Source organism: Arabidopsis lyrata (assembly GCF_000004255.2).
Source record: "Arabidopsis lyrata subsp. lyrata unplaced genomic scaffold ARALYscaffold_8, whole genome shotgun sequence".
NCBI lineage: Eukaryota > Viridiplantae > Streptophyta > Magnoliopsida > Brassicales > Brassicaceae > Arabidopsis > Arabidopsis lyrata.
This window is the reverse complement of record NW_003302548.1, coordinates 12,087,484-12,156,994: the sequence shown is the minus strand read 5'-3', so window position 1 is coordinate 12,156,994 and position 69,511 is coordinate 12,087,484. Positions and strand designations below refer to the sequence as shown.

At 33.2% G+C, this 69,511-nt stretch overlaps 8 protein-coding genes, 4 long non-coding RNA genes and 1 pseudogene across 19 annotated transcripts; 6 read left to right on the top strand and 7 right to left on the bottom strand.

Annotated features, from left to right (window-relative positions):
* Positions 1 to 3,664: 3,664 nt before the first annotated feature.
* Positions 3,665 to 5,665, top strand: LOC9301744 (protein LOW PSII ACCUMULATION 3, chloroplastic). The gene is made up of 9 exons (XM_002865624.2): positions 3,665 to 3,806; positions 4,018 to 4,170; positions 4,244 to 4,291; positions 4,372 to 4,411; positions 4,516 to 4,616; positions 4,722 to 4,914; positions 5,002 to 5,100; positions 5,221 to 5,338; positions 5,419 to 5,665. Exons 1-9 carry the CDS (start codon positions 3,732 to 3,734, stop codon positions 5,537 to 5,539), a joined length of 948 nt encoding a protein of 315 aa, XP_002865670.1. The 5' UTR covers positions 3,665 to 3,731; the 3' UTR covers positions 5,540 to 5,665.
* Positions 5,666 to 11,201: 5,536 nt separating this feature from the next.
* LOC9301743 (60S ribosomal protein L13a-4) lies at positions 11,202 to 12,737 on the top strand. The gene is made up of 4 exons (XM_021015693.1): positions 11,202 to 11,522; positions 11,673 to 11,789; positions 11,885 to 11,972; positions 12,443 to 12,737. Exons 1-4 carry the CDS (start codon positions 11,251 to 11,253, stop codon positions 12,584 to 12,586), a joined length of 621 nt encoding a protein of 206 aa, XP_020871352.1. The 5' UTR covers positions 11,202 to 11,250; the 3' UTR covers positions 12,587 to 12,737.
* A 5,093-nt stretch (positions 12,738 to 17,830) lies between these two features.
* On the top strand, positions 17,831 to 19,790 carry LOC9301741 (putative F-box/FBD/LRR-repeat protein At3g56780). The gene is made up of 3 exons (XM_002865621.2): positions 17,831 to 19,032; positions 19,135 to 19,257; positions 19,368 to 19,790. Exons 1-3 carry the CDS (start codon positions 18,013 to 18,015, stop codon positions 19,629 to 19,631), a joined length of 1,407 nt encoding a protein of 468 aa, XP_002865667.2. The 5' UTR covers positions 17,831 to 18,012; the 3' UTR covers positions 19,632 to 19,790.
* A 206-nt stretch (positions 19,791 to 19,996) lies between these two features.
* Positions 19,997 to 21,755, top strand: LOC9299997 (cytochrome b561 and DOMON domain-containing protein At5g48750). Its single transcript, XM_021015744.1, has 2 exons — positions 19,997 to 20,083; positions 20,514 to 21,755. Exons 1-2 carry the CDS (start codon positions 19,997 to 19,999, stop codon positions 21,702 to 21,704), a joined length of 1,278 nt encoding a protein of 425 aa, XP_020871403.1. The 3' UTR covers positions 21,705 to 21,755.
* A 3,257-nt stretch (positions 21,756 to 25,012) lies between these two features.
* Positions 25,013 to 26,360, bottom strand: LOC110227477. Its single transcript, XR_002331175.1, has 2 exons — positions 26,225 to 26,360; positions 25,013 to 25,421 (listed from the first exon to the last, which is right to left on the bottom strand). It is a non-coding gene; the product is annotated as an uncharacterized LOC110227477 (long non-coding RNA).
* A 980-nt stretch (positions 26,361 to 27,340) lies between these two features.
* LOC110230461 (probable LRR receptor-like serine/threonine-protein kinase At5g48740) lies at positions 27,341 to 31,604 on the top strand. 2 transcript variants are annotated; one of them, XM_021033571.1, is made up of 16 exons: positions 27,341 to 27,561; positions 27,645 to 28,185; positions 28,272 to 28,723; positions 28,802 to 28,919; positions 29,002 to 29,070; positions 29,157 to 29,225; positions 29,303 to 29,371; positions 29,455 to 29,526; positions 29,609 to 29,677; positions 29,747 to 29,976; positions 30,056 to 30,261; positions 30,379 to 30,505; positions 30,599 to 30,667; positions 30,756 to 30,945; positions 31,039 to 31,171; positions 31,258 to 31,604. In XM_021033571.1, exons 1-16 carry the CDS (start codon positions 27,495 to 27,497, stop codon positions 31,474 to 31,476), a joined length of 2,700 nt encoding a protein of 899 aa, XP_020889230.1. In that variant the 5' UTR covers positions 27,341 to 27,494; the 3' UTR covers positions 31,477 to 31,604. The 2 variants fall into 2 exon arrangements, with proteins under 2 accessions (XP_020889230.1, XP_020889226.1); XM_021033567.1 differs by having other exon boundaries at positions 29,609 to 29,976; positions 31,258 to 31,585.
* LOC110230466 lies at positions 30,675 to 31,370 on the bottom strand. 2 transcript variants are annotated; one of them, XR_002333560.1, is made up of 3 exons: positions 31,274 to 31,370; positions 30,935 to 31,124; positions 30,675 to 30,766 (listed from the first exon to the last, which is right to left on the bottom strand). It is a non-coding gene; the product is annotated as an uncharacterized LOC110230466 (long non-coding RNA). The 2 variants fall into 2 exon arrangements; XR_002333561.1 differs by having other exon boundaries at positions 30,935 to 31,110; positions 31,274 to 31,366.
* LOC9299996 (pentatricopeptide repeat-containing protein At5g48730, chloroplastic) lies at positions 31,380 to 33,817 on the bottom strand. Of its 2 annotated transcripts, XM_021033582.1 has the most exons (4): positions 33,355 to 33,817; positions 32,640 to 33,046; positions 31,641 to 32,381; positions 31,380 to 31,472 (listed from the first exon to the last, which is right to left on the bottom strand). In XM_021033582.1, exons 1-3 carry the CDS (start codon positions 33,766 to 33,768, stop codon positions 31,667 to 31,669), a joined length of 1,536 nt encoding a protein of 511 aa, XP_020889241.1. In that variant the 5' UTR covers positions 33,769 to 33,817; the 3' UTR covers positions 31,380 to 31,472; positions 31,641 to 31,666. The 2 variants fall into 2 exon arrangements, with proteins under 2 accessions (XP_020889241.1, XP_020889236.1); XM_021033577.1 differs by lacking the exon at positions 31,380 to 31,472 and having other exon boundaries at positions 31,492 to 32,381.
* A 3,118-nt stretch (positions 33,818 to 36,935) lies between these two features.
* LOC9299995 lies at positions 36,936 to 38,290 on the bottom strand. Its single transcript, XR_002329131.1, has 4 exons — positions 38,040 to 38,290; positions 37,816 to 37,909; positions 37,289 to 37,411; positions 36,936 to 37,148 (listed from the first exon to the last, which is right to left on the bottom strand). It is a non-coding gene; the product is annotated as an uncharacterized LOC9299995 (long non-coding RNA).
* Positions 38,291 to 50,811: 12,521 nt separating this feature from the next.
* LOC9299993 lies at positions 50,812 to 51,571 on the bottom strand (annotated as a pseudogene).
* Positions 51,572 to 54,056: 2,485 nt separating this feature from the next.
* LOC9301740 (protein XRI1) lies at positions 54,057 to 57,258 on the bottom strand. 5 transcript variants are annotated; one of them, XM_021016057.1, is made up of 10 exons: positions 56,874 to 57,258; positions 56,703 to 56,760; positions 56,095 to 56,153; positions 55,895 to 56,017; positions 55,676 to 55,812; positions 55,273 to 55,336; positions 55,093 to 55,195; positions 54,969 to 55,006; positions 54,805 to 54,888; positions 54,057 to 54,699 (listed from the first exon to the last, which is right to left on the bottom strand). In XM_021016057.1, exons 2-10 carry the CDS (start codon positions 56,723 to 56,725, stop codon positions 54,425 to 54,427), a joined length of 906 nt encoding a protein of 301 aa, XP_020871716.1. In that variant the 5' UTR covers positions 56,726 to 56,760; positions 56,874 to 57,258; the 3' UTR covers positions 54,057 to 54,424. The 5 variants fall into 5 exon arrangements, with proteins under 5 accessions (XP_020871716.1, XP_020871717.1, XP_020871715.1 ...); XM_021016058.1 differs by having other exon boundaries at positions 54,057 to 54,696; positions 56,874 to 57,252; XM_021016056.1 differs by lacking the exon at positions 56,874 to 57,258 and having other exon boundaries at positions 55,093 to 55,192; positions 56,703 to 56,855.
* A 3,551-nt stretch (positions 57,259 to 60,809) lies between these two features.
* On the top strand, positions 60,810 to 62,346 carry LOC110225772. The gene is made up of 3 exons (XM_021015743.1): positions 60,810 to 60,872; positions 60,925 to 61,536; positions 62,269 to 62,346. Exons 1-3 carry the CDS (start codon positions 60,810 to 60,812, stop codon positions 62,344 to 62,346), a joined length of 753 nt encoding a protein of 250 aa, XP_020871402.1.
* Positions 62,347 to 62,962: 616 nt separating this feature from the next.
* Positions 62,963 to 63,518, bottom strand: LOC110225857. Its single transcript, XR_002330011.1, has 2 exons — positions 63,317 to 63,518; positions 62,963 to 63,230 (listed from the first exon to the last, which is right to left on the bottom strand). It is a non-coding gene; the product is annotated as an uncharacterized LOC110225857 (long non-coding RNA).
* Between the last annotated feature and the right edge of the window lie 5,993 nt (positions 63,519 to 69,511).

Below are 69,511 nucleotides of genomic sequence, written 5' to 3'. Positions count from 1 at the left end.
TCAAAGCCAACACATCTCTCTTTGTAGCCGAATTACTCTCCAGTTTGGTATATACTCAAATTTTCCAATGACTTCCTTCTCGAACCTGGAGCGTTTTTGCTTTGCCGGATATTTTTAGGATATGGCTCTTATGTATCTCTTGTGAGTCACTTGATATGTTGTTTAGGTAAAACTTTTGGTTTGAAAGAGAATGATCTACGACAAGCATAATCGGTTATTTGTTATATATGTGGCCATGTTCATATTGCTTTCTCCACAAGCAATTTTCCAGTTTTGTAGCATTCGATATTTAAATTTAAAAGCTTCAATACGTTGTATACATGTGTATGTATGTACATATATGAATTATTCTCAGTTGCACATAGTGGTTTCTAAGGGATAGATACTTGCTCTCTGTAACCCTCTCATTTTTAGTACCTATCTTCAGTGTTTACTTTGCTAAGAGCTTCTTGATAGGCATACATCTTTGCAATCTCAGATCAATATACTACAAATACATATACGATACAGTTAAGAAAATGATATTTCTCTTACAACTTTTTGTATGGGTTTTATAAACAAGAGATCAACTGAAGGGTTACACAGCGACCAATGGCGAAGGTAGAGACAAAGATACTACAATAGGGACGATAAATATGACACAATATATACAAAGGAGATGCCTGTTTCTATACCATTGAAATTTTACGTACATAACTACTTCAAAGAGCAAGATGACTTACTTGATAGGTAAGAGATATGGTAAGAGATTATATTTTTCAATTATTTGTTTCCAACTACGAAAAACTCCAGTGACATACAATCTAAAAGCATGAATATGTCATAAAATCAAGAATACAACAAAAACCAGGAAGATGGGCCCAAATTAAAGTCCGAAACTGGACATGGGGAACCCACGGACAGTGGCGGTCGGAGCGTTACAAATATGAAAGAAACGAGGAAGCGTGAATATGTCATAAAACCAAGAGTACTACAAAACCAAGAAGATGTGCTCAAAGAACGAAACTGAACGTGGGAACCCACAGACAGTGGCGGTCGTGGCATTACAAATATGAAAGAAACGAGTAAGCATGAATATGTCATAAAATCAAGAGTACGACAAAACAAAGAAGATGGGCCTAAAGACCGAAACTGGACGTGGGGAGCCCACGGACAGTGGCGGTCGGGGCGTAGCTAATATGAAAGAAACGAGTAAGCATGAATATGTCATAAAATCAAGAGTACGACAAAACAAAGAAGATGGGCCTAAAGACCGAGACTGGACGTGGGAACCCATGGACAGTGGCGGTCGGGGTGTTGCTAATATATTGTTGGTTTAAATATATAGATTTTTTATATTTAATTCTATTATATATATCAAGATATAAACACTAATAATTGTTTGTGATTCAAAAACACTATTAATTGTTGATTACTAATAATATATATCAAAAGTTATAGCGTTTTACCATAATTCTATATTAATGTCGCTATAAAAATTAGACTTGACAAAATTAATTCAATAAATATCCCTAACTTGATAACCCTAAATATTAATTATTAATTCTGGTCTTAATCAACATACAACCCCGCGCTGGGCGCGGGGACCTCCCCTAGTGTATTGTAAATAACCAAACTTAACCGAATCTTACTAAAAATAATATATTTTGGCTTCAACAGCTAACTTCACCATTACTTTTAGTTCTATAGATTTTTACACTTTGATATCAATATCTCACAATTTTTATATATTTTGTACAAAAAACGTTGGTGGTAACGAAAAATCATCATTAGAGTCTAGAGATATATTTGGATGAGCACCATTAACCAACGTTTATGATAAGATCAGATAATACTCCGGTAAGAAAGAGAAAGAGAGACTCCAACGCCAACAACAACTCATGGTCCAACAGTTGAGCAATTGTTATGTGTTTTGTTAAGACTCTAGCAAAACACATACTCAAAATCGATTGTGCATCACTAGACAAAGTAGAGGATCTTGAAGGCACAATCCCACGTTTAAGATAGAATGCAACGTATCAAGTGTGTCAATCTTCATCAAAGACCAAATTAGCTTGTTCGTGCACATCTGCAACACTAGGCAACCTACAAACCATATATCATGGGGTTCCATAAGTTATCCCTCAAACACAGACTCCCACACACTGCACCACTCCAGCTTTGCCTCTGAGTTTATCAATCACTTCAAATTCTTATGAGGTCTTCTCAGAATCTTTACATCCCGAAACTCTTCCGCACATAGCATACCACATTTGCAACTAGTGTAAGAAACTCCATGAGCTCCAAGGATGTGTGCTCTTCGTCTTTAGAAATAAGAAGCTTCACTACTTGCATGCCCAGCGGTTCTCTTACAATATGGATGCAAAGTATTTTCTTCTTGCTAATGCCATTTTCTTTCATCTATTTCAAAAGCTATGAATAGCTCTGAGTGGTGAGCAAACCAAACAAATTAAGAACTTCCCTCACTGCTTTCTCGAGGTCGACCATTGACACCAGCCTCTCGTTCCTCGCTGTCTGATTATACTTGTTCACTTTCTTAAGCTTGATGACTGAACGGCTGTTGCAGTCCATCGCCTTTGGAACAACACCTGTGATTGTAATAGATGCGTTCATATCCACTGACATATTTGGTTTAAGCTAATTCTTTAGTTTCTTAATTATGTCTCTGGATTGTGGAGTATATATATTCAGTTTGTCCACCATCTTCACGCGAGAAATATACTAAAATCTCTCTACCTGCAACAAGCAATTGCTCAGGGGAGGGCGGTAGTGTGCACTCATCAAGAAGTGTCTCAGAGCCACTGGGTGATACTTGACCTACACAGATCCAACAATTCTGCAATTAGCCACGAGAAAACACACAAAAAAAAAACTAAATTTATGTGATATTGGAACAAACAAAAACATACTTCTCTAACCGTAAGAATATCATCATCATGACACGCCCATTAAGCAACCAATAATTCACACAACTATCTTCACAAGGTGCACAAGTCTGGGCATGCATTCTTATTTTCATAGTGCGAGAAGAATTTCAGAACCCCGCCCCCACAATGAATTTCAAATCTCAGAGATAGATAATGGGTGCTCATTGCATTGCACGCAATGTGCCATCCTAGTTTTCCTGCTTTCTTGGACCCCAAGGGCTCTCCCAACTTAGTTCACCAGGTTTCGCAGCCTTCCATAGCGAAAAGTCAGCAGGATTGCGCTTCCTTAAATCAACATCAACACTCTTTATAGCTTGAGTATCAGCCAACAAGTGCCCAGACAATTGACCATCGTTTGATGATTTATCCACCGAGAAGAAAACATTACCTATAAAAAAGAAATTAAGAAATTAAGAAAAAAAATCAAAAAAATGAAAGAAGCTTTGGTGTTAAAAACTATATATCAGCAATGTATTTCAATTTGCTTGTAATAAATTGAAAATTAGGATTCCTATATTTCAAAAAAAAAAAAATTCACCGCAATATATTTCAATTGGGAAATTTATTTATGTGTATATTATTTTAATAATTATAATTTATAAATTTCTGTAGGGTATAATAAATTGAAAAATACTATTATTTGGTAAACATTATTTTAGGACATTCTTCAATTCGCATTATCGAAACTTATTATTTTCCATAAATATATTAGAAATATATAGGATATTAAGCTTTTCCACTCCACAAAATTTTGAACCAGAATTTAAAAAAAAAAAAAAACAATTTCTCTGGTCCCAGTCCCATATGTCACCGTCCTTCTCCATCGCCACCACCGTCTCTCCGGCTTCTCTAGCCGGAACTCTGGTCTCTAACTCAAAGGTAGCTTTCCGCTGCGACTATTCCATTGATTAGTGAAGAACCAGTGAGATTATGTCTTCGATTAGTGTTGTATCTGTTTTTTTGTCTGTAATAATAATTCTGAAATTAAAAGACTCAAGTCACACACGTATCAGCTTTAACGTTTCTAGTTGAAATAGAGATTTTAAAAATTGATCAATTCACTGTTATGTGTTCGATTTGGTTTTTGTAGAATGTTTTGTGTAGTTTACATTTGAAGAACAATGATTGTACCAAGACGAATAGGAATCTCAAGTTTAGAGCTTGTTCTGTTTCTGGAGGGTATAACAACACATCTGTGGACAATGTACCTTTTCCTCGTGACTACTTCGAGCTCATTAACCAAGTAAGCTTTTATTGTGCTTTGTGGATTTTTGTAAAGCTAAAGTATTAAGGGATGATGTTTTTGAAAATTACAGGCCAAAGAAGCAGTTGAATTGGCAATGAAGGATGAGAAACAGTTAATGGTGAGTTTTGCAATGTGTTGTTTTAAAATGGATGTACGAAAACACGTTATTTTTCGTGATCCAAAGGAACCCTTTTACAGGAAATTGAGTTCCCAACATCTGGTCTAGCATCTGTGCCAGGTTATAATCTTTTTTCGTCTTATACAATTTTTCGCTAAAGGCTTTTCTCTCTTGCTTTTTCATCTTAGCAACATTGTTTTTTAGTTCTATTTTACTTGGGTTAGGTGATAGTGAAGGAGCTACAGAAATGACAGAAAGTATAAATATGATACGCGAGTTTTGTGACCGACTATTAGCTCCTGAAAAGGCTCGAACCACAAGAATTGTATGTGTTCTACTTTTGATTAGTGTTATGTTATCCAAGTAATGATTAGATTCAACGTCTTTCAATATCTTTCTTAAACAAGATTGTGTAACATGTTTTTTTCAGTTCTTCCCGGAAGCAAACGAAGTCAAATTTGCTCAAAAGACAGTCTTTGGAGGAACTTACTTCAAGTTGGACTATCTAACAAAACCCTCTCTTTTTGAGGATTTTGGTTTCTTTGAGAGAGTAAAAATGTCGGATCGAGTGAAGCCAGAAGATGAATTGTTTCTTGTCGCATACCCATATTTTAATGTCAACGGTAATTCCCTGAAAACCTCTTATCACCCATACACCTAAACAATATCCACATTCTGACTCATTCCTTTGCTGTTCTTTCGCCATGCAGAGATGCTCGTAGTGGAAGAGCTATACAAGGAAGCTGTTGTGAACACTGATCGAAAACTAATCATCTTCAATGGAGAACTTGACCGCATACGATCGGGCTGTATCCTTTTTCTTCTCATCAATGAAACAAAGTTGATTCTTTTACCAACTTGAGAGCCAAATGAGAAAGCTAAATCAAGAGAGAGGCTCTTGGTTTCCTTAAAAAAATACAAAACAATAGACTATCCAAAGTTCTTTTACCCGAAACTTGCTGCACTGACCAAGACACTTCTTCCAAAGATGGATACAGTGTACTACATCCACAATTTCAAGGGACAAAAAGGAGGTGTCCTTTTCAGGTTTCTGCTAAACCCTGCAAATTAATCTTCTCTTGTTTCTTTATCTTTAGCTGAACGGTGTTGTGCTTCGAATCGATTAGATGTTATCCAGGTCCATGGCAAGTCCTGCGGAGAACAAGGAACAGTTACATCTGTGTTCATCAGCAAGAATCCATGCCTTCTCTCAAGGAAGTTGCCCTCGACATTCTTGCATCCGCTTGAGATTCTTGTAATGAAACTTCTTCATATATTTATCTACTTGTGAGTACATGTTAATATTGATGAACGTTTTTGTGAAATGCAAGTTATAGCCATTCATAGTTTATAAGAAATTTTTTTACCTCTGAAGCTAAAATCAGAAAAGCATTTGTGGTAACATAATTTGGATCTTACTGTTGCTGCTTATAGCATGTTCGGTTGTTCAGAAGTCAAGGGTTCTTCATGAACTTAGTTTTACATAATTGTTAGATATGAGCATAAGATTTGATTGTAGAAACACTATGATTATTTTTGAAATTAACAAAATATTTGAAAACGTTTACAAATCAGGAACACTTCAAAGAGAAAGGCAACGGAGAGAAACAGTCAAACAGAACTAGAAAACAAAAATCAAAATTGTCACAAATTTTTAATTTTTTAGTTACAAATTAATGTAAACCTTCGAATTTTTTCATGGTTTTTAAAGGGTTTACGTGTTAAACTTGGAGCAAATTAAATGACCGGTTTATGGATTTACCGGTGAGACTGACCAATTTTTTAATGTCAAAAACAAATTTCATTGGTTTATGGGTCTAAAGGGGTGTTATTGGTTTATGCATTAAGGTTGAGTCACAAAGATTTAAAATTCACGAAGATTATTTTTTTATTTAAATAAGCTTTTTAAAAAAAAATTAAAGTTTGTTGTTATTAGTTTTAACATATTTGTAAAAAATATTCTGAAATCTTTAAAAAATTAGGGTGATTGGATTCAGGATTTTATAAAATCAGGAAGCCTTGTGTTATTAAAAGAAAAATATTTGGATTCATCCCTACGGTGAACCTCTTATATTCATCCCCTTTATTTCATCTAATCAAAATCTATCATCTAATAATAATAATAAAAAATTATTTAATTATAAAATTTAATTTGCTACTAAAACGAAATTATGTATCGGTTTAAGTTTATTATAAAGGGTTAGAGTTTAGATTTTATGATTAAACGAGTTTAACTATCGGTTTGGGTTTATAAACGGGTTTAGATTTTACAATTAAACAAGATTAAATATCGGTTTGGGTTTAGAAAGTACGATTAGGGTTTAGATTTTTTACGATTAAACGAGTTTAAATGACGGTTTGGGTTTACAAAGGAGAATTAGGGTTTAGATTTTGTAATTAAACGAGATTATATATCAGTTGAATTTATAAAATAGTGGTTATGACTTAATCTTATTGTTTTATTTTGAAAATATTATTTTTTTAAATTTTTTTAACTAGATTACATGGCAAATTCTAATTGGATAATTAAGAGGGGGTGAATGAAAGTAGTTCACCCCTATGGGTGAACCCAAGAAAATATATTGTTAAATAAATAAAGGGTATTGCTTTCGATTAATGAAATAAAAGGTAATTACTCTCGGTTAATAGTAAAAATACCAATTTTGGCTTCACAAGCCAACTTCATCATTACTTTTGGTTCCATATATTTTTGAGAAATTGTTAAAAATGCCCCTTTTTCAATACCCCTTTTTCAAAAATGCCCCATTTGAGAGTCCATTTTTAAGTTTGCCCTCTTTTAATTTTTAATAACCATTTTACCCATATTTGAAACAAAATTAGGTCCACAAAATACAAAATATTTTTTGGCGGGAAAAGTGATCCCACAATTTTTCCGCCAAAACACTTGTAAAAAACCTTTAAAATACTTTGTAAAATTTTCCCGCCAAAAAAATTTTTTTGCGGGAAAAGTGATTCCGCAATTTTTTTGGCGAAATTTTTTTGGCGGGAAAATTTTTGGCGGGAAAAATTTACAAGGTATTTTAAAGGTTTTACGAAGTATTTACAAGTGTTTTGTAAGGTTTTACAATATATTTTAAAAGGTTTTACAAGGTACTTATAAAGTTTTATAAGGAATTTATAACTTGTAAAACCTTATAAAAAACTTGTAAAATCTTAAAACTTGTAAAACCTTATAAAATAGCTTGTAAAATCTTATAATATCTTATAAATACCTTATAAATACGTTGTAAAACCTTTTAAAATACATTGTAAAACCTTATAAATACCCTGTAAAAAACCTTTAAAATACCTTGTAAATTTTTCCCGCCAAAAATTTAACGCCAAAAAAATTACGGAATCACTTTTCCCGCAAAAAAAATTTTTTGGGAAAATTTTACAAGGTATTTTAAAGGTTTTACAAGTTTTTACAAGTGTTTTGGCGGGAAAAATTGAGGGATCACTTTTCCCGCCAAAAAATATTTTGTATTTTGTGGACCTAATTTTGTTATATTTCCTTATATATTTGTGATATCTTTTATTAAAAGAAGGGTAATTTAGTCATTTTGTATATAAAAAGGGGTATTTTTAAAAATAGACAGTCAAAGGGGGCATTTTTGAAAAGGGGTATTGAAAAAGAGGCATTTTTGTGAGTCTCCCTATATTTTTACACTTTGATATCAATCTATATATATATTTTTGGAGTACATTTAGCAAATAAATCCTGGAGTTTCACCTTATTTACGAGTCCATGTCATTGGCATTTATTATTTACTTTTACAAAATTTAAATAAAAGATATTAACCAAACAATATCTTGCCTAATTTGTTTCTAAAAATCTCTACACAATCTTTTCATATATCTTCAAAATAAATTTATAGCAAATATTTATATTAACATTTTGCATAGCAATAAAAATACTAATTTATAATAATCAAAATATTCACATAGAAAAATCATATATACATACAAGAAAAAGAACTATATCTATCATCATTTAAGGTTGCTTTATTTAAATAAAATAAAACACAAAAACTTGAAATCATATATTCTATATGATAAATTTAAAATATATATTAGTAGTATAAATTTAAAATCATTCAAAGAACGGTATACCACGGGTAAGATCCTAAAATTATTGGATTTTGTAACAATAATAATTAATTTTCTTGGATTTTATAACACTAATAATTTAGCTAACGGGATAATATAAACGGGTTTATATGGCATGACGGGTTTGGGTCGATATTAATAAATAACGGTATATCACGGATGAAATCTTAAATTTAACAATCAAAATACAATTATACAATCTTAAACACAAAATAAAAGAAACTATATTAGCAAAACAAATGCAACTTAAAATTTAATTTTTTTAGTTATAAAAAAACTGACACAGGGTATACTGCGGAGTAAAATATTCAAAATTTTAAAATTTACCATACATCGTTACTTAAAAAATATGTATGTTTTTGTATCTATACTTCAAAAATTAAAACCTAAAAAATAGTAATCATATAGTAATAAATAATACATAGATAGATATCTACATTTAAAAATACAAATTAATATGATATATCTTCAGTTAATCTTTTAAAAAATAACATTATATTTTTTTTAAATATAGCCCCGCGGTGTACCGCGGGTTAAATTCTAGTTATCTAACATTTTTCATGCATTTTGTACAAAAAACGTTGGTGGTAATGAAAAATCATCTTTAGAGATATATTTGGATGAGCACCATTAACCAATGTTTATGATAAGAGAAGATAATACTCCAGTAAGAAAGAAAAAGTGCGACTCCTATGCCATCAGAAATTCATGGTCCAATTGTTGAGCAATTGTTCTGCGTTTTGCCGAGACTCTAGCAAAACACGCTAAAAAACGATTGTGCATTACTAGACAAAGTAGAGGAGATCGAAGGCACAATCCCACGTTTAAGATAATAATGCAACATATCAAGGGTGTCAATCTTCATAGTAGACCAAATTTGCAACATTAGGTAACCTACAGCCCACATATCATGGGCTTCTAGATGTTCCTCAATCATCGACTCAAGCGACATGTACTCGGCAGTCGCTAAAAAAAGGTGATTACTACTCCACCACCTATTGTCGTCAACTCTCTTGGACTTCCCAAAATCAATGATTTTCGCCTCTCCCAACTCATCTCCCCTCACGAGGAAAAAAAGCAATGGTAGTGTAGATTTCCATGAACAAACCCGATTATATGGATTGATTCAAGCCCTACTACAATCATTCTTGTAACACGTCTACCCATCTCTATGGGTAATCCCTTCCGGGACTAATCCCTTCCGGGACATTTTTTTCTTATCTTCAAAATTACCACCACTCGCATACTTCATGTAAAACCCACATGTTGTACCACTCTCATACAACGATTTTCCCACACACTGCACCAATCCAACTTTGCCTATGAGTTTATCAATCACCTAAAATTCTTTTGAGGCCTTCTCAGAATCTGAAATCCCAAAGCTATTCCTTACATATCGTACCACATTCCCAACCGGTGTAGTAAACTCCATGAGCTCCAAGGATGTGTCATATTCGTCGTTAGAAATAAGAAGCTTCACTACTTGCCTAGTGGTTAGTTTACATATTTGTATAAGACCATCCGCAGTGGTGTAAGTGTGAGGGGGGTGTAAGATTTTTTTATAATTTAAAGTGAGAGAGAAAAGAAAGAGAGAAAGAAAGAGAGAGAGAGAGTGTCTTACACCAGAGTGTAAACTTACACCCGAATGTGAAAAGAGAGACAATTTTTGTCTTTTTTTAATACCTACACCCGACGACTAACACCCGAACGCTTGCCCCACTGCTCATGGCCTAAGGAATCTAAATTTTTTTAAAGTTTATTAGAGTAATTGGATTCATGATTTTATAAAGTCAATAAAAGTCTTGTGTTATCTAAATAATATGAAATAACTCATTTTATTATTTTATTAAAATATTGGTTCAACTAAATGAAGGGTAATTGCTTTTGATTAATTATATAAATGTAATTACTTTTGGTTAATTGTACAAATAACCAAACTTAACCGAATCTTACTAAAAGTAAGTTCCCCAGCCAACTTTAGCACTCGGAGGGTTGGTTCCATAGATTTTACACTTTGATATCAATATTTCATAATTTTTATGCATTTTGTACAAAAACGTTGGTGGTGATGAAAAATCATCTTTAGCGATATATTTAGATGAGCCACCATTAGATATGCTTACATTTACGAGTCTTAATGTTTTGCAAAATCAGAAATATCGTATATGACTTGTGATGTTCTTAGTATTTTTAATACAACTACTGGGTATATATGAAACATCTTTTAGAATAAGTTTGTTGGGTGCGTAACAAGTATATATAGATGCTATCTCATCATACATACAAATGTACAAGGAATGATTTGTGCATAAAAATCAGTTGTTGGCACTTGTTGCATCTAAAACCAAACCTCATTTCATTTAATATGTATGGTACCATACTCGCTTAATTTTGAAACCATTTGTAGAAAAATATTAATTAACTAACCACTCCAAGCTTTAAAATTTACTAAAAAAGTTTATCCAGTTTCAATTTTTTCCTTTCATTTTTTTTTTTAATTTCTTAACCATATATATAAGAGTTATATCTCATATCATTTTTGAATTCATGAGATTAACATTAACCTATATTTTGTGGAAATAGAAGGTTAATCTGCAAAAAAAAATAATGATTTGTTGAGTGTTTTATCAAAAACTTTATTATTTATATGTGATTGTTAGTCTCCATGGACCCGTGCTATCACGAATGGGCCTTTACTCACTGAACAAAACAGCACCTAATAAATTAGGCCCATTATCAAAATAAACAACTTAAGAAAGTGACGTAAATACCCCCAAAACCCTAATTCAAAAAACACTCTCCCCAAATATAATTTCCCGATCAGCCGCTCAAGCTCACCACAGTCGAAAATGGTGTCAGGATCAGGGATATGCTCGAAGCGCGTGGTAGTAGACGCGCGACACCACATGCTTGGTCGTCTTGCGTCGATCACCGCTAAAGAGCTTCTCAATGGCCAGAAAGTTGTCATTGTCCGGTGCGAAGAGATTTGCCTCTCCGGTGGACTCGTTCGTCAGAAAATGAAGTACATGAGATTCCTTCGCAAACGTATGAACACTAAACCTTCTCATGGACCTATTCACTTCCGTGCTCCTTCCAAAATCTTCTGGCGTACCGTTCGCGGGTTCGTAAATCAATCTCTCCAATTAGATTAGATTTCGAGCAATTGATGGTTCATGCTCTTAGTTTAGATCTCTGCGGTTGATTTCAATTCAATGATGATATATATAGCTGAGTGATTCATAGTTGTTGTGTGTTTTTGATTTTCTTGAAGTATGATTCCACACAAAACGAAGCGTGGAGCTGCTGCATTAGCTCGTTTGAAGGTATTTGAAGGTGTTCCTACTCCATATGATAAGATCAAGAGGATGGTTATTCCTGATGCTCTCAAGTTTGTTCCTTTTACCTTACCCTTTTGTTCTTCAATTTTGGTTTTGTAACTTTTCTACTTTTAATATTGATGATTATCCTTGTGTTGTAATTCAGGGTGTTGAGGCTTCAAGCTGGTCATAAATACTGTCTTTTGGGTCGTCTTTCTTCTGAAGTTGGGTGGAACCATTACGATACCATCAAGGTATGTGTTGTTGTCTTTTTGTCTACACTGCTCCTTAACCACTTTGATTGCTTGTACTAGTTTATGTGAGCTTTAGCTACTAGAATGTGTTGAGTTTTCTAGATCTGTTCGCAAAGAAATGGTTGATAGAAGGATAGATCTTCAGCCTTTTTTGTCTTCATTGCTCTTGAAAGACTTTGATCACCTGTAGTAGACTACTAGTTGATGTGAGATTAAATAATGATAGAAAGAAAGATAATGTGTCTAGTTTTGTTCACAAATAAGTATTAGATAGTAGAAAAGATCTTTAGCTTTGTCCCCATTGCTCCTGAACCACTTGTACTAGTTGATGTCAGCTTGTAATGAAAGAAAGAAAGATAATTTTCTACTAGAATGTGTATAGTTTTTGGTTCACAAAGAAATATTGAAAGAAGGATCTTTAGCTATGAGGTTGTGTGGTTACTTACTGTTGTTTTATGTGCAATAAACAGGAGCTGGAGACAAAGAGGAAAGAGAGAGCTCAAGTGGTTTACGAGAGAAAGAAGCAACTTAACAAACTTAGAGTTAAGGCTGAGAAGGTTGCTGAAGAGAAGCTCGGAGCACAGCTCGATATTCTTGCACCAGTCAAATACTGAGTTAATGTCATCTGTAGTAGCTTGTGTTTGCATGTTTTGAGCGACCCAATTACTGTTTTTACTTTTACTTAGGTCTTGTATCGGAATTTGTACTCCTAACATTTTATTGCTTGAGTTTTATTTATTAATATCGCGTGGCAGTTAAAAAGCATATATTATCTTTCAAAAACAAAACATTGTAATCATTATCCTGTAGTTAGGTTTTCCCTAATCCGTTTAGGATTAGAGAATTAGAGTATTTGGTCCATATATACACAACCCAAGCCAAATTAATAAGAGCTTAGCTTCATAGTCTCTCGTCTCTCTTCAAAAACGTTTTCGTTTCTCTCCGACTATCTTCGTCGTTCATCTTTGGTTCCACAACTGGTACGCAGAGGAACATGACGACTCATGAGTCGCAGATCGGACTCGCCTTGATCTCCGAGCAACGTTCAAGTCACTATAAGAAGACATTCAAGTCCTTGGGCTCACTACCTTCTACTGATGCAATCCTGATCATCGATCACGACGACGGGGAGGAGGTTTCGTCATACCTTGAGCCGAAGAATGACAACGAACCAAGTAACGTGGTGAAGGGGTTACTTAAGTCGAAGGATGACGACGATGCTCAATACAGAGTAGATTGGCGGTTTTCGTCTACTGATATACACGAGAAAAAGACGGAGAAGAAGACGAAGAAGAAGAATGAAGTTGAGAGATCAATATCAACTCCTCCAGAGTCTGCCATGGGAAGCGTTTGATTTGACATGCGATATTAGGTCAGTGGCTATAAATCCATGGCTTGGTGGCTGCATCGACGATATGACTGTTTGTCTGTTTTCTTCTTGTTTTCGTTAATTGCTTGTTTACTTATGTAAATCAACATTCCTACTTGCGATGAATTAGTGTTCCGACTTGCAAATTAATTCTAAAGCGCCATATTATACGACAGTAGGCCTGAGATTTATATCCGTTATCCGTGGATATCCGTATCCGTATCTAGTTTTTGATCCGAAAAAACGGATCTCCGGCCAAACCGATACGGATACGGATAGTAAAATGACAGATATCCCGGATACGGACACGGATACAAATAATTTTTTTTTTTTTTTTGATAAACTGAATAATCCTAAAATTATGATCGGATAACGGATATCCGGCAAAAAAAAATATATAACATAAAACCCTTATGAGTTAAAGCCCAAAAAAACTTGTAAGCCCAACTTTTTAATTGTTTTTATTTTATTTTGGAAAATTTGCACCTATAACATACAAAAAATCTACTCCCTCCGTTTTCGAATAGTTGTCGTTTTAACTATATGCACACAAATTAAGAAACTATTAATGTTGTTAGTTTTTTCAATATAAAAATATCATTAATTATCTATCTAAACATAATTTAACCAATAGTAAATCAAGTTGCATAATAAAAATAAATATAAAAAATAACAAGTTGCATAATAAAAATAAATATAAAAAATAAAAAAGTAATAAATTTTGCATCGAAAACTGAAAACGACAATTAATTAAAAACAAATTTTTTTTTCTAAAACGACAGCTATTCGAAAACGGAGGGAGTATAATTAAGTAAATAACCAACAAAAAAAGTCAATAATATTGTGTGTAGTTATTGTATTTTGGACCTTTTTGCCCTTGTGTCTCTCCTCTTTCTTTTATGTAACCTACTAGATTGTTACCCGCGGTACACCGCAGGTTAATTATTTGATTTTTTTGTTTTTTTTATAAACTGATGAATTTGTTGTATATAATATTTTTTGTTGTACATTGCGAGTCACATGCGTTGTAACTAAAAATGAAAATTTTAAGTTGTATTTGTTTTGTTTAGTGTTTAAAATTGTATAATTGTATTTTGATTTGTTAATCCCAGGATTTCACCCGTGATATATTATCCCGTATTAATATCAATCCAAATCCGACCCGTCCCACCATATAATCATGTCCCGTAAAATTAAACATCATTTTGTTATTTCTTTTAATAACACTTTTATTTAAAAGACATATAATTCGAGTCAATTTCAAAGTTTGCTTTCAAATAGTTTCTATAATATATATATATATATATTTTCAAATTAGTGTGTGTTTTTAGTCCAACCCGTAAAAATATTTTAAAAATGTATATTAAAATACTAAATAATTGTATTTCGATTTGTTAATTTTAAGATTTCACCGTGGTATATTGTCCCGTTTTAGATAATTGTAGAAATTAAGAAAATATCTGAATGACTCAATTCCGGGTCAGAGTAAAAAAAAAAAATACGACCTGATTAAACGCGCAAATTTGTTTTCCAAAAATGTTAATATAGATTGTACACATACCTTTTTCTTCATCGATTGAGTAATATGTCCGTTTTAAAAAATTTGAATCATAGCATATGCAGAAAAAATCGAATTTTTTTATTAAGTATATATATTTTATAATAGTTCAAAATAATATAAATATAAGATCATATAAAAGTGAAATGAGAATAATATATTTATGTTTTAATTAGGTAGAGAGGTTTTAGGAAATTAGTTCAAATTTGTTATATTAGCATTAAATAATCATATTTGATTTCTATATCTATAAAAATTGTAGAGAATATGCCATAAATAAAGAGTTTAGGTATAGTAATTAGTTGAGAAAATATATATTTTTTAGATTTTATTGATTAATTTTCGTTTTTTAATTTTGTCAAAAATAAGGAAAGATCCGATTGAAGATTTCCGGGTCAAAATTAAACAAAATTTGACCCGATTTGGGTACCCCAAAAACTGCTGCAAAAATGTATAGTAGATATATATATTTCCTTTTCTTTGTAACTGTAAAAAGTTAGCTTTGGCTACTGTTTCTTTGAGGAGAATCAAATTTTGAATCTCTTTCCAGAATTTCAACTTTGCTGAGTAAAGTTCCAACGAAAGTCACCACCACTATATCACCACCACCGCTACCACAACTATGCCATCACCACCATACTGTCACCATCACCATCACCAAGTTATTACCATCAACACCAAGTTATTAAAAAATTTCGTTCTATACTATTTCATTTATGTTTTAAAAGATAAACACTATTCATTATTTAAAAAAATTCATATCCGATAAAAAAATTCAAGTTGCGTTGGATGCAGAAAATAAAATACAATTTTTCAAGTAGATTTGAATTTTTGAAACATTTTTTTATAAAAAATATGTTGCAAAAAAGTATAAAGGGGTAAATATTATTTAATTTAAAAATATAAAGAAAAACAAAATAAAGAAAACTCTTTATTTCTCTCATTTGCCACGTACCCTCAATAAATATACTTTAGTCATTTCACAATCCCATGTTAGTTACTTAATTTTTCAAATTAATTAATTTTGTTTATCAGGTTATAGAGCAAATTCACCCTTTTATTTTCAATGTTAATAAATAAATCTTATGACAAATTAAAAATAAATTTCTACAGGCCTATACCACATCATAATAAAATTGCTATTAGTTGTTTACATTATTAAAATTCATGAAAAGCTAACAAATTAAACGTAATTAAATATAAAAAATAAGTAACTATACTCAATTTTTATAAATATATATATATACCTCAATTTGACGTCATTCATATTAAACTATATTGTCTCCTCGCAAATACCTCGCACATCCATTGCAAAATTGCGAGGAATATTTTCTCTCCCAAACTGACTGTTTTTTTTTGTAGTGTTTTTTATTCATAATGCCCTTCTTGTTGCAGAAGCTTTAGGCCAAAGGAACCTGCGGATCTCCCAAGACTGTCTTTTCTGTGGAGAAACAAAGGAGTCAGTGGCTCACATCTTCTTCTGCTGCCGTGTGGCAAGAGAAATTTGGGAGCTGTCACCTATTAATATTGATGCAGGTCAGTTTATTGATAATCATTCTCTGTTGGATTATATCCAAGCCCTCCTCTCCAATTCAAGCCATCAAGGATCAGCCAACCATATTTTCCCTTTTATTGGTTGGCGTATATGGAAAGCTAGGAATGATTTGCTTTTCAATAATAAAAGATGGGCAATCCCGCACATAATTCACCAAGCTCTTACAGATCTCCGTATATGGGCAGAGTCGCAAAAAGCTCTTCTCTCTCCTAAGATGCAGCCTTCCCAAAAAAAGAAGCCAGCTCCGACAACATTTCAGGAAGTACTTACTCATATTCCTTCTCTCTTTTGTTATACTGATGCTTCATGGGAAAATCAAGAGAGTAAAGCTGGCATTGGGTGGATTCTGTATGATTCAAATGGCCGGTATCTGCTCAAAGGGAGTAGCTCAATTGAGCCTACCCACTCAGCATTAGAAGCAGAAGCCATTGCGTTAAGGGAAGCTTTACTTCACTTAAAGCGGCTCAGTTATCATAATGTGATATTCTGTGGGGATTCTCAATCTTTGTATGGATATTTGGAGGGCGATGCACACAAACAATCTCACGCCGGAGGATCAAAAGAGATCCAAACTTACATACAAGACATTAAAAAGTTGGCGCATGGTTCTTATAAGTTCAAGTTCATCAGAAGAACGGCCAATCTTTTAGCTGATTCATTAGCTCGTACAGCAAGAATTAATGAATCTCTTTGTGTTATCTCCTGGGTTCCTTAGTCATATGAAATGGTTGTACTAATAATTGTAAACTCTATCTTTCTAATGAAATATATGGTTGACAAAAAAAAAAAAAAAAAAAAAAAACTCTTATAAATATTCCGACAGTGCCAATATATACCACGGTGATAACTAAGCTAATGACGTATTGGCGTATCCTGATGGCTTTTAGCTACTAGACTCAAATATGGTTTCGTTGAACGTAGTTTAAATACAAACAAATATTTTAAGGATGTGAATAAAAGTAAATTGAAAATTTCGTTAGGTGTTGTATGAGACTTTGGCCAAATATGTCCTTTCTTGAGATTCATTTCGGAGCTAAAAAAAAAACCTATAATTAAATATTATAACATTAATCTGTAATCTCAAACAATTAATTTTCAAAAAAATATATTATTATATATTATAATGTTAATTCTCAAACACTAATTATTCTTTAAATTAATCTCCCAATATGAATAACTATTTGTGTTTGAATAATTGTTTAGTAATTTATTTATGATTTTCATTATTAATCATATTCAACTTATCATAATAATATAGGTTTTCTGGTATTTTATGTCTTTTTTATTTTATATATTTATACATTAAATCTAATTTGATAATTTGGGAGAGTAAGTTATGAGATCTCAATCTCATCCCAAAGAACTTTATGCTTAGGTGTGAATCCACAGAAAATCTTCAAGATCTAGAGAAATCTCGTAAGAATTTTTATATGATGTATCTTTTATCAATTATTAGTTATTTGACAAACAAACTAAACTTGATAAGCAAGACGAAAGAGAAATCCATCCTGTAATTAGGGTTTTAACATAGTCTATTTGCTTGACCTAAACAGAGACAATGTCGAAGAAGATTTGTTCAACTATCAGCGAGTTACCTGAAGATTTGCTCTTGAAGATATTGTCATTCCTTTCAACGAAACATGCTGTGGTGACGAGTCTTTTGTCCAAACAATGGAAATTTCTCTGGACAAAGATGCCGAGACTCGTGTACGATGTTTGTGATCACAAGGATCATACTAGCTTTGAACAATTTATTGACAAGTCACTGTTTTTACATCCACATCATGTTCTAGAAAGCCTTTATTTCAGATTAAATTCAATGGTGAAGATTGGACCATGGATTAGTAGAGTCTTTCATTATCATCATTGCTACCTTCGTGAGCTCCAGATAGATGCTGGTGCTGCATATACCCCAATACCTCATGAATTGTTTACTTGCAAGACACTTGTTGTCTTGAAACTCCAAGGTGAATCGATAAAAGTGGAAGGCCTTACAACAGTCTGTCTCCCATCCTTAAAAACTCTGCACACTGACCATTCGATTATATTCTCGTCTGTACCCCTTAAATTGCTTCTATCCAATTGCAATTTTCTTACTGACCTTAAGATCATATGGATATCAGGAGTGTGTTTATTCGAGTTCGATGTTTCTTGGTGCAAAAAGCTTGTGGCCTTGAAACTCGAAGGTTTGATGGATGTGATCAGTTTATCTTCTTCTTCCGCGGTCTGTCTCCCGTTCCTCAATACTCTGCATGTTACTCACATTTGGAAGTTGAACAATGATTTCTTCTGTCGACTTTTATCCAACTGTCCTCTTCTTTCCGACCTAACATTGGAAGAAAAAACCAGCAATGTTATGCTCGATTTGAACATCGTCTTGCCTAGCTTACAAAGATTGTCGATTATCACAAAATTCAATAGTTCCACACACTTGTGTAGTTTACTTGAAAATTGCATTGGAAAGCTTGCGATTATCGCACCTTCTTTCAAGTACTTCACCATTCAAGAGGACATGTCGTTGTCTATTTTAATCCCCTTTTATGTGAGGGTTAGACTCGGAGATCCATCAAAACTAGAAGTAAGTTTTTTCATTCCATGTCGTTTTTTTTTTTTCTGTATTATATCTTTGTTGGAACCATCACATAAACGAAAAATTGCTTTATCTTTTTATTTTTGTTAGTATACAAGTGTCTTCGATCGAATTGTACATCTGGAGCAGAGCATATGTGATGAAATATCTCAGAGAACGCTTGTAGATTTGCTCCAACGTTTCACTAAATTGGTGGTTCTCAAGCTTGAGAATGTATTCAATATCTACCTTTTTTCCTTTACATTTTGACTTTCTAGTGTATAGTTTTCAAGCACAATGATCTTTAATTACATTGTTATTACCCTTTTTACTCGTGTCGGCAGGTATACAGACTAACTCTTTATGTATATCGCTGGGACATGCCGAGTTTTGTTCCTGAATGTTTGTTGTCCAGCCTTGAAGCTTTAGAGTGGAGACGATACACAGGGAAAGACAGAGATAAGGGTCTTATGAGTTATCTCCTGAGTCATGCGCTATGTTTGAAAACGGTGAAAATCTTCTCTGACGTGGAAAATAAGCAACAGATTGTGGAGGATTTAGCTTCTATGCCAAGAGGTTCCAAGTCATGTCGACTTGTGTTCAAGTAACTGAGATTGCTAATATTTGGATGATCTAAAGTTTTAACTCTTGATTCATTTAGCTAACTGAGACAGGACATGTTAGCTTTGTTTTTTTTTTTTTGTCAAAAGATTTAGTGTAGTCTCTCTGTTTCACTATTTAACAGATGGTCATTGCATTCCACAAAACTATGATACAATGCTTTACTAGAGACCATTTATAAACACGAACTAGACCAAGTTACAAATAACGACTTGAAATTTTCAGCCGCGATATAGGGATAACATCCGCCTCTTAAACAACCGGAAAACAGACCTGAGTCCCATGAATACTATTTTTTAGAACATAACCTACGTTAATTATAAGTTAATTACAGTTGTTGCTGCCATGTCGGATGTGTCGATGTCCACCACCGATTATATATAAAAGACTCGTCGTAGCCGGAGAAGGAGAGCTCGCGAATGGTCTCCGCGATCAGAACGTGACAAATTGATGATAAATTTACGTATTAATTGATAGGATAGTGATTTGAGTGCATGACTATATAACTTCAAATTATTTCATTTTTTGTGTCATTATTCCACGAAAAATTCTCTTATAATATCTTAAGCGTGGCATAACTAGAAAAAAAATTGAACCACAAAAATAAAACGCGTTTTCCAAACTTGCGAAGAAATTTGTTGGCAAAACGAGTAAAATAAAATTAAAAAACAATGAAATTTGTTGAGAAAGAAGATAAATACGATTCCCAACTGCTCTTGGAATTGTTTATTAGTATATGGCTATAAATACACAACTCACACAATTCGCAAATTCATAAATCTCTTTCTTCCAAAGCAAAGCAAAGACTACTCCGGAAAATTTAACCTACGTTTGTCTCCGAGTAAAAACGCAATCATCATCATGTTTAGTGGTCTTCACGAACCTTTGTAGTGGTTTTGTGTTTTCTGTTCGTAATCGCTCCATACTTCACTAGAGCAACAACCGATGGAGTTCGTGCTAGATGTGACTCTAAACAATTTAGGAACGGCAAACACTTCCGATCTTGCATTGACCTTCCGGTGTTAGACTCCTATCTACACTTCAGTTATGTTCGAGAAAGCGGAGTACTTGATGTTGCGTATCGTCACACCAACATCGAGAGTTCTAGTTGGATTGCTTGGGGCATAAACCCGACGAGTAAAGGCATGTTAGGTGCTCAAACTCTCTTGGCTTACCGTAACTCTTCGTCTGGTTTTATGCGTGCCTATACTTCCTCAATTAAGGACTATTCAACTATGCTTCAAGAAGGACCTCTCAGCTTTCACGTAACACAACTTTCCGCTGAATTTCTCAATGGAGAGATGACTATATTCGCCACTATAGTCTTGCCTACTAACACAACAGTCGTAAATCATTTATGGCAAGACGGTCCGCTGAAAGAAGGTGATAGACTTGGGATGCATGCTATGAATAGAGATCATCTCAAATCCATGGCTACTTTGGACTTGTTGTCCGGACAATTCACGACCATTAAAGCAGCTAACGATAACATGTTACTAGTCAAAAACATTCATGGACTAGTGAACGCGGTGTGTTGGGGGATTTTCATGCCCATCGGTGTTATGGCTGCAAGGTACATGAGGACCTACAAAGGACTGGATCCCACTTGGTTTTACATACACATATTTTTCCAAACCACCGGTTACTTCGGCGGTTTATTGGGAGGACTAGGAACTGCAATATACATGGCTAAACACACGGGAATGAGATCTACACTGCATACTGTGATAGGGATCTTTTTGTTTGCTCTAGGTTTTCTTCAGATACTTGCCCTCAAAGCAAGACCGGACAAGAACCACAAGTATAGAAAATATTGGAATTGGTACCATCACACAGTGGGATATGTTGTGATTGTACTAAGCGTCTACAACATCTACAAAGGCTTAGCCATCTTGCAACCCGGAAGCTCATGGAAGATTGCTTACAGTACCATCATTGGTGTCATCGGATTGTTTGCGATCGTGATGGAGATCTTACAATTTAACAAGAGGTGGAGTGGCTTATGCTGCAAGAAATCTAAAGACCTAGAAGCTGATCAGACGGCTTCCATTGATGTCTAGTTTCTTGAGGTTGACGTAGTAGTTATATTGCTAAGACTAGTTCGTGTGTGACGTCCCTTTGTGTTCACATTGCAAAGATTAGTTTGTCATTCTTGCAAAGATTAGTTGTCATTCTTTATTTTTACTTGTAGAATGTTTACTTGTGAATGAAAGTTATTTTATTGAATGGAATTTTAAATTGCTTAGATAAATTTGTCATTATTTTGCGTTTGGTACTTGGAGAAGAACAACTTCTGAAAAAAAAATTTACTCCAACAGAAAAATGATTCGAAGAGTTTTAGTGGGCCAAACTGAGCATATAAAATGGTACCTTTGTCGACAAAGCCCAAAAAAAAATCAATTATAGATTCAAGGATTTAAAATTAGAGAAAATGTCTCTCAAGTCCCTTTTTGAAAGCAACTAACCTCTTATATCCTTTATTTGTCTACATATCCCCTTCTCTATTAATGAAATGTGTGTTGCCCATTATACCCTTTCTTCATTTTCAGAATAATTAATTAATTACTAAAATTAAAAAAAAAAAACGAAAATTTGAAAAAAAAAAAAAAAAACGAGCTCTCGCTCTCGTCGTGCTCCTCTTCCGCCATTGTTGCCACAGATTCGATTTGCAGTCGCCATTGTTGCCGTATCCTCTCCTCCGGCGAGCTAGGTCGAGATAGAAAGGACATGTATGTTTCTCGAGCTCCTTTGAGCTTGAAATTGAATCAAAACCATTTACAATTAAGGAGATTGAATCCAATTGGATTTAGCTAATTGTTTGGTATGCACATTGGAAGTTTATGCATAGTTTCTGGGTCGAATAGGTCTGTAAATGGGTAAGAAATGGATTGCAGCAACTGAATCATAGTGAATTGTAGTTTAGAACCCGAAACCATTCGATTTGAGTTCTTGACGCGAAAGTACAACTAGTAGAACTGGGTAGAACTGAACCTGAATCTATTGAAAAATATATATGTAGTATTACTAGTTACACTTAGTATTACCCAGATGTATGTAGTATGACTAGTTACACTAGTATTACCAATATACATGTAGTATTACTAGTTATACTAGTATTACCCAGATATATGTTGTATTACTAGTTACACTAGTATTATCCAAATATATGTAGTATTACTAGTTTTACTAGTATTACCCAGAATTGTAGTACAACTAGTATAACTCGCAGAGTTTTTGTATTGTTTTGGCAGGATACAATGAGGGAGAACGTGATCATATATTTTAAATGCGAAAGTCGCATGTATAGCTTGATGATGAAGACATCAGGGGAGAAGATAACTCTCTCCATGTTAGAAGGTAGGATATGCACGAAGCTAGTGTTAGATAAAAGTAAGGTTAAATTGCAAATGAGGTACAATGCAGTGGTGTTGGGACCAGAGGAAGAGATTTACATTTGTGATGATGAGGATGTTGGTGTCTATTTAGTTTTAGGTGAAAATAACCGTAGTCCGTAGATATGTTTTGTATGTGGAGGTCATCACTCCACCAGAATTGTCCGAGCAACTGTGGAGAGTAGAGATTATGTTTTGTTTTGTTTGTGGTTGTTATTTGGCAATCATAATATTTGATTTTATCTGCACTTTATGATTTGTAAAACAATTTCGACTTAGCCAACTATGTAACACTAGTTTTTTATGATGTAATACTATGTTTTTTTTTCTATGGCAAATGGGTAAAACTAGTATAAAAGTAGTACTAATAACGAGATTTGGTAATACTAGTAAAACTGGTATAACTTATGAAAGAATTTGAATTTCAAATTTATTTTTTCCAACATTAAATATTACACTGACTATTAAGTAATAATGAACTCTTATAAATGATATAAATAAATTAAGTGAGAAAAAAAATTATATCATATCGGATTGTTTTAATAGACTCCATACAACATAATCCTTATACTTTTAAGTTCACTTTTTATAAAAGCACCAACTTAGGATGGAAAATTTACAATTTTATATATTTTTAACGTATGATTACAAAAAACATTAAGAATTCTATAATTATAGAGTTCATTCAAGTGTACAACTAGATAAGCAATTTTTAAGAATATGTAATACTGGTTAAACTGAAAAACACCAAAAATACAACTATGTAGAAAATTTGTACAACCAATAACTAGGGTACAACTATGTTTAAAAAAAGCTGCGCACTGGTGGAAAAAATCGGCGCACACGTGGATAAGATGGGGCCCACGTGTCCTAAAATTGAAATTCTCCCATTTTTTTGGGTCCAAATCTGAGGAGCTCCTTACTCCTCACTTATCAATCTATTTACTCTCCAAAAATCTCACATACTCTCCTACTCTTAATGAAATACAAAAACTCCATTTTACCCTTCTAAAATCAAATTTAATAATAAATAACAAAAAATAATTTGACCAATAAGAAGCTATTATTTTGAACAATGAAAATTGACTGTTCCGACCAATCATAACATTCCATATCAGTCCGTTAAACTTATTTTTGTATAAGAAAGACCTTATACTTTTAAGATGACTTTGTTATTGTTATCCCCATTGCATTGCAAAACACACAAAAATAACGTTTTGACAGATATTTTTGCATGAAAACATAAGAAATGTACCTCAAATAACTAAAATCATGGGTATAACTAAAAAAATTTAGTTTCAATCCAAGTATAACTAATTATTCAAAACATCTCAAAAAGTACAACTGTGTATATGCGAGTACAACTTGAAAACTAGGAATAACTATGTTCATTTTTGCAGTGCCGATGTACTTGCTTTGCGGCGCCCACTTGCAATTTATGACGGCGTAGTTTGACCGAGAGCAGTTTGACCCACGTTTTTTTACGGTTTTAAAATTTTGAAAATTTTCAATTTTTTTATTCTCTACTATAGAAAGAGAAAAATGATGAGAGAGAACAAAATCTGGGTAGAACAACTACGTACCAAGTTGTACCTAGTTATACAAAAATTTCAAATAACTATATTAACCAAGTTGTACTAAGTTTAACAAACTGACGTAGTTATGCCAAATTTCTAAGTTACAAAAACAATATAGTTATACCAAGTTCTATTAGTTGTCTAAAGTGTGAGTTCGGATAATTGATGATCCGATTAGACTGGAGAGCCCCTGAGAATTTGATCCCATTTTTTTAGGTTTTCCCCCAAATTTGACGGCGCACATGTGTAAATTTGACTCGCACATGTGTAAATTTGACGGTGCACATAGTTTTACCTAGTAATACCAGTAGTATAAATAAAAAAAAAACAAAACCAACATAGTTTTACCTAGTAGTACCAATTATACAAATCTAAACAACAACTATAAGACAAAGATATAATAAAGAAGGTATATTCTTCTTCACCTCCAGCTACCATGATACTATCAATTTCATGTGGGATGTAAACAATGAACACAGATTAGAAACATTACAACCCAAAATAGTTCATATCATACAATGCTCTCAGAAAATATGACTCCATGGACGTAGCATCTTCTCCAATCTGTGTGTGCCCAATAACAATGCTAGATAAGAAGTAGAAGACCATGTGGAATAAATTAAAAAGTCGAAATTTTCTCCCAAATGGCTCTACGGACGTAGCATCTTCTCCAGTCATTTCGAACATTCGATTTTGAGTAAGCTTCTAACATGGAGAGAGTTATCTTCTCCCATGATGTCTTCATCATCAAGCTATACATGCGACCTTGGCATTTGAAATATATGAACACGTTCTCCCTCATTGTATCCTGCCAAAACAGTACAAAAACTCTGTCAGTAATACTGGTTTTACTAGTTCTACTACATTTGTAGTAATACTAGTGTAACTAGTCATACTAAATATATCTGGGTAATACTAGTTTAACTAGTCATACTACATGAATCTGGGTAATACTAGTGTAACTAGTCATACTACATATATTTGGGTCATACTAGTGTAACTAGTCATACTATATATATATATATATATATATGTTTCAATAGTTTCAGATTCATTTCTACCCAGTTTGACCAGTTCTACTATCGCGAGAAGAACTCAACTTGAATGGTTTCGGGTTCAAAACTATAATTCACTATGATTTAGTTGCTAAAATCCATTTGCTATCCATTTAAAAACCTAATCGACCCCTAGAAAGTATGCATAAACTTACAATATCCATACCAAACACAAGAAGCCAAATCTAATTGGGTTGGACTTCTTTCCGAATTGGTTCTTCCTTGCCTATCGCACATAAACCACCATTATCATCCTTGGCAAGTGGATCCTAAGGACCAGCTGGTGGGTCTGAAAGACCAGCTAGTGGGTCAGCAGACTCATGCAATTGAACACAATTATACAATAGTATTACTCAGTATTACTAAATGTTTGTTATACCGTAGTATTATCAGTTTTACCTAGGCATCACAATAGTATTCTCTAGTTCTACTAGTGTTACCCAGATGTCAAAATATTATTTCTCAATTCTACCAGTATTACTCAGAATTCACAAATGTATTATTCAACCATTATTACTTAAAATCCAAAATTCACATTTCGAACCCAACTACTTACCATCTCCACGCGATTTTCGTTTGATATCTCTTCGGATCTCTCTTCAATGGAATCACGCAAGGTTCGGCTACTCTCTCCTTCATCTTCATTCTCTTCGTCTTCACTCTCTTCATCTTCTTTCTCTTCTACTTCATTCCCTTCTTCCTCATCGTCTTCATTCCCTTCTTCTTCATTATTCTCAGCAACTGGAGATAACTATTTATCTCTATCTTTTTCTATTTCTACCTCCTCGTCAACATTGTTCGAATCTGGAGGGTTCCGCAAACTTTATCCATCTTTCTCCTCAACATTAGGGTTTCCCGAACCCTCTTCTCCTCTCTTCCTCTTTTTTGACCACCTTGTCTTAACCATTATCAAGAGAAATCAACAATTTTTCACAGTCAAAATCTTGAATTCTACCTAGTTTTACCAATTAAAGATGGAGAAATCGTAACTTCTCTTTTGAATTTAAGAGAATTGAAGCTGATAAACGTTCATGAGGAAAAGTCGAAGAGAACGATTTCAAAGTAGAGAAAGAGAAATCAATTTCAGGTTAGATCCGAATAGTTATGGGTGGGGAAAAGAAACTGGGTTAAATCTAGGTTTTCTCTGTTATTTTTGTGTTTTGGCTGGGGTAACAATGTAATATCTTCACTTTTATAATAAAAAAAAATTGAAAAAGAAATTCTGTTTTTTACGGGGAGATATGAGGTTTTGTTTTGACAAAAAGGGACTTTGCAGACGTTTTCTCTTTAAAATTAAGTAATTACAGGTTTATGTTTTTTTGAGGCATTAATTAGTTTTTTTTTTTCAATTATGGGAGACTTTGGTATGTAAACGATTTGTAAAAAGGTTTTCCCTTTATGAGGAAGCTTAAGGAGGATGTATTGTGGATTAGTGTTGAAGCCAAGCAAAACGTAAATATCATTGCATTTGAAAATTCTCACTCAAGCATCATCCTCATTATCATTCTTAAGAATTGAGCAACCAAATTTTGCTTTCTCTCTTTACATTTTAACTCACAAATACCATATTTGACACTAAAAATATCTCACTTCTATTTTGTTAAATAAACATTCATTGTAGTTAAATTGTTAATTATAATATTAACTTGACACAGACTGTTAGAGCATTGACCACTAAGTAAAGTGAACCTACGAGTAATCATCACTGACATCTTCACACATAGACACACTCATATATAAATAATGAATTCACACACAAACTAGGAAACAATATAGAACCATATTAATATATGTTCTTCTTCAGATTCCAACCAATAAACTAGAACATGCTCTTTTGGGTCGATTTGTTTTTGCTCAGTGGATTTTGGGTGTTTGGTTTCTCCAATCCAGATGGTATGCAGATTCTCAACTTTTGTCTCACATCATTTCCATTATTTTTTCTTCAACTGTTTGGTTAAATCTTTGTAATGGAACAGGTTTCTTGAGCTTGTCCTGTGGCGGCTCAAGTTACACCGCGGCTTATAACGTCTCCTGGGTTTCAGATAACGATTATATTGAAACAGGTAACACTACCACGGTAACTTACACCGAGGGGAATTCTACTTTCAGTGTTCCTATCAGATTCTTTCCGGATTCTCGAGGTCGCCAATGTTATAAGGTACCAGTAACAAAGAAGGACTTGTCCTCGGTTCTGATTCGGGCTACATTCGTTTATAGAAATTATGATAGCCAAAGTAGTCCTCCAGCATTTCATGTCTCTCTGGGAAGGAGAATCACTAGTACTATTGATCTTAAAACCAATGATCCTTGGATTGAAGAGTTGGTTTGGCCGGTCAACAATGATTCTGTTTTGCTTTGTTTGCTTGCGATTAAAGGGAGAGGTATTCCGGTTATCTCTTCTCTAGAAATACGGCCACTTCCTGTAGCTGCTTACAGAAACAGCTTGGAGGGTTCACCAAATATAATTCTTAGGAGAAGTTACCGAATCAATAGCGGATACACGAATGGGACTATCCGGTAAGAACTTGATCACTGTCTCTGATTTTGCATTTTTGGTGTGTTTTGTTAAATATTAATTCTTGGTGAATTCTGCTGAATGGTAGGTACCCTTCAGATCCATTTGATCGAATATGGGATCCGGATCAAAATTTTGCACCGTTTCATGCCTCTTGGAGCTTCAATGGGCTCACAAAATTGACTTCCTTCAACATTACTGAGAATCCACCAGCTTCTGTACTTCAGACTGCAAGAATTCTTGCTCGCAAAGACAGTCTCTCATATACCCTTTCTCTACATACACTAGGGGACTACTACATTATCCTCTATTTTGCTGGGATACTCTCACTCTCCCCTTCGTTTAGTGTGATGATCAACGACGAAGTCAAACTATCTGATTACACTGTGACTAGTTCAGAAGCTGGTACCTTGTACTTTACGCAAAAAAGAGTCAGTAAGTTAAACATCACCCTTGGAAAAATCAAGTTCAATCCTCAAGTGAACGCTCTTGAGGTATATGAAATCCTCCAATTCCCTGCTGAAGCTTCTTCTACCACAGGTACTCTCTTTTTTGTTTTGCCTGGATAAAGCAAACTCCACCAGGGCCAAAAGTTCAACTTTTAAGTTATCTTTGCAGTTTCAGCACTTAAAGTTATAGAGCAATTTACCGGGCAAGACCTTGGATGGCAAGACGACCCATGCACACCGCTTCCTTGGAACCACATCAAATGTGAAGGAAACCGCGTTACATCATTGTAAAACAAAATCCTTATCATAACTATTCCTTTCAACATTTCTTAATCTCAGCTCATATTTTTCCTTCTTCTGGCTATCCAGGTTCCTCTCACAAATCAACCTGAGGTCCATTAGTCCAACATTCGGAGACTTGCTCGATCTCAAGACACTGTAAGCCAGCAATTCTTCAACCACTTTTCTAGCGTCTCATGTATACATGTGTGGTTATCTTCCATGTTCTTCACTTCTTCGTGCAGCGACTTGCATAATACATCACTTACAGGAGCAATACAGAATGTAGGCAGCCTTAAGGATCTCCAGAAACTGTAATACTCATCCATAGAACATTAGCGTATTATTTATGTTTCCAGTAGTATTAAAAAGCTTCTGACGGTATGTCCAGGAATTTGAGCTTTAATCAGTTAAAATCTTTCGGCTCCGAACTCGAAGATCTGGTTAACCTTGAAGTTCTGTAAGTTAAATCTTATACTGAGAGTTTCTGGATATACGTTCGTTGTCTTCGGAAAACTGAAAGTAATTAGCCATTGCATGAAGGGACCTGCAAAACAACAGCTTACAAGGATCAGTTCCTGAAACATTAGGAAAGCTGACGAAACTTCGTCTCCTGTAAGTAAAACATTAAGATCAAGAAGTAGCTTGTACATACCATATTCACACAAAGAATAATCTTTCTGTTACTTCTTCTCAGGAATCTGGAAAACAATAACTTAGTAGGTCCCTTGCCACAGTCTCTTAACAGAACGGGTCTGGAAGTCAGGTATACGATTTCTGTCTCGGCATTTGCTACAATATTCTGTTCTTGTGTTACTGAATTACCTTTTGTCAGGATAACGGGGAATCCATGCCTTTCATTCACTTCATTATCATGCAACAATGTGTCTTCAACAATTGACACACCACAAGTCACTATCCCTATCAATAAGAAACACAAGAAACAGAACCGTATAGCGATTTTGCTTGGAGTTTCTGGTGGAGCCTTGTTTGCCACTTTTCTTGTCTTTGTTTTCATGTCGATCTTCACGAGGAGACAGAGAAACAAAGAGAGACATATAACCAGTATGGGAACAATGCTTTCTCTTTTCTCCCACAAAGTTGTCGCTTTATGATTCTTATAGTATACCAAAATCTGTATCAGGAGCACAACTGAAGATGCAGAACTGGAACACTTCAAGAATCTTTTCTCACAAAGAGATTAAGTCAGCTACTAGAAATTTCAAGGAAGTGATTGGTCGTGGAAGTTTTGGAGCTGTATATCGTGGAAAACTACCAGATGGAAAACAAGTTGCGGTCAAAGTGCGATTTGATAGAACTCAACTTGGAGCTGATTCTTTCATCAATGAGGTTAAGCGTCCACAGTTCTCCCAAAATTACTGTCCATATTTGAATGTCATACATTCCAAATCCATGGTCAAGTATACATTCATCTTTAGTGATCCCTTTGTACTGTCTACGTTCTAGGTGCACCTTTTGTCTCAGATCCGCCACCAAAATCTAGTTTCATTTGAGGGCTTTTGCTACGAACCAAAACGGCAAATACTGGTGTATGAGTATCTGTCTGGTGGATCATTAGCTGATCACCTTTACGGTATGCAAATCCCCAAGTGTCTAGCAGTTGCTCATCATCCTTTATCAAAGTCATTTTCCTAACAAAGCTTTTTGTGATATCTTGATTCTGCAGGTCCAAGAAGCAAAAGGCATTCATTGAACTGGGTTTCAAGACTAAAAGTTGCAGTTGATGCTGCAAAAGGTATATCTTGAACATCTGTGATTGGCATCATTAGACTAAAACACAGTTGATTCTGGCAGAGAGTGACAGTTTTGGCTTATTCATGAAGGATTGGACTACCTGCACAATGGAAGTGAACCGCGAATTATACATCGGGATGTAAAGAGCAGTAACATACTTCTGGACAAGGATATGAACGGGAAAGTTTCTGACTTTGGCCTGTCAAAACAATTTACAAAAGCAGATGCATCTCATATCACTACTGTTGTTAAAGGCACCGCAGGCTACCTTGACCCCGAGTAAACTCTTCTACAATTTCTCTCCGCATTCGTGAATTCGTGATGGATTAACAGCTTCATTAGCTAATCATTAAACACACTTTGTCATTCCAGATATTACTCCACCCTGCAACTGACAGAGAAAAGCGATGTCTATAGCTTCGGTGTGGTCCTATTGGAGCTCATCTGTGGAAGAGAACCTATAAGTCATTCAGGATCACCAGATTCTATTAACTTGGTCTTATGGGTGAGAGAAACATGATTGTCTTTATTTCTCATCTCCTAATATTTAAGAACACAGTGTAATTACAGGATCAAAATACTGAAATGCAGGCTAGGCCAAACTTACAAGCAGGAGCATTTGAGATTGTGGATGATATCTTGAAAGATACATTCGATCCAGCGAGCATGAGAAAAGCTGCTTCGATTGCTATAAGATGTGTGGAGAGAGATGCATCTGGGAGACCATCTATTGCAGAAGTTTTGACTCAACTAAAAGAAGCGTACAGCCTTCAACTCTCATATCTAGCTGCTTCGGCACATACAGACTGATAACACATCACAAACAAGAGTAAATAAATATACATTTATCAAATTTTGTTCTTTTTTGTTTGTTACAAATTTTTGTAAGCCAATTGAAAATGTATTTACTTTACTCTCATACTAACTACCTTTTATCATTAGAACAAGGTGATTGATACTAGAAATATATATACCAGCAAAATTGAGCTCTATTCCTCCGCTAAAAATCCGGCTTCTTCAACACAACTTGGGTTTCACCAACGGACTCACCAACACCATGAAGTTCCTTTACATGGGTAGTCATGCCACTAATTCTATAAGCCTTAACCATTGTCCTGTATGTAATCTTATCAGGTTTGAATCCCTTCTTTTCCATTAGTTCGAGAACACCTTTCATCTCTGCAAACTTTTCCATCCTCCCGTACGCATCTACCAGACAGTTAAAAAACACGAGGTCTAACCTTATGTCTGAATTCTCGATGAAACGCAAGACTCCTCCAATTTTATCAGCTTTACCAGCTCTTCCATAGGCACGAACAAGCGAACATAGTGTAACACAGCTTGGTATGATTCTCTCTGATTGCATTAGTCTAAATAAGTATTCCATTTGTTTCAAGTCTCCTGCCCTCCCAAACGCGTCAATGACCACATTGTAGGTGACTATGGTCCATGAATAGTGATACTTCTGCATGTATTCCATCACAGCACTCATCTTCTTGTAGTTCCCTGATTTCCCATATGAATCAAGGAGGATATTGAAGGTTCTGATGTTGGGTTCAATCCCAGAGCTCTGAAACTTCTCATAACAATTCTCCATCATTTCTATTTGTCCATTTCCCCCAAAGGCTCTAAGGGTTGAGTTCATGGTCCAAGAATCAGGCTTGCAATCATCCTCTCCAAGCATTTGGATAAGTGTTGATTCCATCTCCACAAACCTTCCAAAACAAAAGATATACCTCAGTTCATGGATGCTTTGAACTAAAGCATAATAATTGAAACCATATAATTATCAAATTCAAGTATTCACTCCATCCCAGCATGTGTAAAGTTCTCGGTTAGAACGGAACGAAAGACAAACAAGGTTTTCAAATACTCCTATTTGCAACCATGAAAGATTACAGGGGATGGAGTGAGTGCAAATTGATATAACAAAATGTATAAAATTCAAAAGGACAGGACAGGATGCTAAGTACATTTTTGCCTTCCCATATGCATCGATGAGGGTATTATACGTGATTGTATTAGGCCTAATACCCAGTCTTCTCATATCAGAAAGCAGATCGTGAACCTTATCAAACGCAAAAACCTGAAGAAACGACTTAATGAGGATGGAATACGTGTGCACATCCGGCTGACAGTTATGACTACTTTTCATTCGTTCCAGAAGAGTAAACGCAGCATCAAAGCGTCCGCTCCTACTATAAGCAGATAAAAGTGCAGTATACACTTCATGATTCACCACACAACCTTCATTAATCATTTCCTGAAAGAGTTCATGAGCCTTTTCCGGTTGTTTGCATTTTCCAAGCATCACAATCAGCTTCACATAGATACCAACGTTTGGTTTGTACCATAGCTGTTCGCGCAATAGCTCAAACACCTACAAATACACCAACATTATCTTGTAATTACACAGAGAAACTCAACACTTCATCATCCTAAAACCATTAATTTGTCATCCTTGACATCAATTTAAAGACACAATTTCATAAAATCAAAGAGATAAGCTCAAAATCTAGCTAAGTTCTTCGAAATTCAGCGAAAAAGTTATACAATCTCAAGCTACTATAAGCATAATCTGAATTTCTCAGCTTCAAATTTCATCTTTATCAAAATCTATAACCAAACATAATCATATTAGTGTATCAAATTCAAATTCGAGATAATTTTGGAGCACACGAAATCTACCTGAAGAGCAGATTCCCATCGGAGAGCAGTGATTCTTTCGTGAAGAGACTCAAGAACAGTCCTTGGAAGAAGCTTCTTCGAGCCTTTCTTCTTTTCAATTATCTCTTTTGTAGCTTCTCTTCGGAGTATTATCGATATCGCCTTCCTCGAAGCGATCTTTGTGTTCGTATTCTCTTTACTCTCCTTCGAATCTCTCTCAATCACGTCCTCCGAATTCATTAGCCATTTGCTTTGCCTCGTCTCTCTAAGCGACAAGGAGGAAGTATTGGTGCTCTTATCGGAAGTAATTGTGTGTTTCGGCTCGCGTGGGGAGATGGAGATACATCGGACGGTGAAAGTTCTCTCCGACGGTCGACGGTTAAACGCCGTCGGGAGTGGTGGCGCGTGGCTTGTGGAGGTGGAGAGCGAAACCATTTGAACCAACCTGAGAAAATTTAAGGATCAGACATTACTGAAGAAAAAGGAAAAATGGAAACGTTTATTGAATTTTATTGGGTCAGGCCCAAATAACTCAGGAAATGTGACCAAAAAAGAACACATTTTTTAGTTTCGAAGACCAATTTGATTCTTAGTTGGAGATGTGATGTTTCAGTTTTGGCCCAAAACTCTTTGAATTATTTAGAAATTCGACCGATCAAAAATATTATATATATAATTTAAATCGTAATTATTGAAAAAACATTAACCTATTATAAATAAATGTTTTATATTATAGTTGAATATCAGAATTTATTTTGCGTGTATAAATATTATATAAATAATATTCAGTATTCTGATATTTTGCGTGTATAAATAAAAAAAAAAATTATACACACAAAATATCAGAATACTGAATAATAAAGAGACAAGAGAGAGATTTTACTTCGTTATGATTGAAGTTATGCGAATGAACATCTTACAATAAATGTTTCATCGTTTTTATGTAGAGGTAAAAAGATAAATTTACTATGCTCGCACAATAACGTGAGCTCCACATTTACGTAACATTTAACACATGTGTATGCGTATATTGTTGACGTTATTATTTTCCTCATTTTCTGACTTTTACAATACTCCCCTTTAGAGACCATTATCACTATGTCTCTTGCGTAATATCTTATGTTGTCTCGTTAAAAATCTTTCTAGGAAAACCCGGTGGAAAAAAACTATCTATACTAGTATTTTTGCAGTGACTTTGGTGACGGGTGGGTAAAAATGCTTCCGGGTTATTTGTATATCCGACCCGTTTCAAAAAATCCTTCACAAAAAAAATTATTGGGTTGGGTTATATTTAACTCAACTCATACACCGGATATTCTATATTTAACAATTTAGATATTTAGAAGATTTGATTAAGATTTATAATTATGATTCTCCTATCATCTTTGTTTGATTTGTTTTTAACTGTTTTGAATCATCATATAATACATCAAGTAAAAAAAAAATCAATTTTTTTTCTGCATATACTGTGATTCGAAATTTTAAAAACGGACATATATTATCCAATTGACGAAAATGTGTGTTCAACGTTCTACATCGATTAAAATATTTAGACAATGATTCAGAATCATATCATAAATAAGAACATTAATAAAATAAATGAGTTTTTTGGCCGGACGGGTTTGGCGGGACGTGTTTTTGAATCAACAATAATAAAAATATTAAAATTTCATTAATCCGCCGCTTCAATACGGACTAAATCCTTTTTTTTTAATACCACAAATATTAGACATATTAAATTAGTCTCATTTAGAAAAGATTGTATAAAACCAAAAATTATCCCGTAGTATAATGTTACTTAATAACAATATTTATAAAATTTTAAAATATCATTAACATGCCACTTTAATACATATTAAATCTTTAGTTTATTAAAATATAAATGTCTTAGAGAATGATATGATTTGTAAACTTTTATATATAATAAATAATCATTAAATTTTAAAAGAAAAACAAATTACGGGACGTGTTAAGAAATTACGGAACGTGTTATATTTCGGAAAAGATTTATATGACAGACGAATTTGAATCAATATTTATATACCGCTTTAATACGGGTTAAATCCTCAGTTTATTAATAATTGTCCCGTGGACTCGTGGTATACTGTTCCTTAATAACAATTGTAAACTATAATATAAATAAATATGTTATAAGGAGATACAATTTACAAAATATTTTTATACTAATTTTAAAATTAAATCATCCCGCCGTATACCGCGGGTTAAAATCTAGTTGTAGGTAAAAAGAGTACAACCGCGCAAGCTCCCCTTCGAATGATCAGGATCATAACTTACAAGTCTTCTTGACGATGCATTCCAATGTTATGGACATGTTTCCTGAATATAAAGGTGGGTAATGATTTAAGCTTCTCAATGTTTGTCATTTTTTATCTAAACAAAAAAATCGAATAAATATTATTAGTAAAATAATATTATTTTTATTTGATATGGAACCATTTATATTAATGATGCACGCAATTACAAAGAACATAATTGCATAGAAAAGTAAAGCGATATTTAAGGTAAATTTTTCGCGAGTAAATTTCCCAACAAAGAGACCATAAGTACAAGCAATAATTGTGATTAAACTAAAATTAAAAACAATCTAATCATTTCTAAAATGAAAACTTAAAAAAATTTCTTAGAAGAATATATGAGGAGAGATATGATATTTAAGTGAATGAATGAGTGAAAATGAGTGTATTTATAGATTGAAAATTACTTTTATAGCCATTTGAAAAATGATAATTTTTTGATATTTTTTTCTTCATGACCGTTAGTGAAACAAATTTAAATAAAAAATCAATCTGTAAAATTTAATAACCAATCAGTTAAATCTACCAATTTCAGAGAATAGGTTTTTATATACATTTGGCAGAGCCTCCTTATATAATAACCAAAATATAAATAAATTTAACGGAAATATTGTGGTGACGAAGTCATCCACGTCATAACGGTAAATAAATAATGGTGACGGAGTCATCCACATTATATACGGTTTAGCCGTTCATTGCTATGGTGCATAAACAACCATTACTTATAAGGACGACATTCCTCCCACTATAGTAACGACTAAATAACAATGTCTTGAACAACCACTAAAAATAATAATATATATCTTCTTTTTATTTATATCTTCTTATTTTTTTTTTTCTTTTTTACATACTATATTTTTTTTCTTTTAAAGAGGCGAAATACCGCCCAATATAATATTTTTTTTTTCAGCGATCTTAGAATAATCGTTATCATAACTTGTTATACCAATATAATATTGTTTCCTACCAATTTCCTACGAAAAATATTTGTAGGGAATCGCCCGTAGAAAATAGAATTTGGTAGGAAATTCGTGGAAATTTCCTACAAAAAATTTCGTAGGAAATCGCGTAGAAAATTTTGTAGGAAATTGGAAGGGCCTTTTTCACCATTATCCTACCAAATTTTTGTAGGAATTTAGTCCTTCAACTTTCCTACGAAATATTTCTCACCAATTACATACGCCTCCTACCAAATTCGTACGATTATCCTTCGAAATTTGAGAGACAATTTTAATGAAATTATTTATATATATTTGTTAAAAAATTTGGTTTTTTGAAAAAAATAAATTTAAAATTTAAAAGAAACTTGCTTCATACCAAATTAACTTCATACACATTAAAATTTATTATACAAACAATTCTAATGTAAAGATTCAAATCCTAATCGCTCTACTCCGAGTCTCGTCGTCGTCGTCGTCATCGTATCTACGCTCGTGTTCGTCGTCTTCGTCGTCTCATTCTAGACTATCGGATAACCCGGTGATTGAATTTGTGAACTTGCTGAAAATAAAAAGCAAAGCATAATTAGTATAAGAACACAAGAACACCATAAACAAAATGGAAACTATAACATAATTTAACTTACTCGTTAAAATTGAAGACCACATGAATATCCCTGAAATAAAATAATAATCACTAACCTGCTTAAGCACTGTCTTAGTTACCATCTCAGTAAGTAGAAACTTAAGGGGCTGTGATATCCTCGGATGTAATGCAATCATAGTTACATCTTCATTTGCCAGCTTTATGTCAATTCTAACAATCTGCAGAGTAAAAGAAAGTTCTTTAGAGCACCGTGAAACAAGCCTGAAACAAGATATAAGTAGTGAAAATCTAACTGGAAGAAGGCCAAATCTAATTAAAAGAACAATGCATCACCCAAATTAAAATGAGAACTGAATCAGTAAGTTAATACAATGAAACTTTAATTTGGTAAAGCCACTCACAGTTCAAAGACACAAAGGCATGAATTAAATCGAACTACCACAAACTCACAGTTCAAAGACACAAAAATCCATTTCCTAATTTGGTTTCGAAGTATAGCTTCATTACTCTTCACTGAGACTAAACACTAATCAAAACTCATTATTCAGTTTCTCAGATTACAAAAAAAAATTCTAACTTTTTGTCTTTTTTAATCACACAGAACCTATCTAAGTACACTCACTTGTTCGTGGAAGTTTTGGAATTTGGCAATCTCTCATATTTCCGACCATCCTCAAGAGAAGAAGATAACCACCTCCTCGTCAAAGGCACAAAACCTATTTTAAAAAAAATCAAAATTTTCCAGAATCGTCAATATCGATTAAACCAACCTTTTAAAAAGAAAATTGCAAAATGAGAATCTTTTGGGTTCTAACTAAAACAAGCCGACAATGAGCAAACACCAACCATAAACAAAGCGATCAAGCGACCTAGTGACGCCGGAGAAGGCGCCAATTTTTCTTAAGGGCGGCTAGGGGTTTCTGTAACTCCTATTTAAGATGATATTGGGAGGGAGGAGGAGGCTGAGGGGAAGGAAGATGGGGAAGAGACGGTTCAACCTTAGCGGTGGAGACGGTGGAGGAGTAGATCGGAGAGGAGAAGAGGGATGCTTGAGAGAGAGTTGGAACACGGGAAATGCGTTTCACGAGGCCACCCCTCGGCTTTCGCTTTTATTACCGTAAGTACCCTTCCATCTACATGAGAGTTGCACAAATTCCGACGAGACACGTGTGATTTACCAAACCCTGCTTTTTTTTACCAAATGGGATGACTTTTTAATTTTTCCATGTTTATTTCAAATATTTGTTTCTGTATTGGGTGATTAAGAATAATAAAATGATACTATAAACAAATTTGCAAATCAAATTAGACTAAAGTTTGTTTTATTTAGTTAGTTAATTTACCAATCATATTAGACAATTTTTATCTTTAATTATACCTTGTGTAGTACAGTAGTAGATTAGAACTCTTCATTCCTTTTTGTTTTTATTTTCGTCTCCAAATTAGAGTTCTTTTTTTTATTATTTATTGTAAGGTGTGACTTTTATTAAAATGAAAAGAGAAAAGAAAAGAAAAATTATAGAGAAATATAAAATTATATGATTTTTTTTGTCTAAGTGTTGGCGTTCATGACAAAATTTAGGTTCCGAAAATTTCCGCTTAGTAAAATTTCGATTTAAATTTTTTTTAATACGTTATAATAGAGTCCTCTAATCCAGCATATCCTTTTTTTTTTGTCAACGGCTTTTAATTAAAAATTCTAAATAACCATTCCTGAGGAATGTTGTTTACATATGTGATGTGATGCGGTTCGGTGCGAATTTTTCGCGCCAAATTATCCGCTTTTACATTTGCACTTCGAGGGATTAAAGATAAAGAGAAGCTTGAAAATTCTTTCTTGTCTCTCTGTAAATCTTCTAAATACACTGAGAAGGCCGGCCATTCGGTTGGGGAAGACACCATCTTCACCATAATCCAGCATATCCTTTTTAATAGCACTTACGAAAATTGTGCTATTCTAATATGCTATCAATATCCATATTTCTTGTAGTGTAATAAAAATTCCTACGATTTTCCTACCAATTCTTTCCCCATAACTTTCCTTCGCATTTCCTACGAAGGTCTGGTCGTAGGAAATTGGAAGGAAATATACCTTCGAATTTCCTACCAATTTTTCCTATGGCTTTCATTCCACTTTCTTACGAAATTTCCTACGACATTTTTTTCGTAGGATTTTCGTAGGGAATTCCCTACGAACTTCTTACGACTTTTGTCATAGGAAATTTCATTCGAATTTCCTACGAAATATATATTTCGTAACAAATACATAGAAATTTGGTAGGAAATGATTCCTACCAAATATTTGGAAGGAAATTTGGTAGGAAAAGACTATGTTTTCTTGTAGTATATAATTGGAGCTTTGCGTTTTCCGCGGCTTGGATTTCTTGTGGAAGGATCGCCAGTCTATTATAGATCTTCATATCATCCATCTCTCTTACCTTTCTTTCCGACTTCTACTTTGTCGGATAGAGAGAAGCTTCTATTTATAGGCCCTAGCGAAGCAGCCCTTAATTATTAGTATTATTATCTTAACTTAATTAGTATTCTTACGTAACACGATTCCCAGAAAAAAAAGATGGAAAAACTTTAAATTTAGTACGCTGAATAATTAAGTACGCTGAATAATTTTCCCCTGGATAAAGGCCCGCTCCTAAAAATAAAAAAAAGTCCTTTTTGGCGGGTATTGCCACGCGGCTTAATTACGACCACTCCCTCGGGAATAAGAGGCAATAATAGAACGCACTGTATAGAGTACTCCCCCGTTTTTCTTGGGTTTCCAAAGGCCCGTCACTCCTTACTCGACAGCTCAAAGCTGACCAGAGTCCTCGTTTACCCTACGTGCACTATTTAGCTCTGTCTACTCAGATCACGCTTTTATTTGTCTATATAACTAATAAAAAAAATTATACCCGAAAAAGAACGGAATACTGAATAATAAAGAGGCGAGAGACAGAGATTTTTATTTTGTTATAATTGAAGTTATAATTACGTGGGCTCTACAATTACATAACATTTTGTTATTTTGAGATAGTGACGTGGGCTCTACAATTACGTAACATTTAACACGTGTATGTGTATATTATTGACGTTCTTGTTTTCTTCCTTTTCTGAATTTTACAACATTTCGTATATAATAATAATTTTTGTATTAATATTCTCAAAATAATATTATAAACTATCTCGTCAACTTTTTTTTTTTTTAAACATTTTTTCATGTAAAATGTATTGTGCAAAAAAAAATATATCTTCTATCCGAAAATAATTATATGGCTAAGTGGATAGCGGAAAAAAATATTTTTCACTTATGTTGGAGTAAACTACTTTTATATTTCCATTCATAATATTACGAATATAGTTTATTATTTTGGTTCTGAATGGAGAAAGCGTACCGCACGTAGCGGACCAAGCGGATCTAGCAAAACAAAAGTGGATCAAGCTGATCTTGCGTAATAAATGCGGATCAAGCGGATCTAGCAGTCTAAAATATGTGTTTGAATGGTGAAAATGGATCAAATAATGTGTATCAAATATTTATATTATAAAGTATATATTTTAAATAATTTATTTTACATAATACTATACATATTAAAATATATATAAAATAAAATTCTTTAATATTAGCTTAACAAATTCTTCATTATCTATTTGTTTACAATTAAGTATATATATATATATATATATATATATATATATATATATATGATGTAGTTATTTTTTGTATTTTAGTTTTTCAGATGTAATATAATAATAATACAATTATATATATATATATATATATATATATATATATATATATGTGTGTGTGTGTGTGTGTGTTCTATCATAAACAATATCAGTTTGCTGAGAATTCTCATCCAATATTTTCATTTTTTAAAGAAGAATATACTCTTCAACAGCGAGCCACCACTGAAATAACAAAATAACAGTATATTACTAGGATTAGAGCAAACGTTTATGATTAGAAAAACTCAAATATGGCACAAACACAATAGTACTGAATTGAACTTAATTTTTGTCTAACATACAAAGAATACAAATTTATCCACCATATCCTAAAAAACTGGAAGCTGAGAAAAATGTGAAGAAGCAGATATTGACGCCGACAAACTAAACCAATGCATTTCACGCCTGCTTATGCAATAGAGAGAGACATAACAGATGCGCATCTAGAGACATAACAGATGCGCATCTAGAGACATAACAGATGCGCATCTAGAGACATAATAGATGTGCATCAAGTCTTAATCTTCACACCTTCCTATGCATTGGAGATAGACATCTTTCCCAGAATCTTTTTCATCCATCCAACCTTATGGTCGGATTCCACAGAATTGTTCTCATCCTCACTACCAGATGAGATCTCCACTTCATGCTTCTCCAATTCCAAACAAAGTTCCATTAATTGGGTAGTTAGTTGATTGATGACTTTATCTTTCTCAATAATTTCATCTCGAGCTTGAATCAATGCTTCTTTTGGCCATCCATCCACCACTCCTTCATCGAACCACTCAAAATAGTTGCAGTGATCAGTCCTACGCTTCTGATGGCACAAATAACACAAATGTATCAGGAAGCCATCACAGTCTCGGATTGTAAAAATAATCGACTCTACCAATACCTTAAACAACCGACAACCAAAAAACTTTCTTCCCGGATTGTTATCGGTCCACGATGTGACAATCTTTGCAGACAAACCACATCTACACATCTTTCGCCCCCAATTGACGATTCTGAGCTCAAATTCATCTATCAAAACAAAATAAGACCCAAAAAATCAAAACTAAAAACCAAACATTTTATGATATGCCAACCTTCAGCTAGAAAGGGAAGATTTCACAGGTACTCTGTGGAATATACGCAAAACACGTTCAGCTAGAAAGGGAAGATTTCAAGACAATGCAACGAATTATTATCAACAAGATAGTTCAGGAATCAAACTAAGAAACCAGAATCATGTCAAACTAGGATTAGCATACTAGAATCAAACTAAGCTTGTTTTCTCATGAGTGATCACTTGCATAACTAACATATGAGTCTAACTGTTCTCACACCTATAACATGAACATCACATAAAATAAGCCTACTAATAAACACAAACCTATAACATGAACATCACATGTCAATCATCGACTGGATTTTTGAAACAACAGTAAAGCCAACGAGACTTACCATTCACACAACACTCAAACACTTCACATTCACTTTACTATCAAATTCACACGCAAAAGCAAACTCGATTCACAACAACCCAGGAAACTTATTGACAGAAATCCAAAAAACTTATAACATTCAACGAACATCACATATGACTGACTAAATAAAACGTTCGATGAAAAAGTACCTTGATGGGCAGATTCAGTTGCTTTACAGAGACTGCAAGAGATTTTGGATACTAAGGCTTTATAAGTAAAATCCCAGCACCTTAAGCATAAAGACAGAACAAATTAATTTTTCAAAAAAAAAAGACGGAACTAATTAACCGAAATTGCCACTTGAAAAACCGAAGATATTGAAAACGAGCTTGAAACAAGTCTCGAATCCACTTAAATTTGGTGCGTTAACATAGTCATCCCCTACGAAGCACGGAATCGTCGATGGTGGTGCTTGGAATCCCGGTAGAATCTCTTTGGAATCGCGATTCCCAAATTTTGGTGTTTGGAATCGATATTGAATCGCACGGTTCGTATCTGCAATATCTACCTGTCTACCTCCTCTAATAATATATATCTTTTTTTATTTTTATCTTTTTTTTCTTTTTTTCATACTATATTTTTTTCTTGGCGACATACCGTCCGATATAATATTTTTGTTTTGAGCGATCTTAGAGTGATCGTGATGATAACGAATTATAAATAAATATTTTTTTTTGGTAGATATAAATGTAACTAATAAAGAAAATTTTATACCTGAAAAAGATCGGAATACTGAATAATAAAGAGACGAGAGAGAGAGATTTTTAATAATTGAAGTTATGCGAATGAATGTATCTTACAATGAACAATTCATCGTTCATTATATGGGGTAAAAGATAAATTTATTTTTATCGTATAGTGACGTGGGCTCTACAATTACGTAACATTTAACACATGTGTATGTGTATATTGTTGACGTTATTGTTTTTTTTCTTTTTTGACTTTTACAACATTATGTATATTAAAATAATTTTTGTATTAAATATTCTCAAAATAATATTACAACTATCTCGTCAATTTTTTTTTAACATTTTTTTCATGTAAAAAGTATTGTGCACAAAAATATATATCTTCGATCCAAAAATAATAATATGGCTCTGAGTGGATAGCGGAAAAAAAATATTTTTCACTTATGTTGTAGTAAACTACTTTTATATTTCCATTCATAATATCATGAATATAGTTTATTATTTTTGTTCTGAATGGAGAAAGCGTACCGGACGGAGCGGATCAAGCGGATCTAGCCGAACAAAAGTGGATTAAGCTGATATGGCGTAATAAATGCGGATTAGGCGGATCTAGCGGTCCAAAATATATGTTTGAATGGTGAAAGTGGATCAAATAATGCGTATCAAATATTTTTCTTATAAAGTATATATTTTATGTAATTTATTTTACATAATACTATACATATTAAAAATATATATTAAATAAAATTATGTAATATTAGCTTAACAAATTCTTCAATATCTAGTTGTTTACAATTAAATATATATATATATATATATGATGTAGTTATTTTTTGTATTTTAGTTTTTCAGATGCAATATAATAATATGAAAAGTTCATAATTACAACAAAAACTTGTATTTACAAAATATGTCATTTTTTATTTATGAAATTTAAAATTTATCAAAATATTTATTTATAAGTATATGCAATATTTTGAAAATTAGAAGATTAATAACATCTATTTTTAATCATAACATAAAATGTAAAAAATACATATTAATGGCAACACATAAGTGCAGATACGCTTCTACATAAGAACTATTTTTATTTCCTTCATTCATTTAAGGCAATTAGTTATCAAGCGTTTATCTTGTTCAAAAGCAGTTCTCTTATTTTGTTATATTTCTTTTTAATATTAAATATTATTTAATTATAGAATTTGTGTTCTAACATATTATTTAGATAAAAAAGTTTAGTCTTACAATTAATCTCTAACATCATTACGGGAATGATTAGCTCTATTTTTTGTGTCTAATATTAAATCTTTTGTCATTTTTAAATTATAAATATAACAATAAAATTGTGTGACTTTATTGATGAATTTTTTTTTGGAATTGTAGACTATAATTAAGATGTTACAATATTTATATTTCATGTTATCATTTGTATTTTTTGCAACGTTATTATTTGTACATAAAACATTAAATATTTTTTGTATTAATAATAAAGTGATTTTAAATTTAGTATACGTTATAGTAATATATGGTATACTTTTTAAAATATTTATGTAATATTTAATTATTAAATCATTTTATATTTTTTAGTATTCAAATATTTCTTCTGGTACACTTGTTATCCGCTTTTACCATTCAAACATATATATGGAAGCGTTCGAACCGCTAAAACCGTTTGATCCGTATTTGTACCTCTAGAACCGCTTTATCCACACTTGTTCTGCTTGATCCGCCTTATCCGCTTGGTCCGCTCCGCTTGAACCTCTTTCTCCATTCGGAGCCTAATTTGACTATCTCATTGTTGGAGGATTCGAGAGTTAGAGCATGCTCAACAATGGTCTTTTAAGACAAGTCTTAGGCTTAAACTGATTAAAATTAAATCATTAATCTGGTAAAACATTAAGAAACGTCTCTTATTTAATAGGCTTTTGTTAGTGATAAGAGGCTCATACGTGTCGGAATTCATTGGTTTTAGGGTTAAAATAAAAAGAAAAAAATCCTCCCGTGTTTATCTCTCTTCGTCCCGACTCTCTCTCTCTCTCTCTCTCTCTCTCTCTCTCTCTCTCTCTCTCTCTCTCTTTGACGACTGTGAAACGAGAGAGTTTTGTTCATATCAACACACTGCAAAAATCAACACACTGCAAAAATTCGGAACTGAATTTCTGTCTGAAGTGAGTCATAGTTGTCTTCCTATTAAAGCTAAGTTGGTAAGGATGATTAGAGTTCCTTTCAGGCAATGAAGGTGGGATCACATCAAATTGCCAAAGAAAATATCGATGTCCTTCTTTGAGGTTTCTAGGAAAGTTCCTTTTGTATGAAACTGGAGGAACCATAGCATCAACTCGTGTACCATGATATAGAAAACGTTAATAAGCTTTGTCTCCCTCATCGTCTATAATAAATCTATAGAAAAACATGATATAATAAGGAGAAAATAAAGATATATACCTTTTCATCCACCAAAATCATGGTAGTGTGATCATTGGGATGCTTGGGAGGATGATTCCAAATGCTCAAGATCTTAACATATACAAACCATTTCTTCTTCCTTTGAGTTAAATCAGAAAAAAAATCATTGAGGGCCATAAGAGTAGAGTAAGCGTTTGAAAAAGATAAAAGGTAGAGAAAATTTTTTTTTTCTGAGATTATTGAAGAAGTTAAGTGTGATATTATAGAGAAATCAATATGTATTTATACACATCTTGAAAAGACCAAACCTATAGCATGGCCAATAAAAACAATTTAGAGAAGCAATAAAAAATCATATTTATATAACACTAAAGTAGAGAAAATAAAATCTTTATATGTGACAACCCATTATATAGTTTGACCATTGCATATGATTGATGTATTGGCTGAGTAAACAACTTTTTTGGTTTTCAATATTTCTGTGTTTGTATGACATTTTAGAAAGAATCTGAATTTCGATGGTAAAATGCAGCTTTTTTTGGAATTTCAATTTTTTGACTATAGTTATTATCAAATAATCTTAAAGCTTGTAAGAATGGGGGGGGGGGGGGTTTATGAAACAAATTAATACATTCAATATAGATTATATACAATCACAATGTTACAACTTTTTCTTTCTTGCATTGGAAAACAGTTTTTTTACCATTTTCATTTCAAATATATATCATAGCATTGAAAAGTTAAAAAAAACTATTCATTTACTTATATAAATAAACGGAACTCGTTAAAGGTCCATCATATAGACGGATGATATAGGTTCATAACAATGCAAATAGTTTTTGGCAAACTAAATTTAAACATATAGTAAAGTTTCTGCAAATCTTCAAATTTAAAGATAGTCAAATAACAGAAAACAAAACAGATAAAATGAATACATCAAATTTTAAAACTCCAAAACAGATCTTTCAATTTTATCATCCTAGCTTTGTCTTTAGTTAGAAGCAACCTCCTCCATCTGATCATCATTTGCCTCAGCAATTGCAAATGATAGACTAAATTATAAAAACCAAAGAGAAAACATTAGTTATACTTATCTCATGTTTATTAGAATATTAGAAAACAATGGATTAGAGATTACATGTATCTGTAGATGTCGAAATCTGGAAATTGTTGATCAATAAAAACCCTTGAACAGCCAGCTACACTCATTAAGCAAAGTGACCCTAAAGAGGAAAAGACAGAGAGAATTTTAAATTAAATAAATATGATTCTAGAGATTTTGTTTAAATCAATAGAAACAATGTAATTCAATATAGTTAATCACCTTGAATTTCGGAGATCCTCCAGAATCGCATAACATCCACAGTTGGATCATTGTTGTATCGAGCAGAACTTAAAAGTGTAGACAGTTTGTTAACAAACATCTCACAAGACTCTCCAACTGCAACACATATCATCTTTTTGCCACTAAAAATAAAAATAACATAGAGATTATTCAAGTTAATACAATCTACCATCATAAAATTAACATGTAATACTAAACAGAATAAACAGAAAGACAAAACTTACTCATTGTCCTTGATCTTGAACATCACATATCTTGCTTCATAATCAGTTTCTCCTACAGGACAGACAAAAGGAAATCTTCGAATGGGAGACACAATTGTTATCAAACCAATAGCATCTACACAGGAAAACAAAATATATTCAGTTTACTGATTTTTGACAATATATGTAAATTATCTATATAGAACTTACCATATACATACTCCTTTTCTTGAGTTCCAGCATATTTGATATCATCATAACCAATGAAGTCCATGTAATTGTTAATAGACCTAGGAGTTATGTGAACCATTTTTGTTTCCCACATACATTCTATCATGAAAGGGTGCCAAGAGTATCTTGAAGTTGGATTTTGTGGGACAACATTGAAATCAGACATGAAGTACCATTCACCTTCTTTGAGATTCTTTTTGAAATTGTGTCTGTAAAGACCATTTGGGATTATAGCATCGATTTTTTTTGCCTAAATAAAAGAATTGACATGAGTTATGATATTGTTAAATGTAAAAAACTAAGTCTGTAATTAAACATACAAAAATAAAACGAAACTATAACTCATAAGTATCACATACCTTCTCTCATCAACCAATATCATGCTTGTAACCATACTCGAATTTTTTGGAGTATAAAGATTCCAAATACTCAAAATCTTCACATGAAACTTCCAATTGATCCTCTCGTTGTTCAAATCAGAAAAAAAGTCCATCGGATAGGTAGAGTTTGACATTTAGGATGAGTTCTTGGTAATAGTTGAGAAGAGAATGAGAGAGAAAACAGAATAAATATAACCTTGTTAGAGATTTAAGTTGTCTTGCTTATAACTTAAATAAATAAGGATAACTATCTTTTAGTTTCAAAATACTAATCAAGTGTTTTGTAAACGTTTTATCTCACGCAAAAATGATTGACATTGGGGATATCAAAATCAATATTTCTGATCATGATTGTTTTTGTTTTGACAGAGTTAGCTTCTGTTTTTGTTTTCCAAGATGATTGTGATTGGTTTTGTTAAGCTTTTATAGTGAATGGTTATTTCTTAAGAAATATTCTTTGTCCTTTAGTACATTTTATTCGTATTTAATATTAAACAACAGAATATATGACCAATTTTTTTTTTTTGCCAACATTTCAAATAATCAAAACAATGTAATTTATATTACAAACAAAGAGTAGAAGAATATAAAGAGATGAATAACAAAAATGTTATAGTGGAAGTTGTTAAATTCACTTAAGAAGAGAATCTAAGTAATTGACCAAGAACATCTAAACGTTGTTTGAAAACATTGTTTAAATTAACTAAATAGCAATTGTAGGATAACAATGTTTGAAAACATAAATCCAAAAGATATCATTCCGAAATCTAGAACATAACAAACTAAATAGAAAAAATCAATGAAAATAAAACATCCATGGAACTGCTTCTCTCTTTATTGGTTCTCTTGAATCAATCACATCATCAGATCATCATCAGTGAAGCTACGACTGTGGAAAAACCAAGAACAATTTAGTGTGTCACGGATCAAATTTATAATATAATGTATAATAGGTCTAAATGACACTTACATGTATCTTGGAATATCCAAGTCATAGAAAGTTGGATCAAGGTACAAACGGGAACAACCAAATTTACTAATCAAGACATTTTTTCCTATAGCACAATTGTGAAAGATATAGTTTAGAAATATAAACTATTTCAAATACATAAGAGAGTATAATTAACAGAATGTGACAAAGGTTTTTTTAAACTAACCATCATACTCAGTGATTCTCCTGTTGCGAAGCACAGCTACGATTGGTTCATAATTATAAGTAACCAAGTTGACCTTATCAGACCACTTGGTCATAAAGAAATCACACATCTTACCAACAGCAATGCACTTGATTATCCCACCCCTAAAAAATGTTCCATTAATAGCCTTATGTAAGTTCAACTTGCATATCATAGAATTTCACACTTAAGATATTGATAAAACTTATAAAGAGTAAAACTTACATATTGTCCTTTATATTAAAAGACACATATCTTGACTTATTATATGACTCTCCCTGACGACATACATAAGGAAATCTTCGAATAGTATAGACAGCATAAATCACACCAATAGCATCTAAGTTCAAAAAAAAAAAAAAAAAAACCAAGTATAATCAATAAACTAATGAGTTCATGGATTCCAGATAAATAACACAGATCATCCTTACCAGTGACAACATCTTTATTCGATTCCATAGCATACTGGACTTCAATAGGGAAAACAAACTTAAAGAAGTTACTCCATGATCTATCTTTCATAGGCCACATTCTTGTTTCATAGATACACCTGATTTCAATTGGAGAGGATGAATATCTGATTCTGTTCTCGGGTTAGATAACCTGGAAATCAGACAAGTAATACCAGAATCCTTCTTTTAGTACTTGTTGAAAATTCCAAAGGTATATCCCAGATGGAATCCTTGCATCGATTTTTCTACCCTATACAAACCAAAAAATTTCACATATCAGTTTTACAAACATAAAAATGATCTTATTGCAAGTTAAAAATAAACAGAAAGTGTTCCCAAAACTTGATACCTTTTCATCTGCCAACATCATGATTGTTTTAGATCCAGCAGAACCCAAATCATGTTTCCATATACACATGATCTTAACATACATCCTCCATGTCGTCGAGTTGACATGCAAATCATAGATATTGTGAACAGAATCCATGGGATATACACGTTTGTTTCTTTGCATAGAATAGAGAGGAATGAGGATTTCTGTGGAGATTTGGAAGGAAAATATATGTGTATATATAGGAAGATGACTTAATAGATACAAAGAAGACAGTTTGAAATAGATATGGTAATATGAATCGTTTGGATTTGTTTTAAAATATATCTCATTTATTATTATTATTAAAAATGAGGTAAGTAATGATTAAGTATGATTTTTTTTTACAAAACAACTGCTAAAGAAAATATGCAAATGATTGAATATCTTCTCGGTTCCCATAAATTTAGGTCTTGAAGATATTCATTACTGATAATCAAAATTCTTGCTATATTATCAGTAAGTTGTTGTAGAAATTGTTATTTATTTTGGATATAATTTAGACAGTTTCTTGTTATAAAGATTACTAACTTATATTACAAAATTTAGTTAAAATTATTCACTGAAATACAAATTATTGAACTGATATTATATATTAATTAACTGTCTGTTGTTTTATTTAAATGCTTATACTAAAGCATTTAAAATAATTAGATAAAGATTAGTCTGGACAAAGCAGTTTTCATAAGTAAGTCTCGATATGCTCTCTCCTATAATCTTTTATTTCAGTTCTAATTGATTAAGGATTATTGATAGTTTTTAAAGTAAAAGAATGAAATTTTGTTTTTGGTTAAATATACCGGATAAAGCATATCAATATGGCTTAATTTCTTCTCTAAGACCCAATTTGATATGATGATATGAAATTAGGCTACAGGTAGAGTTCTCTGCTATGCTTTGGCTTAAAAAGTTGCTCTGGAACATATAATGTTAGGAGAGTAGAGCAAATAACCAAATAAGTAACAATACAATGATAAACCATGACTAATAAAACTCTTAGATAGAAATTTAAACTAAGGATACAATGTTTGAAAAGATGTCGATTGGAAAATAGAAACTAAAAGCTTAGATAGAAATGAAAGCAAGGGGAAACAATGTTTGGAAAGATAACTAATATAAAATAAAACCTAAATTCATCAGATCAACTTTATTCTAAATTGTTGAGTCTTCGCTCCTCACTTTGCTCCATTCTGACCTTCGATCTTCTCAACCTTAATCTTCATCAAAAGAACCTTTTTCTGCTCGTCTTCACTTGCTTTGGTGATGACTTGTTCACCTGCCTCATCAAGTTTGTGTAGGAACTTAGAAAGATCATGTTCCTTCGGATTGTCTACATTAATGACACCATCGACTTTAACATCAGATTGTTTTTCAGTGCATTGTTTTTTGCTTGTGGAGTTTTGTTTCGTTTTTAGTTAGGCGAGTAAACCTAAAACATATTGAGTGGTCAGCATCAAAACCTAAAACATATTTTGTTTTTAATTAGGCGAGTAAGGAACAATAAACATTATACATAATATAAAACACACTCAAAATTAGGAAAATGTATTACCTGGTCACTGGAACTCATGGATGAAAGATCCAAAGGATAATCAGCTTCATCTTTAGGGTCAGCTTGATTGAGGTTCTGACTTGTTAAAACCTCACTCACTTTGTATTAATCATTTCCTCTTGAGATGTTGTCTTGCTCAACACAGACCACAAATTGGTATGTCTTTCCAATGATGTTTTTAACTACATCAGGAACTGGAAGAGGATCATCAAATTCATGTATAAAGTATTGGTATTAGATTATAATCTACCAAGAAATAAATGCATATAATCACATATTACCGCTTCATCAGTGCCCTCCAAGAGTTCATAAGCAGGAGTTCCGATTATTTGCTCAACAAAACTATCAAACAACATAAGCTTGCTCTCCTCTGTGTTGTCCATAACGTCTAGGTGGAGCCAGTACCTAAGACAGATAAACAAATTATGAGAATAGATCTTATTAATCATGCAGACAAATCTGTAATTTAATGTAGGTTAAAAACAATCACCTTGCTTCAACAGCAGAAACTTTTGCATTACATTTCTCACATCTGTAAAATATCTTCTTGGCACCAGAGCTAAGCAGTTTCCTACTTGGGAAGACTTTTTTGTTACATTTGATGTGTGCATAGTAGTACCAGGAGTAGTCCAAGTCAATTTGCAAAACTTTACAGAAGATTTTAACCTTCTCAATCTTGGAAAATAACATAGGGTGAGTGAACATTTTATATACTTCCCAAATACAGTTAGATTATTGCCTATATTAAAGCTATAGCAAATACCTCATAAGAGGCCTTAAGCTCGGCAATAGTCTTGAGAGATAGCCCTAAAGACCTTTGTTCACGCAACTTTAGAGGCTGGAATCTAGGCTTAGGTCCCATGATAGTCAAGGCAAATCCATCAGATGGAAGCCTGAAACACCACAAATTAAAGATACAAAGCAAAATTTCAGTCTATTACAAAAACAAAAGTGTGTAAGAGTTTGTAGATGACTCACATTCTCCTAAAGTCATCAACTACCGGCAAAATTGGGTTGACTAAAACATCTGAAGCATCAAAAGCATTAGAAATACTCCTAATCTCTGCAAGTCATAATGGTAAACAACGATAAATATATCATGGTGTGCTTTTATATAGGTTCATGTTATTCACCAGTAATAACATTACATACCTTTGTATTCTCCTAACTTGGCCCACCTTATCAAACAAATAACGACAGAACCAATAGACTCTTGCGCAACTTTGCTAATTTGGTCAGCAAACTTTCCCCATAGTGAGCATGGTAGACGGTTATCACTAAACAAACAAATATTACATAATTAAAAATTAAGATAACCAATCAGAAGAAAAGCTTTAATAGAGTTGTGTAAAAAAAACGAAAACGCTTACTCAGTGTCTCTTAGTTGAAAATCAATCTTCTTGGTAGGCTTACCATGGACGTCAATCATTTGCGCTTCTCCAACATTGACCAATTGACCAAGAACATCTAAAACAGAATCATGGATGTAAATCTATATACCAATAATTTACATGGAATTAAATTTTATGATTAGAATTCTCTAATGGCATATATTGTAATTTCTTACAAAATCAACGTTATGATCCTTAGGATGTACTTCCCAAATATTAGTATAGGATATTTCGATTAATATAATTAACTTTAGTTATTTTCTTATAATATAAAAAAAACGAAAGAACCGCACATTAAACGTAAATAACAAAAAATCTGTGGTGTTAATACTATTACATGTAGATCAAATATTTCTTTTGATAATTTGATCCTCAAGCAGTTCATACTCTTTTGAATAAATTAACTATATTTAAAAATTCAGATACTTAAATATATTAATAATAAACAATATATTGATTTGACCTATGTTGCATGGAAACTCTCTCAGAGGTCCGTTTCCCGTTTCCGAAACGTTTCGGAAACAGAAACTCTTCGGAAACACGAAAAACTTCACGGAAACACGTTTCCTAAAATTCTATGTTTGGAAACACGATGGAAACTCGCGTTTCAAAAATGGAAACGCGACAATTCTTATTTATTGACTTTTGGAAACTTAATAAATAAAAGTTGGATATATTAAGATTTATAATACATATAAGTATATAGCTAATTTTGGAACACTCTAAATTTTAAGATATTTCTCTCGACAAATCAGATTTGGAAGCAGCTTTATATGACCTTCGATGAAACTGATGAAAATAAAAATGAAAATGTTGGTCTAAATTAAATATTTGAATTTGAACCTTTTAATCTTTATCTTTTATAATTTAGAAATTTAGTTATTAACCTATTTAATATTGATGTTTTGGATTTGTATTGTTTAAACCATTTTTTCTTTAATATAGTTTTATGTTAATGTTATATATATATATATATATATATATATATATATGTATATATGTTTCCAAAACGTTTCCAATCCGTAATTTTAGAAAAAAATCGTTTCCCGTTTCCGAAACGTTTCGTTTCCGCGTTTCCGTTTCCATGCAACATAGGATTTGACCATAATCAAACGTGATTGATATTGACTATCATCATGCTTGATTGATCTCAGTAAATCAAATATCCCTATCGATTATCTAGCGAAGATCTCTAGAGTCTAGGTTGCAAGAAAAAAAGGGGATTTGCTTAAACGTCAATTTTGGAGAACACATTTTAAAATCCCTTAACTGTTATCCCTTAACATGCTTAAACCTCAACTATTTTGATGTTTTTAACTTTTAAGCATATATGATAAACTTCATTTACTTGGTTTGTCTACAAGGTTTAGGCCGACGATTACTAAGACTTTGTTGGGGTCAACAAAGAAGACTGTTACAACTCTCTTCTCTATCATAAAACGCATCGTTTCACTGCAATTTCTTGTAACTACAAAAGGATAACAAGATTTGCTTCTTCTATTTTATATAGCAGTCCAACCAGAGCTTTTGGCTTTCCGTTTCAGGTAACATTAAGAACCAGAGACTTTATACAAACAAAAAATATCCTACCACATGACTAACAGATCTTTAAGTTCTCTTTCATACTACAGATACCAAAAGAAACAAGAACATGATTCATAATAAGATCTTGAAGAGTATTTAGCCGCTGTACCGATAAAAAGGCCCTTGACTGGAACTATATCCGATAAAAAGGATTTAAGGGGCCTCTGAGAATAAGGCGAAAATTTTAAAGTTTTCTGCACTGAATTTTAAAACCTTAAATACTTCTATCAGCTTATTACTACTTATTAACTTAGCTTAGCTTTAGCCTCTCGTCCTCATTATCGTGATGCTTCCTTTTCCTCCTTCGGTGCGGATTTTAGTCTTCCCTACAACGGGTTTCCCAGAGAATGCTGAAGTTTGGATCACTGCAGGCTCTTCTATGTGTTGTTTAGGTTTCGCTGGTGGATTTCGGATTTTCTGGTTTATGTCCTTGAGAGTCATACCACCGTGAACACCACATGGTTTGATGAATGCAAATGGATAGATGATAGAAGATGGTAGCTTTGAAACTGGCCTTGAAAAAGATTTCCGACCTGCTATTACCAATTTAACCTTATAATAATGTTTTGTTTTCTCATTTTGTCGCGAAATATGTGTGTATCTATGAGACCCATTTGTGACTAAACCAATGTATTTTGTACCTTTAAAGATAACATTTGGAGAAGATCGAGTCACAGGCCGCTGAGCTTCCCTGGTCTCTGTTTCTGGTGGCACATTCAAATACTCTGCACCAACACAGGAATTTTAGCAAGAAAAGCCATAGCTAGAGCCAGTTCAGGGAGAGACCAGAACAAAGAAATCTAACCTGAAATATCTACTTGGACATCAGGGGAACCAAAGCTTCTGAGAAAAACAACAAGGGTAACCAGTTAATGAAGCAAATGGTGCTACTAAACATAACATAAGCAAAAAGAAAGATTGAAACATACAAGTCATCAGGTAGCATTGGAGTCTCAGCATCATTTAAGCATTCAGCGTACCACTCTTCAGCATACAGATCAAGGCCCTCAAAGCTAGAGGCAGAAGCGTCTTCTGAAAAAGAGACAATGTATTGTTTAAATGGAAAGCATATTGGCCTGATTGACTTGCAAGAATTAAAAGAGCCCAACCTGAAAACCCTTCTATAAGCTGAGACCCTTCGGGTAAAAGCTCATCAAATGTCTCATCTCTAGCCTGAAAATGCATAGAAGAAACATCAATCAAAGCATTCAAGATAGCATCAGAACCCCATACAACCTCCTAAGCTCCAATGTTGCTTAGATAACTCCAAATTATGTACATAACAATTGAATTAGGCAGCCAAATACTAAGAAGCTAAGAAAAAAGCCTATGAAACAAAACAGATTCCCATTTGCAAACGTTTGAAATAAACATGCATTCACATTGCAGTCCATTTGCAGTGTGATCAATGATCTACATCCTAATAAGTGAGCAATGAGTTTGGATATCAAGAATATATATGTGGGCATTTGGTGCATAGCTAAAGACAAGATATGGGTTTTGTGTACTCACGCTAGATTTTAAGATTGCAGAGAAACTCTCACTGCTGAAAAGCGATGTTTCAGGTTGGTCTTCGAACTGCAACATGCGACGCCTCTTTAAAGCAGATCGTGTCTCACTATGCACTTCCATTTTCCTGTTCGTGTCCTCTAAAGCCAGAGATTCTTTAGATTAGAAACCATCATTAAACAGACATCATGAATTAAAAAGATAACTTGAAAAAAACCCAACCTGTTGTGACATGATAACCCAACTCGCTACATGCTTTCACAGGAGTAGTTTCATCATCAAACATGTACGAGTGATCTTCTTGGTTTAATGTAACTTCAGTCATCGTGCAATCAGGCACATCCGCTGGAGTTAAGAGACCAATTCAATCATGCTTGTCACAGTGTTGTAAGAGTTAATTGATACAAAAACAAAAAACTTACAGAAATGAGACTGTGTTTGGTGATTGTAGTTCTCCACTTGCCAATTCCATGAGGTGCTACTGCAAAATTTTACACATCACAATCAAACCCATAGTAACAAACTTAGGAGACAACTAGTTACTAACACACAAATGATCCAACAACTCAAACTATGCAAGTCATGTAACACATTGCATAGTTTCAAGCTCATTCACAACTCAAGAACCAAACAAAGAGCAACATTTTGACAAAAGGGGGCTTAAGAAACTTGGGATCTTTAGCATTGACAAGCTAAAAACCAAATCCCAAATGATTGATGAAACATTAAATGAAACCAACATTTCTTTAACTCACAATTAAAAATCAAATCCAACATTTCATCCTCGCATTAAAAACCCAGAAATCAATCAAAACCCAAAACCCAGAAAATCACCACCAAATCTAAGCGAAAACATAACGATTACAGTGAAACCCAAACAAGAGAACACACGAATCACACTAACGAAGCACAAAAACCCACAAAAATCGAAGAATGTACTAATCAAATCATCACAAAAACACACAAATCCATAAAAATCAAAAATACCCAAATCGAGATTAAACAAGCAGCAAAAAAAATAAAAATCTACCGATCGTCGTCTCCGTAATCCATCGATCTTCTTCTTCGTCTTCCACTTGTCCGAATAACTAGCCGTTGCCCAGAAAATGAAAAACACAAAAAATCAACAATAAGAACAAAAAACATGCACGCTCCAAAGACCCAGAAGCATAAATATATAAAGAAGCAGTTTTTCACTGACCTTGTGTGCTCGAGATATGTGCTTATTAGTGCTTACTGCTTCAAAAAAAAAAAAAAAAACCCAGAAAAAAAAAAAGTTAAAAGCGGCGAGTTTCTCTCTCTAGGACACTGGTCAATATTTATAGACTCTCTGCATCTCTATTTATGAGAAGAGAGAGAGAATTGCAAGAGAAGCTTTTTCTTTTATTTTATTAATTTAGATTTTAGAGAAGAAGGAAGAAGAAAAAGAAAAAGACCATTGCGAAGCACGCTTTCTGGTTTCTAGTTTCAATGTCGTCGTGGTTCCTCTTTTCTCGCGATTTTCTTTACTTAATTGTTGCAATTATTATTACTAATCATCACTTTATGTTTATTTTTGGATATAACAATATTCACTTTAAGATTTCATTTCAGTACTAGTATCACTTAATTCGTGTTATATTTGACTCTGTTTACTGTATTATCGTAATCGTTGAATACTTTAAAGCAATAGAAATCAGATTATTTCAGAGTCAGTGGTTAGTCACTTTCCAATGCATATATAAATGAGTTTTTGTTATAATTCATTTCCAACCTAATGTTATGTGTATTTCAAAATTTATGAGAATTTTCTTTTTTGGCTAAATTAGTAAATCCCATATTCCCATCAAATTTAGTACTATTGTTTGGAGACTAATTTATTCAAAGTTTGTTGATTTTATTGTAACTGATAATGGAATAAATTGAAAAGATAAATTTTGCAAATTTTTTTTGTTCTTTATTAAGTACTGACAAAATTAGTTTATTTGTATATATGATTCATTTGTTAACAAAAACATAAACGTACAATAAATAAAGATATACGTTTCGGTGAACGATTATTGAAAACGTTAAAATATCATAATGTGTTAAATAGAAAAAACAAAATACAACGCTTATTTTCAAATAAAAGATAATTGAAAACTTTAAAATTTTATAATGTTCTGAATAGAAAAAAAAAATATAACGCTTATTTTTTAAATAAAAGTAAAAGTCAATTGACTCACCTTTTGTGCTAATTTGCGGATTTTTCAATGTAGAGATATTTTTTGATACAAAATAATAAATATTATTTTTAAAACCATATAACAATAATTTAGTAGCCTACATTGGATTTTTTGTGTTAAGTGGACACCAAACATAGTCTATTTAATAATTCTTCATTCTCCATTTATTATATAATTGGTAGAACATTCTTTTTTATATATGTAGATTTATTGTGTTATTTTCGGTTCAGTTCTATAAATATATTTGGATTGTATTTCCCATCATATAAAGTTATATAGCTAAAATTATAAATATCTGAAAATTTTAATAGTTAGAATAGCATCAAATGTATTATAAACTATTGGAGTAGATATTTTAAAAGATTTGATAGAATTTAGATTTAGAGTGAATAAGTGGATTTTTAGGATTTCTACATTATGTGACAAATCTCTTACGTACACAAATACCAAACTTATCATCGGTCCAATAAGTACAGTAGTCTAATAAAATTGTAATTGTGGCTCAAATATATCACTATATGTTTTGGTTACATATCGTCCCAAGAACTTGAGCAAATTTTTTAATATTATATGTATTTTAGATTAGGCGAGTAACTAAGAGTTACATTTGGTTTTCAAACCGACTCTAGGGATACATGAAATCAATTTTTTTAATACACTCTAGAGATTCGAAAGAGTAAGTCATTCATAAAAGTAAGAATTTTGGCAGAATTTTTAAGTTTTGACGTTTCCAAACCGATGAATATGCAGTATATTCATGATTACGAATTATAATTCATTTCCAACCTAATGTTATTTGTATTTGAAATTTTATGAGATTTTTTTTTTTGGCTGATATAGTAAAATCCATCAGATTTAAGGGGTTATTGGTTCATGGATTTATAAGGAATTAGAAATTCAAACAAAAATCATTTGTTATTCAATCATTGATTTTAAAATCTTAATTAAAATCATGTGTTATTGGTTCTATGATTTATAAATACTAGTTAAACTAGATAACAACCCGCACGATGTGCGGGATGAAGTGATTCAAGTAAAATTCTTCTGATTAAAATTATTATCCGGGATCCAAGCTCCATTTGTGTAAAACGAAACATGTTACAATTTTTTTTTTTTATTCAAATTTGGGACTATTTCATATAAGAATATGTTTTACCCGTGAAATATTTGAACTTTGAATAAAGCTTCAACGTGATAAAAAAGTTTTGACGAAATGTTACCATTTATGGCAATATGTTTTTCCGTATGTTTGAAAGATTTCGAGATTTTGTAGTATAAAAAGAAATTTTTTTTTTTTAATAAGTATAAGAAATCCAAAATTTAGCAAAGATGAGATTTGATAGTTTACAAGCTAAGATTTTGTAGTGTTCCAAATCTAAGATTCTTGGATTATGAATGAATTATTTACGAAATGGTTATAATGTGGCCAGATTTTGGTTTATATACAAATATGGTTATAATGTTTTTCTTCGAAAAGTTAGAACTCCTCCAAAAAATAGGATTTTAACTATTAGTAACATATATAGAAAGGAGATTATCTTATTTATTTAAGTAAAAAATTTATGAAAGATGTAAAGATTTTGTAGTTTTGAATTCGAGATTTTTGAACTAAATGTATATATTTTATCATTTAAATATAAACATAAATATAAATATAAATAAAAAGATTGTTTACCCATCCGCTAAAGAAAATTTATATAAATGTATATAAAGAAAAATATAGTAATATAAGATAAACAAAAAGTGTATATTTTTAATTATTAATGGGATATATGGATGTAATGACAAATTCTGTAAATAGTCTAATAAATCTTGGGTAATTATCTAAATAGAAGCCAAATCATTGTAAGAGCGACACATCAGCGTGACAATCTTGTTAATAACACATGATGGTAAGGTTTTTTTAAAAAAATGTTTCTCTATTAATATATAGGGGATTCCTATGTTATTTGTTTAGTAATTTGTTTTTGGATTTGAGAATCCAAATTATGTTTTAAATGGATTTGTATGGAATTGAAAGAGAAAAATAGAAGGATTCAAATTCATGGGTAAACACATGTTATCTCAAAATCCATATATCTTGATTTCATAATTAATAGAGATTTCCAAATTCTATATGGATTTACAAATTAATAAACCAATAACACCCACTTAGTATTATTTGTCAGACTAATTATAATCAAATTTTGTTGATTTTATTGTAATATATAATGGAATATATTGAAAAGATAAATTTAAATTTATTTTACTTTTGTAACTTTTTGTTCTTAAATTGGTAGTGACAAAATTAGTTTATTTGTGTATATGATTCATATGTTAAAAAAAAAAATAAACGCACAATAAATAAATACATACGTTTTGGTAAACGGTAATTGAAAACGTTAAAATTTCATAATGTTTAAATAGAGAAAAAAAAAACAAAATATAACGCTTATTTTTCCTTTTCAAAAAAAGAAAAAGTCAATAGACTCACGTTTTAATCTAATTTGCGGATTTTTCAATGTAGAAATCTTTTTTTATGTATAGATAATTTTAATATTATTTTCAAAACCATCAAACAATACTCTAGTAGCTTGTATTGGATTTTTTTTTTATGTTATGTGGACACCAAACATAGTCTATTTAATGATTCTTCATGCTCCATTTATTATATAGTTGGTAGAACATAACTCTTCTTTCTCTCTTTTTTTTTTTTTTTTTTCTTTTCAGTTCTCTATCTTTGGATTTCATTTCCATTATATAAAGTTATTCATCTGAAATTATAAATATCTGATATTATTAAAAGTATCAAATGTTTTATAATCTATTGGAATGGTTACATGTTCCATAGATTCAAGAAAGTGAGACATTCATACATTTAAGTGTAGTTGACGTTTCCAACCGGATGAATATGCTGTATAATGAGGGGATGCAAAACAACTAAGAGCTAAAGAATGGAAAACCTCTCTGAGGCCAGCTTCTGGAGCTTAAGAGGAAGAAGCAGTGATTCTTTCTTGGTTGTGGAAGTCTCTCTTGAAGCTGCGACATTTGGCTTCACAATTTGTGAAGTGTATTGTTGGAAATGGAAGAGATGCTTGGTTCTGGCATGATAATTGGACACCTTTTGGTCCACTAATCAAGTACTTTGGAGAACATGGTCCGAGGAGTTTAAGAGTTCCTATTACTGCTAGGGTGGCTGATGTGTGCAATGCAAACGGGTGGACAATTGCACATCCAAGGTCTGATCAGGGAGAGTCCCTTCAAATTTATTTATCATCTATTCAACTACCAACTTCAGTTTCAAATTCAGATCATTTTGAGTGGGTTATTGAACGCAAGTCTACAAATGGTTTCTCTTCTTCCAAAACTTGGGAGCAGCTGAGGCCAAGAGAAGATGAAAAAGCTTGGGCGCCTCTGATTTGGTTCAAAGGCCATATTCCAAAGCATGCTTTTCACTTATGGATCACAAATCTTGATCGGTTGCCAACAATGGCTAGGCTAGCTTCTTGGGGCCTTGATGTTTCAACTGTTTGCAGTTTATGTTCCGCTTCTATTGAGAACAGAGACCATTTGTTCCTTGAGTGCGCTTTCGCTAGGATTCTCTGGAAAAAGATTCTGGAAAGAATTGGTCACCCTCAAATCTTTTTCTCGGACTGGAATTCTATGTTGGTATGGGTAAAGGTAAACAACAGCTCCTCTCCCCTCACTCTTAGGCTGCTTATCATATCATCCACACTTTAGTCTACAATGTTTGGAGTCAAAGAAACAATCTACTTCATAATCAAATCACGGTTCCTCCGATGGTTGTTTTCAAGGACATTGACCGGCAGATAATCAACACGATTACAGCAAGGAGACACATGAAGAATTTCAAGAATCTTATGAGGTGTTGGCTTCACTAAGGGTCCTCTGTTTTTCTATTTCTGAGAATGCATCTTTATTGGTCTTTGTTTTTTACTCTCTTTTTTTGGCAAAGCTCAATTGTTTTAGGTCTTATATCATGTAACACCTAACTTTCATTATATATGATATTTACAAGTTTAGCAAAAAAAAAAAAAAAGAATGGAAAACAACTAAGAGCTAAAGGCTTCCTGAGTGGCACGTAATCAATTATAAGTTCATTAACCAATGATGCACATAAAACTAATTGTAGAAAGAAGTAAAAGCATCATAGATCATGGTAACGATCCTCTACATTGACTCAACAATGCTTCGATTTCATCTCCATTTTTCATATCAAGTTGCATCAGTATAAATCAAATATTAGATATCAACCAAACAAAAAACTAGGCCAATCTTGTCATAGGTAGGTGGAGAAGAAGATAAGCAAGCTGACGCAAGGTTTATATCAATCAAAAATTTGTAGTGCTTTTTCGGAGATTATTCTATATGACTATATCTATGTTTATGTAGTCATACATAATTCCACCCGTCCGCTCTGATCAGCTTCCTGAATCGTCATTCAAGAAGAAGCCAGCAACTTGCCGTTGATATCAGAACTCAAGGTAGAAATTTGGTCCATTGTTGTTACCTAAACGAATACAACAATTCTCAGCCTTGCTTGTGCCTCTAACAACCTTTAAATTTAGCATGCCTTAAAACGTAATGTGATGCACAAAGACTTGTTTATTTATCAGTATTTCAAAGAATTGCTTTGTCTCCTTCATAGGAAGACAACAATCAGTGCCGGCTTAACAGGGGACAAATAGTGCGACTCCCAGGGGCCCACAAACCAAGGGGGCCCACACAAATTTTTTTTTTCCTTTGTAAACAATAAAAAATATATATATATATGTGCAAGTATAACAGAAAAAAAAAAAATTATTAAAGGGGGCCCAAAAATATTTGCATTATTTGTAAGTATAAAGAAATGATATAATGTTTACTAAAGGGGGCCCATAAATCTATTATGCAAAATGATATCGTAGCTTTATGCTTTGTAAACAATGTTTTCTGTGTTTTATTCTTGTAAAGAAAATATATATATAATAATAGCCCAAAATTTTTTTTTTTTGCCCCAGGGCCTATCATTTGCTTGAGCCGGCGCTGAAAACAATAGACGTCTAGTTTCTTAAAAGCCAATGTATTTGGACGATTTGAGGCTAAATTTCATCTAAAATCAAACTTGAAAAGACAACAATACATGTCTAGTTTCTCTTCTCACACTCTACACAAATCACTAAATCAACAACACCAAATCTAGACTTGTCTCAAGTGAAAAAAAAAGAAGCAACTAAATATTTCTAAGTTCAACAACCAAAAGATCAACATAAAACTAGTATTAGAAGTAAAAATCTTCATAGATTATGGTAACAATACTAGTCCAATCCTCTACACAAGATTGCGTCGATTTCATCTCCATCTTGCATATTAAGCTGCATAAGTAAAATAGACACAAGAATCATGATCTTGTCTTCCCAGTTCAAAAATAACAACATTGAAATATAAAAAAAAAACTCACCAGGTGTGCGGTTACGAGGGAGATGAGACCATCGAAGAGGAAAACAACATTGTCAAAATTAAGATTTTTAAGCTCACAATAAAACGTCATTAGTCTCAACAACACCCTGTTACTTTTCATCTTGATGAACGTTTCATGATCATCCTGAAATTTTAATAGTTTCGTTTTTCAAATTATCAAGAAAGTTATGGTAATCTTGGAAAAAACAGAGCAAGTTCTAAAATTCTCTTACAAATCTTATTAGGAGTACGACTAATCTTATTAGACAACAGTGACGTGTTTTTTGTGTCCAGGGAAGCGAGTACAAGAGCTATGTTTACACGCACGAAGGTGTACTGTTAGAATCAATTCCCATTGGATAATTTTTTGAATTTCAATTCGTCTTCTTCACCTGAGTTTATCACATCACCGGAACTTCCAATTCCTCATCGTCTTCCTCATTCTTCTTCAATTTCTTTCATCCTTCTCCCGATATGGTTGATCCGGTTCCAGTAATTGGGTATAAAAACACAAATACGTATTTAACACCGATGAAAGAGGGTGTAGAGTTGTGCAGATAGATGCGAAAACAACGCACGAAAAACTTGTGAAGTTGGTGCTCGATGATAAAGTTAGAGGAAATGTTGCGTCTCTTAATGTTTCGCTGCAAATTTACATGTCACGGCTGAGTTATATGCTTAAGGGAAGACGAAAGGTTCGGTCAATTTACATGTCACGGCTGAGTTATATGTTCCAGGGAAGACGAAAGGTTCGGTAAAATTACATTACGGCTGAGTTATATGCTTAAGGAAAGACGAAAAGTTCGGTCAATTTACATGTCACAGCTGAGTTATATGTTCCAGAGAAGACGAAAGGTTCGGTAAAATTACATTACGGCTGAGTTATATGTTTAAGGGAAGACGAAAGGTTTGGTAAATTTAAATGTCACGGCTGAGTTATATTCTCCAGGGAAGACGATAGATGGGTGTAAATTATATGTTACGGGTGAGTTATATGCTTCAGAGAAGACGAAAGGTTCGGTAAATTACATGTCACGGCTGAGTTATCATTCACGGAAGACGAAAGGTTGTGTAAATTATATGTTACGGCTGAGTTACATCACGTTACGGCTGAGTTACATCACTTTACGGCTGATTTATAATACAGATCGGAAAGCAATATTTTTTTGGAGAAGACAATATGAAATTTATTGGTCAAATAACAACAATCAAATTAAGATTCGTAAAAATATGTTTGAGGGATACATAGGAGGAAGACTAAACCGTATGAATCAAAACATAGATAGAAGTAGAAATGTCTCCAAATAGATCGATTGAGAGGAAGATTAAACGAGAGACATGTAAAATCAAAGTAAAAGAGTAGCTATTCTTGATTTCAACTCAAACCTGTAACGAATCATGTAGAATTTCATAGATCTCTTTGTTTTGGGTTTTGATTTTTGATGACTTTTTTCGTGAGCGTGGTTGCGAGTAGATCTGACGAAGCTTTTGATTTGGGACCCTATGGCAAGCGTTATGGCTGTGAGGTCTAGGAAGATCCAGCCCAATCCTGCAATTTGAAGATCTCTGTCAATGTTGTACCCAAGTTAGTTGCAGATTATTAGATCTAAAAGCTTTTCTTGGATTTGGAGACAAAAAAAAAAGAGAAGAGGAGAAATGATCTAATAGCTTTTCTTTTTTCTTGGATTTGGAGACAAAAAAGAGAAGAGAAGAAATAACGTGAGTTTGAAGAGTGTGAGATTGGTGATGTGGATTGATGACATAGATAATCAAATTTTTATTTATTATTTTTAATTAAAAACGAATTAAAAATTATTAATTAAAAAAAAACTAATGAAAGGTGTTAATTGTAATTACACAAATGCTTAAAACATGAGTAATTTTTAGAAAATGTATGATATTCTAGTAATATTCGAACTTTTGGTTAATATCTGAGTAAATATTTATTTTGGTAATCGAGGGCTGGGATTGCAAATGAAGATCTAACGGTAATGACTCTTACTCCTTTAAAAAACAAAATTTATTTTGTTAAGTGTAAACATCATCTACTCATCTTGTTACTCCGATTAATTAAGCCCACGAGTTGTATGATCAAATGTGTGTTAGTAACATCATTATCTCAATATATGGGCTATTTATTTTATTTAAATCATAAATTGCAGCCCATTAAGGCCCAAGTTCATCCATTCGTTAAAACGACGAGGGTTTTGTCCTCCTGAGTCAGTATATCAAAACCCAAAAGCCGCGACCACCGTGAGTGGGAGAGAGACAGTTGAGCCACCATTGTGGTTGTTATCCCGTCGTGCTGTCACCGGAGCAGTCGTAGCCCATAGTCGAGGCCCTTAAGGGTAAGGAAACCCTAAACTTATTCTGTAACTTGCGCAGGAATTTTCTGGCTTGGTTATAGGATCTGTTGCTTGTGCTGCAAGCCATCCGAATCCTAGATCTGATCTCTGTTTTGCCTTTGATTGTTGAACCATGATACCTAACGACCATGGGAATGAACCACCACAGATCTGCTGTCGAGCCGTTCACTTCGTTTATGGCCAAGTGTGATCTTAGTGATCAGTAGGGATTCTTTGTTCCCTTCACCCTGGGTTTCTATGTGTTCAGATGATAGAATCAATCGAGGAGATATGAGATCTCGTAGTCCATGGGATCGGTCGGCTCGGTGGTGGTGTCGTCAGCATCAACTTGCTGGGCCATGTTAGCTTCAGCAGGTGCTTTCCCATGTTTCTGATACAAATCGCAATGAAACTTGGGAGTACGACAGTTCTTTGTCCAGTGATTGAACATTCCGCATCTGGTGCAGGCAGACTGATTGGTTGGGTGGGCAGGGCGGTTTGGTTTAGAGATACCACGGCCCTTACCGGAACCATAACCAAGGTTATGTCGGTTGCCACGTCCATTTCTGCATCCACGCTTTCCACGTCCATTCCCATGTCCACGGCCACGATCTGAGGATCTGTCTCGCTGGACATTGAAGGATTCTTTGTGGGAATCTGGTACTGGAGCCGATCCCGGGGGCCTCTGGGCACTGTTCCTCATTAACAACTCGTTGTTTTTCTCGGCCAAGAGCAAACAAGATAACAAATCTCCGTACAATGTATGTTTCATTGAACGATATTACTGCTGAAGCATAATGTTTTGGGTATGGAAGGTGGATAATGTTTTCTCGAGGAGATCATTATCAGACACCTCTTCACCACATAGTTTCATGATTGAAACTATCCGAAAGAGTTCGGAGTTGTAGTCATCCACAGATTTGTAATCTTGGAACCGGAGTTCCTTCCAGTCAAACTTGGCTTGTGGCAAGAGCACCGTTTTCTGGTGATCATACCGTTTTTTCAGGACCACCCAAAGTTCGAGTGGTTCTCAAGAGTGAGATACTGTTGTTTGAGGCTCGCGGCCAAATGATGGCGGATATAAAATATCGCCTGGGACCGGTCTTTATCAGATGCGGTGTTATCCGCTTTGATACACTCACCTAGTCCCTTTGAATTGAGGAAAATCTGGGTGTCCAGGGCCCATTCGAGATAGTTTCCACCGGAGACCTTGAGGGCCTCGAACTCGACTTTCTGAATGTTTGACATCTAAAAACATGAAATTGATTTCATTAGGGGTTTGTTAAAAGGATAGTTATATGAAAATAATTAAATTTTCTATTTGAGGAAACTTTATATTTGAGGAAAGTTTCTAATTTGGGAAACTTTCTAAATGAGGAAAGTTTTCATTCCGGGTCATTTGCTATTTGAGGAAAGTTTCTATTTTAGGAAACCTTCTAAATGAGGAAAGTTTCTATTTGAGGAAACCTTCTAAATGAGGAAAGTTTCTATTTGAGGAAAACTTTCTAAATGATGAAAGTTTCTATTTGAGGAAACCTTCTAAATGAGGAAAGTTTCTATTTGAGGAAAACTTTCTAAATGATGAAAGTTTCTATTTGAGGAAACCTTCTAAATGAGGAAAGTTTCTATTTGAGGAAACCTTCTAAATGAGGAAAGTTTCTAATATGGGGGAAACTTTCTAAATGAGGAAAGTTTCTATTTGAGGAAAACTTTCTAAATGAGGAAAGTTTCTAATTTGGGAAACTTTCTAAATGAGGAAAGTTTTCATTCTGGGTCATTTGCTATTTGAGGAAAGTTTCTATTTTAGGAAACCTTCTAAATGAGGAAAGTTTCTATTTGAGGAAACCTTCTAAATGAGGAAAGTTTCTATTTGAGGAAAACTTTCTAAATGAGGAAAGTTTCTATTTGAGGAAACCTTCTAAATGAGGAAAGTTTCTATTTGAGGAAACCTTCTAAATGAGGAAAGTTTCTAATTTGGGAAACTTTCTAAATGAGGAAAGTTTTCATTCCGGGTCATTTGCTATTTGAGGAAAGTTTCTATTTTAGGAAACTTTCTCGGGAATCGTAAATTTTAAGGATACGGAACATAAGTTCGGTTTAATGGTTTAAAGTTGGACCGGAATATTAGATTCCGGTTTGGGCCGAATTGATTTCCGGTTTAGAATAACCAGTTTGAACCGGTTTACCCAGATTGAGATCCGGTTATTATTTTTGGAACCGGTTTGATAATCGGTTTAACCGATGAACCGAATTGATATTCGGGTTTAGGAGTTAACCGAGAATGATTTCCGGTTTAGGGGATACACGAAAATTGCGGTTTTGGATTTGATTTGATTTAGGTTTTAAGATTTCGGCCATGGCTTAGTGTTTTCGATTTTGAGTGTTAGGTTTAAGTAATACAAGGTTTTTGATCTTTAAGCTTTTAAGGTTTTGTTTTTACCTTTCACCAATTAGGGTTGAACGAATTGAACCGGCAGCTTAAGACCTCGGTAACTCACGCTGTCGATGAACAGTACCGATGAACAGTGTCGATGAACAGTATCGATGAACAGTGTCGGCGTGAACAGTATCGGCGAACAGTGTCGATGAACAGTGTCGGCGTGAACAGTATTGGCGAACAGTGTCGATGAACAGTGTCGGCGTGAACAGTGTTTTGCGATTTTTAGGGTTAGGGTTGTTAAGAGCAAACTCGTGCTGATAACGTGTTGTGAAACTTATTGTTGTCTCTTTCCATTCCATGAATAATGATACATATATATAGGCATATAAACCTAGGGTTTTAGAGTACATAATGAATAACCCTGATGGGCTTATTGGGCCCGGTTATAAGTCCAATATGATGTATTATAACATAATTAACATTTTATGGTCTTTAACCAAAAGAAATAACGAACCTAAAACTCGGAATATTTTGGTTACAAAAACAAAATGCACATACTAAAAAATACACACTACTCTTTATATTCTCTAACAGTTTTTATTTTATTTTTTAAAATTAATCATCAATATATTTAAAACTCACAAATCTAGACAACTCTCTTAATTTTATAATTATATTTACGGGTAAGGACTAGATATATATGGTTGTTGCTTCTTCTTCTTTTTTTTGGCATAACGTTTCGTGGGATAATTTAGCAAAGGATTCAATGCAGATACATTAACAATATTCTGCTATGTGCTTTATGTTCTTCTATATGTTTTGTCATAGTAGAGGTCAGGAGATCAACAAAGATAGAAAGAGCACTAGTAGTTTGATCAATACGAAATATGTGAAAGAAAAAAAATGTGGTATGTAGTTACTCTTTTTGTTTTTGATTTCATCAATCTCTTAACTAAATGACTAAATTGCTTCAACTTTCTTCAACTTACTCAATATTTAGACTTTTATATATTCAAAACAGACCTATAAAATGGAATGTAAATTCGACTCTTTTTCTCTTTTCATATTCCAATTCTTGGATTTTAGTCTTGGGTGGAGTTGTGAATTTATTCCATTGTCATTTAATTTTAAGACATTCCATATGTATGTTATCTTAGTAACTAAACAGCTACTAGACATTGATTGGGCCTAGAGCGTCCAACACACATGTACAACAAAAAATCGCATACCTAAACCCTAAACTCTAAACCCTAAATCGGCACGTTGTTGGAAACCGGCACGTTGTTGGAAACCAGAAGACTAAAATGACACGATGTGTTAACAAAAATAGTCCCACATTGCTTAAATCCAAAATACTGACAAGGGAACGCAGAGTATAAAAAGAGAAGTTTACGAATCAAGAAAATTACTTACCTGGACGGGGTCAACTCACGATCAATGCGACAAGTGGTCTAGGCTAGTGACCATTGCA

Coding starts and splice junctions, on each gene's coding strand:
- LOC9301744 (XM_002865624.2), top strand. CDS start 3,732: ATGTCACCGTCCTTCTCCATCGCCACCACCGTCTCTCCGGCTTCTCTA. Junction 4,412..4,515: donor TGGTCTAGCATCTGTGCCAG/GTTATAATCTTT, acceptor TACTTGGGTTAG/GTGATAGTGAAGGAGCTACA. Junction 5,339..5,418: donor AAAGGAGGTGTCCTTTTCAG/GTTTCTGCTAAA, acceptor CGAATCGATTAG/ATGTTATCCAGGTCCATGGC.
- LOC9301743 (XM_021015693.1), top strand. CDS start 11,251: ATGGTGTCAGGATCAGGGATATGCTCGAAGCGCGTGGTAGTAGACGCG. Junction 11,790..11,884: donor GTTATTCCTGATGCTCTCAA/GTTTGTTCCTTT, acceptor GTTGTAATTCAG/GGTGTTGAGGCTTCAAGCTG. Junction 11,973..12,442: donor ACCATTACGATACCATCAAG/GTATGTGTTGTT, acceptor TGCAATAAACAG/GAGCTGGAGACAAAGAGGAA.
- LOC9301741 (XM_002865621.2), top strand. CDS start 18,013: ATGTCGAAGAAGATTTGTTCAACTATCAGCGAGTTACCTGAAGATTTG. Junction 19,033..19,134: donor GAGATCCATCAAAACTAGAA/GTAAGTTTTTTC, acceptor TATTTTTGTTAG/TATACAAGTGTCTTCGATCG. Junction 19,258..19,367: donor TGGTTCTCAAGCTTGAGAAT/GTATTCAATATC, acceptor TCGTGTCGGCAG/GTATACAGACTAACTCTTTA.
- LOC9299997 (XM_021015744.1), top strand. CDS start 19,997: ATGTGTCGATGTCCACCACCGATTATATATAAAAGACTCGTCGTAGCC. Junction 20,084..20,513: donor ATGGTCTCCGCGATCAGAAC/GTGACAAATTGA, acceptor CATCATGTTTAG/TGGTCTTCACGAACCTTTGT.
- LOC110230461 (XM_021033567.1), top strand. CDS start 27,495: ATGCTCTTTTGGGTCGATTTGTTTTTGCTCAGTGGATTTTGGGTGTTT. Junction 28,186..28,271: donor TACACGAATGGGACTATCCG/GTAAGAACTTGA, acceptor GCTGAATGGTAG/GTACCCTTCAGATCCATTTG. Junction 31,172..31,257: donor CTATTAACTTGGTCTTATGG/GTGAGAGAAACA, acceptor ACTGAAATGCAG/GCTAGGCCAAACTTACAAGC.
- LOC9299996 (XM_021033582.1), bottom strand. CDS start 33,768: ATGGTTTCGCTCTCCACCTCCACAAGCCACGCGCCACCACTCCCGACG. Junction 33,047..33,354: donor GATGGGAATCTGCTCTTCAG/GTAGATTTCGTG, acceptor GTGTATTTGTAG/GTGTTTGAGCTATTGCGCGA. Junction 32,382..32,639: donor GCATATGGGAAGGCAAAAAT/GTACTTAGCATC, acceptor TTGTTTTGGAAG/GTTTGTGGAGATGGAATCAA.
- LOC9301740 (XM_021016055.1), bottom strand. CDS start 56,818: ATGTTTTTTGTTCTTATTGTTGATTTTTTGTGTTTTTCATTTTCTGGG. Junction 56,154..56,702: donor GATTACGGAGACGACGATCG/GTAGATTTTTAT, acceptor AAAATTTTGCAG/TAGCACCTCATGGAATTGGC. Junction 55,196..55,272: donor GCTTATAGAAGGGTTTTCAG/GTTGGGCTCTTT, acceptor TCTCTTTTTCAG/AAGACGCTTCTGCCTCTAGC.
- LOC110225772 (XM_021015743.1), top strand. CDS start 60,810: ATGGAAAACCTCTCTGAGGCCAGCTTCTGGAGCTTAAGAGGAAGAAGC. Junction 60,873..60,924: donor GAAGCAGTGATTCTTTCTTG/GTTGTGGAAGTC, acceptor CAATTTGTGAAG/TGTATTGTTGGAAATGGAAG. Junction 61,537..62,268: donor CTATGTTGGTATGGGTAAAG/GTAAACAACAGC, acceptor ATGTTTATGTAG/TCATACATAATTCCACCCGT.